The 69,149-nt window shown below is 34.1% G+C and overlaps 2 protein-coding genes and 1 non-coding gene across 3 annotated transcripts; all 3 read right to left on the bottom strand.

The window, feature by feature from the left end:
• Positions 1-9,219: 9,219 nt before the first annotated feature.
• On the bottom strand, positions 9,220-9,327 carry LOC112804577 (small nucleolar RNA R71). Its single transcript, XR_003203187.1, has one exon. It is a non-coding gene; the product is annotated as a small nucleolar RNA R71 (small nucleolar RNA).
• A 13,465-nt stretch (positions 9,328-22,792) lies between these two features.
• On the bottom strand, positions 22,793-26,453 carry LOC112803622 (uncharacterized). Its single transcript, XM_025847107.2, has 3 exons — positions 25,188-26,453; positions 23,300-23,394; positions 22,793-22,934 (listed from the first exon to the last, which is right to left on the bottom strand). Exons 1-3 carry the CDS (start codon positions 26,451-26,453, stop codon positions 22,793-22,795), a joined length of 1,503 nt encoding a protein of 500 aa, XP_025702892.2.
• A 3,282-nt stretch (positions 26,454-29,735) lies between these two features.
• LOC112801685 (rhamnogalacturonan I rhamnosyltransferase 1) lies at positions 29,736-34,457 on the bottom strand. Its single transcript, XM_025844582.3, has 8 exons — positions 33,945-34,457; positions 33,260-33,327; positions 33,069-33,157; positions 32,778-32,943; positions 32,243-32,532; positions 31,444-31,648; positions 31,210-31,367; positions 29,736-30,430 (listed from the first exon to the last, which is right to left on the bottom strand). Exons 1-8 carry the CDS (start codon positions 34,258-34,260, stop codon positions 30,202-30,204), a joined length of 1,521 nt encoding a protein of 506 aa, XP_025700367.1. The 5' UTR covers positions 34,261-34,457; the 3' UTR covers positions 29,736-30,201.
• Between the last annotated feature and the right edge of the window lie 34,692 nt (positions 34,458-69,149).

Raw genomic sequence — 69,149 nt, 5'->3', positions numbered from 1 at the left:
CCAAAAGAAGGGGGTGCTGAAACTCAATTCTATGGATGCCCTGTTGGCACAAAACAAGGCAATTGCAGCACAATTGGCAGCCTTAACTAAGAAAATGAAAAACAATCAAGTAGCAGTTGTCCAAGCTCAAGCACCACCCCAAGAAGAAAATGAACCAAAAGTTGAATGTGAGCAAGCAAACTATGTGCATAACCCCTCTCGACCACCATATGACCCTAACTCTAAGACATATAACCTAGGATGGAAGAACCACCCAAATTTTGGGTGGGGGAACCAACAAAATCACAACCAAGAGCACAACAAACCATACCAAGCTAATCAATACCAGAATCACAACTCCAACCATCAGTCAAATAACAACAGACCTTATCATAATCCACCTCACACATCATATCCTTCCAACCAGCAAACACACCACCATCAAGACATACTAACCCCAACCTCACAACCGTGTAAAATCAAGGGTAACTTTGAGAGAGTAGAGGCCACAATAGCACAGCTATCATCACAGCTCACAAGAGCCATTTCCACCCTCTTGGAAAGGCAAGCACAAGCTGAAAAGAAGATAGATGCCAACCAAGAAGAATACAGATCGAATTTGAAGAACCAAGGTGCAGCCATCTCAAAACTAGAAGCACAAGTGGGGTTTTTATCCAAGCAAATCCCAATGCCTATACACACATTTCCAAGCGACACCATGGCAAACCCAAGAGGGAAATACAAAGCCATCACACTTAGAAGTGGAAAAGTGATAGAAGAAGCCACCCAAAACTAGGAAAACAACAAAGAAGAAGCTGCAGAAAAGCCTGAAAATAGGAAGAAAGAAGAGGCCCCTAGCCCGTCTTCACCAAAGCCAATCTTGAAGCCTTATGTACTAAAGGCACCATACCCATAAAGGCTAAAGAAGGATGGGAAGGACAGCCAGTTCTCCAGATTTTTGGAAATCTTCAAAAAGCTCCAAATTAACATACCATTTGCTGAAGCATTGGAGCAAATGCCCCTCTACGCAAAGTTCTTGAACGAGCTCATGACAAGAAAAAGAAACTGGGGTGAAAAGGAGACTGTACTCCTAACTGAGGAATGTAGTGCCATCATACAAAAGAAACTCCCCCAGAAAATGAAGGACCCAGGGAGTTTTCAAATCCCCTACATCATAGGGTATATCACTAAAAGGCCTTGTGTGACTTGGGAGCTGGCATCAATCTCATGTTCTTGAACATGATGAGAAGGATGAGAATTGAGGAAGCCAAACCAACAAGAATGGTACTCCAACTAGCTGAAAGAACATTCAAGTTTTCACATGGAGTGGTGTAAGATTTATTGGTGAAGGTGGGAGAATTCATCTTCCCAGCTAACTTTGTTGTGCTGGATATGGAAGAAGAGGTAAACACTTCAATTATCCTAGGAAGGCCATTCCTAGCTATTGCTGGAGCAGCCATCATTGATGTGCAAAAAGGAGAACTAGTCTTGAGATTACATGAGGAAAAGATGGTCTTTAATGTCTTCAAGGCAATAAGTTATCCCAAGGAAGCAATAGGAGAATGCATGATGGTAGACACCATAGAACAAATAGTCCAAGGAGTTTTGGAAGAAGAGCAATATGAAGGAAGTATGGAATTGGAGCAACAAGCACCACGTGAAGAACCACCACATTGATAAACAGTTGAGATTGCAATTGAGCGTACCATATTGATGGCGCCATTGATGATCACAATTTCGTGCACCAAGTTTTTGGCGCCGTTGCCGGGGATTGTTCGAGTTTGGACAACTGACGGTTCATCTTGTTGCTTAGATTAGGTAATTTTATTTTATGTTTAAGCTTTTTACTTTTCGAAAATTTTTCAAAAATACAAAAAAAATATTTCTATTTTGTTCTTCAGAGTTTTTAAGAATGGATTCTAGAGTTTCATGATGATTTGTTGAAGTATGGCTAGCTGTGAAGCCATGTCTAATCTTTTAGACCGAGGTTTCAACTTATCATCACAAGAGCTTGTTGATTTCTATCAATTTTGCTGTTGTGAGCAATGATCTGCTAAAGCTTGGCTGGCCATTGGCCATGTCTAGTGTTTTGGACCGGTGCTTTCACTGAAAGCTTGGCTGGCTGTGAAGCCATGTCTAATTACTGGACTGGAGTCTTAGACTAGCATTGCAATGATTCCTGAAATTCTCATTAAGAATTTTGAACCCTTGTTTTTCTTTTCCACTCAATTTTTGAAAAAGCACAAAAAAAATTTATAAAATCTTAAAATCAAAAATATTTTTATGTTTCTTGTTTGAGTCTAGTGTCTAAATTTTAAGTTTGGTGTCAATTGCATGTCTTTATTCTTCTAATTTTCAAAAATTACATGCATTATGTTCTTTATTGATCTTCAAGTTGTTCTTGATGATTTCCTTGCTCTGATCTTTAAATTCTCTTGTCTTGAGTGTTTTGTTATTTCTCATATGCATTCTCAATTTGTTAGTGTCAATAGTATACAAACTTCTAAGTTTGGTGTCTTGCATACATTGTTTATTTGATTTTAGTTGCATTTTGATTATTCCTCATTATTAAAAATTCAAAAAAAATTTTAATTTGTGTCTTTTCAAGTCAATAACACAAAGAATTGAAGATTCAGAACATGCAGCAGAGGAATTACACAGAAAAAGCTGGGCAAAACGCCCAGTGAAGAAGGAAATGTGGCGTTTAAACGGCAGCCCGGGTACTCAGCAAGTCAATATGATTTCTCAAAGTCTGTCTGGAATGCAAGCTGCACCAGGCAGTACTAAGGATGCTTCATCTGAAGAAGAAGCTTATGATCCTGAGAACCCATCAATGGAAGAGGTGAATTACATGGGAGAACCCTATGGAAACAACTATAATCCTTCATGGAGAAATCATCCAAATCTCTCATGGAAGGATCAACAGAGACCTCAACAAGGTTTCAACAACAATAATGGTGGAAGAAACAGGTTTAGCAATGGCAAGCTTTTTCCATCATCTTCTCAGCAACAGATAAAGAATTCTAAGCAGAGCCACTCTGACTTAGCAACCATGGTCTCTGATCTAATCAAAACCACTCAAAGTTTCATGACTGAAACAAGGTCCTCCATTAGAAACTTGGAGGCACAAGTGGGTCAGCTGAGTAAGAAAATTACTGAACTCCCTCCTAGTACTCTTCCAAGCAATACAAAAGAGAATCCAAAAGGAGAGTGTAAGGCCATCAACATGGCCGAATTTGGAGAGGAGAAAGAGGCAGTGATCGCCACTGAGGAAGACCTCAATGGACGTCCACTGGCCTCTAATGAGTTCCCTAATGAGGAACCATGGGAATCTGAGGCTCACACTGAGACCATAGAGATTCCATTGGATTTACTTCTGCCATTCATGAGCTCTGATGAGTATTCTTCCTCTGAAGAGGACGAAGATGTCACTGAAGAGCAAGTTGCTAAGTACCTTGGAGCAATCATGAAGCTAACTGACAAGTTATTTGGTAATGAGACTTGGGAGGACGAACCCCCTTTGCTCACCAAAGAACTGGATGACCTGACTAGGCAGAGATTACCTCAAAAGAGATAGGACCCTGGGAAGTTCTCAATACCTTGTACATTAGGCACCATGACCTTCGAGAAGGCTCTGTGTGACCTAAGGTCAAGCATAAACCTCATGCCTTTCTCTGTAATGGAGAAGCTAGGGATCTTTGAGGTACAAGTTGCAAGAATCTCACTAGAGATGGCAGATAATTCAAGAAAACAAGCTTATGGACTTGTAGAGGATGTTCTGGTAAAGGTTGAAGACCATTACATCCTTGCTGATTTCATAGTCCTAGAGACTGGGAAGTGCATGGATGAATCCATCATCCTTGGTAGACCATTCCTAGCCACAGCAAAGGTTGTGATTGATGTTGACAGAGAAGAATTGATCATTCAAGTGAATGAAGAATCCTTTGTGTTTAAGGCTCAAGGATATCCCTCTGTAACCATGGAGAGGAAGCATGAAGAGCTTCTCTCAAAACAGAGTCAAATAGAGCCCCCACAGTCAAACTCTAAGTTTGGTGTTGGGAGGCCACAACCAAATTCTAAGTTTGGTGTTGAACCCCCACATTCAAACTCTAAGTTTGGTGTTGGGAGGTTCCAACATTACTCTGAACATCTGTGAGGCTCCATGAGGGCCCTCTGTCAAGCTACTGACATTAAAGAAGCGCTTGTTGGGAGGCAACCCAATGTTATATTTATCTATTTTCCATTGTTATTTTATGTTTTCTATAGGTTGATGATCATGTGAAGTCACAAAAACAATTGAAAAAGCAAAAACGGAATGAAAAATAGAAAGAAAAACAGCACACCCTAGAGGAAAAGCTTGCTGGCGTTTAAACGCCAGTAAGGGCAGCAAATGGGCGTTTAACGCCCAATCTGGCACCATTCTGGGCGTTTAACGCCAGAAAGGGGCACCAAACTAGCGTTTAACGCCAGAAAGGGGCACCAGACTGGCGTTTAACGCCAGAAAAGGGCAGCAGCCCGACGTTTAACACCAGGATTGGCAAAAAGGGCATTTTGCACGCCACTTGGTGCAGGGATGAGCTATCCTTGACACCTCAGGATCTGTGGACCCCACAGGATCCCCACATACCCCACCCCTCTCTCTCTTCTTCACCCATTCACCAATCACCTCAACACCTCTTCCCCAAAAACCCCTCACCTATCAAATCCCACTATTCTCTTCACCACTCACATCCATCCTTCATAAAACCCCACATACCTCACCATTCAAATTCAAACCACTTTTCCTCCCAAACCCACCCTAGATGGCCGAAACATACCCCCCCTCTCCACTCCTATATAAACCCATCTTCACTCCTTCATTTTCACACAACCTAAAGCTTCCACCTAAATGTATTGGCGTGGCATGCCAACTTAATTATCTCACTTTGGCGTGCCACTTGAACATCTAGGCGTGGCACGCCAACATCTGGGACCATGGCAAATGAAGGGCGTGACATGCCGGTCTCATGGCGTGGCACGCTGGTAGTATTTTCCAGAGAGAAAGAAGAGGAGCCAATGAACTCAGGCGTGCCACTTGGATGGCGAGGCGTGGCACGCCGGCAAAGGGGTAAATATTTAAGAAGGGTGTGGCACGCCAGACCCTGAGCGTGCCACGCTGGTACAAATCTCCAAAAGCATAGAGATAAGGGAAGTGACCTTGGGCGTGCCATTTTCGTTCGAAGGCGTGGCTGATGAGCGGATAATTTGTATACTTTTTGGCATTGTTTTTAGTATGTTTTTGATATGATATAGTTAGTTTTTAGTATATTTTTATTAGTTTTTAGTTAAAATTCACTTTTCTGGACTTTACTATGAGTTTGTGTGTTTTTCTGTTATTTCAGGTATTTTCTGGCTGAAATTGATGGACCTGAGCAAAAATCTGATTCTGAGACCAAAAAGGACTGCAGATGCTGTTGGATTCTGACCTCCCTGCACTCGAAGTGGATTTTCTGGAGCTACAGAAGCCCAATTGGCGCGCTCTCAACGGCGTTGGAAAGTAGACATCCTGGGCTTTCTAGCAATATATGATAGTCCATACTTTGCCCAAGATTTGATGGCCCAAACCGGCGTTCAAAGTCACCTCAAGAAATCCCAGCGTTAAACGCTGGAACTGGCACCCAAATGGGAGTTAAACGCCCAAACTGGCACTAAAGCTGGCGTTTAACTCCAAGAAGAGTCTCTGCACGAAAAATGCTTCATTGCTCAGCCCAAGCACACACCAAGTGGGCCCGGAAGAGGATTTTTATGTCATTTACTCATTTCTGTACACCTTAGGCTACTAGTTTTCTATAAGTAGGACCTTTGACTATTATATTATCATCTTGGATCTTTGAAACCTTTGGAAACTTTTAGATCTTTTGATCACTTTTAGATCTTTTGATCACTTTGGGAGGCTGGCCTCACGGCCATGCCTAGACCTTATGCTTATGTATTTTCAACGGTGGAGCTTCTACACACCATAGATTAAGGTGTGGAGCTCTGCTGTACCTCGAGTATTAATGCAATTACTATTGTTCTTCCATTCAATTCCGCTTGTTCTTTATCCAAGATATCACTTGTTCTTCAACTTGATGAAGGTGATGATTGACGCCCATCACCATTCTCACCCATGAACAAGGTGACTGACAACCACTCTTGTTCTATAAGCAACTAAGGCCATAGTGAATATCTCTTGGATTCCTGATTGCACGATGCATGGTTGATCACCTGACAACCGAGTGCTCGCCTGAAAAACGAGCCAACCATTCCGTGAGATTAGAGTCTTCGTGGTATAGGCGAGAACTGATGGCGGCATTCAAGAGAATCCGGAAGGTCTAACCTTGTCTGTGGTATTCTGAGTAGGATTCAATGACTGAATGACTGTGACGTGCTTCAAACTCCTGAGGGCGGGGCGTTAGTGACAGACGCAAAAGAATCACTGGATTCTATTCCGGCCTGATTGAGAACCGACAGATGGAATGCCGTGCCGTGACAGGGAATTAGGAATCGTTCCAATGAGAGGATGGGAGGTAGCCACTGACAACGGTAAAACCCTTGCTTAAGCTTGCCATGGAAAGGAGTAAGAAGGATTGGATGAAGACAGTAGGAAAGCAGAGAGACAGAAGGGAAGGCATCTTCATGCGCTTATCTGAAGTTCCTACCAATGAATTACATAAGTATCACTATCTTTACCTTTGTGTTATTTTCGTTCATCACCATTACCATTTGAGTTTGCCTGACTAAGATTTACAAGATGACCATAGCTTGCTTCAATACTAACAATCTCCGTGGGATCGACCCTTACTCACGTAAGGTTTATTACTTGGACGACCCAGTGCACTTGCTGGTTAGTTGTGCGAAGTTGTGTAATGCCATGGTATTGAGCTTCCAAGTCTTTGGGGTTCATGACCGGGGATTATGAGAGTTGTGAAAAAGTATTGTTCACAATTTCGCGCACCAAGTTTTTGGCGCCGTTGCCGGGGATTGTTCAAGTTTTGAGCAAGCTTTTGGTAACATCAGTGCCAAGATCCGGCGACAACATCAAGTTTTTGGTGTTATTGCCCGGGATTGTTCAGGCTGGACAACTGACGGTTCATCTTGTTGCTTAGATTAGGTGTTTATTTTTTTTCGAAATTCTTGAAGATGAATCCTAGAGTTTCATGGTGATTTGTTGAAATCTGGCTGGCTGAGAAGCCATGTCTAATTTCATTGGACCGAGGTTTCAACTCATCATCACAAGAGCTTGTTGATTTCTATCAATCTTGCTTTTGGAGCAGTGATTTGCTAAGGCTTGGCTGACCTTTGGTCATGTCTAGTGTTTTGGACCGAAGCTTTCTTTGAGAGCTTGGCTGGCTGTGAAGCCATGTCTAATTCCTGGACCGGAGTCTTAGACTACCATTGCACTGATTCCTGGAATTCTCATTAAGAATTTTGATATCTTTTTCCACTTAATTTTCGAAAAACACAACAAAAAAAAATTTACAAAATCATAAAATCCAAAAATATTTCTTGTTTGAGTCTAGTGTCTCATCCTATGTTTGGTGTCAATTGCATGCATTCATATGTCTTAGTAATCTTCAAGATGTTCTTGATGATTTGCTTGCTCTGATCTTTGAATTCTATTGACTTGAGTGTTTTGTGTGTCTCATATGCATTTTCATTTTATTAGTGTCAGTAGTATACAAACTGCTAAGTTTGGTGTCTTGCATGCATTGTTATTTGATTCTTGTTGCATTTTGGTTTGTCCTTATTATCAAAAATCCAAAAATATTTTTAATTTGTGTCTTTTCAAGTCAATAATACAGAGAATTGAAGATTCAGAACATACAGCAGAGGAATTGCACAGAAAAAGCTGGGCGTTCAAAACGCCCAGTGAAGAAGGACAGACTGGCGTTTAAACGCCAGCCAGGGTACCTGGTTGGGTGTTTAACGCCCAAAAGGGTAGCATTTTGGGCGTTAAACGCCAGAATGGATACCATTCTGGGCGTTTAACGCCAGGATGGCTAGAAGGGAAGATTTTGTTTTCAAATCAATTTTTTTTCAAGTTTTCAAAATCTCTTCCAAATCAAATCTTTTTCAAATCAATTTTTCAATCAAATCCTTTTCAAAATTAACTTCTTTCCTTTTTTAAAGGTACTTACTATCAATTAATGATTTGATTCAACATTTCAAGTATGTTGCCTTTTCTGTTGAGAAAGGTTTAATGATTGAATCATATCTTTTCTTGTTAGTCAAGTTTTTAATTTTCAAATCAAATCTTTTTAAAATGTTTTTCAAATCATATCTTCTCAATCACATCTTTTTAAAACCAATCATATCTTCTTAACCACATCTTTTTCAAAATAGTTTTCAATCAAATCTTTCTGATTTCTAATTTCAAAATCTTTTTCAAAAATCACTTGATTTCTTTTCCATTTTCATTTTTCGAAAATTAAGTAATGTTTTTCAAAAATGTTTTCAAAATTTTTCACTTAATTTTCGAAAATCACTTCCCTCCTTCTCACATCCTTCTATTTATGGACTAACACTATCCCTTAATGCAAAATTCGAACTTCATCTCCTTTGTTAAGTTCGAATTTTCTACTTCTGTCTTCTACTCTTCTTTTCCTCTGACACCTAAAGGAATCTCTATACTGTGACATAGAGGATTCCACATTTTCTTGCTTTCTTCTCTTTCTTATGAGCAGGAGCAAAGACAAAGGCATTCTTGTTGAGGCTGATCCTGAACCTGAAAGGACCTTGAAGAGAAAGCTAAGAGAAGCCAAAGCACAACTCTCTTTAGAGCACTTGAACGAACTCTTCAAGGAAGAAGAACAAATGGCAGCCGAAAACAACAACAATGCCAACAATGCAAGGAAGGTGCTGGGTGACTTTACTGCACCTACTCCTGATTTCTATGGGAGAAGCATCTCTATCCCTGCCATTGGAGCAAACAACTTTGAGCTTAAGCCTCAATTAGTTTCTCTAATGCAACAGAATTGCAAGTTCCATGGACTTCCATTGGAAGATCCTCATCAGTTTTTAGCTGAGTTCTTGCAAATCTGTGACACAGTCAAGACTAATGGGGTTGACCTTGAGGTCTACAGACTGATGCTATTCCCTTTTGCTGTAAGAGACAGAGCTAGAACATGGTTGGATTCTCAACCTAAAGAAAGCCTGGACTCTTGGGAAAAGCTAGTCAATGCCTTCTTGGCAAAGTTCTTTCCACCTCAAAAATTGAGTAAGCTTAGAGTGGAAGTCCAAACCTTCAGACAGAAGGAAGGAGAATCCCTCTATGAAGCTTGGGAAAGATACAAACAATTGATCAGAAAGTGTCCCACTGATATGCTTTCTGAATGGAGCATCATAGGTATCTTCTATGATGGTCTCTCTGAACTGTCCAAGATGTCCTTGGATAGCTCTTCTGAAGGATCTCTTCATCTGAAGAAGACGCCTACTGAGGCTCAAGAACTGATTGAAATGGTTGCAAATAACCAATTCATGTACACTTCTGAAAGAAATCCTGTGAACAATGGGACTAGTCAGAAGAAAGGAGTTCTTGAGATTGACACTCTGAATGCCATACTGGCTCAGAACAAAATATTGACTCAACAAGTCAATATGATTTCTCAAAGTCTGTCTGGAATGCAAAATGCACCAAGCAGTACTAAGGAAGCGTCATCTGAGGAAGAAGCTTATGATCCTGAGAACCCTTCAATAGAAGAGGTGAATTACATGGGAGAACCCTATGGAAACACCTATAATCCTTCATGGAGGAATCATCCAAATCTTTCATGGAAGGATCAACAGAGACCTCAACAAGGTTTCAATAACAATAATGGTGGAAGAAACAGGTTTAGCAATAGCAAGCCTTTTCCATCATCTTCTCAGCAACAGACAGAGAGTTCTAAGCAGAATAATTCTGACTTGGCTACCATGGTCTCTGATCTAATCAAAACCACTCAAAGTTTTATGACTGAAACTAGATCTTCCATTAGGAATTTGGAAGGACAAGTGGGTCAGCTGAGCAAGAAAATTACTGAACTTCCTCCAAGCACTCTCCCAAGCAATACTGAAGAAAATCCAAAAGGAGAGTGCAAGGCCATCAATATGGCCGAATTCTGGGAGGAAGAAGAGGCAGTGAACGCCACTGAGGAAGACCTCAATGGACGACCACTGACCTCCAATGAGTTCCCCAATGAGGAACCATGGGAATCTGAGGCTCAAACTGAGACCATAGAAATTCCATTGGACTTACTTCTGCCATTCATGAGCTCTGATGAGTATTCTTCTTCTGAAGAGGATGAGTATATCACTGAAGAGCAAGTTGCTAAATACCTTGAAGCAATCATGAAGCTAAATGACAAGTTATTTGGAAATGAGACATGGGAGGATGAACCCCCTTTGCTCACCAAAGAACTGGATAACTTGTCTAGGCAGCAATTGCCTCAAAAGAGGCAGGATCCTGGGAAGTTTTCTATACCTTGTACCATAGGCACCATGACCTTCAAGAAGGCCTTGTGTGACTTAAGGTCAAGTGTAAACCTCATGCCCCTCTCTGTAATGGAGAAGTTAGGGATCTTTGAGGTGCAAGCTGCAAAAATCTCACTAGAGATGGCAGACAACTCAAGAAAACAAGCCTATGGACTTGTAGAGGATGTTCTGGTTAAAGTGGAAGACCATTACATCCCTACTGATTTCATAGTCCTAGAGACTGGGAAATGCATGGATGAATCCATCATCCTTGGCAGACCCTTCCTAGCCACAGCAAAGGCTGTGATTGATGTTGATAGAGGAGAGTTGATCATTCAAGTGAATGAAGAATCCTTGGTGTTTAAGGCCCAAGGATATCCCTCTGTCATCATGGAGAGGAAGCATGAAGAGCTTCTCTCAAAACAGAGCCAAACAGTGTCCCCACACTCAAACTCTAAGTTTGGTGTTGGGAGGCCACAACCAAATTCTAAGTTTGGTGTTGAAACCCCACACTCAAACTCTAAGTTTGGTGTTGGGAAGTTCCAACACGGTTCTGAGCATTTCTGAGGCTCCATGAGAGTCCTCTGTCAAGCTAATGACAATAAAGAAGCGCTTGTTGGGAGGCAACCCAATGTTTTATAATTAATTATTTTCTTTTGTTATTTTATCTTTTTTGTAGGTTGTTGATCATAAGAAGTCACAAAAACAATGAAAAAAGCAAAAACAAAATGAAAAACAGGAAGAAAAACAGCACACCCTGGAGGAAGATGCTGCTGGCGTTCAAACGCCAGTAAGCCTAGCAGTTGGGCGTTTAACGCCCAGTCTGGCACCCTTCTGGGCGTTTAACGCCAGAAAGGGGCATCAGACTGGCGTTAAACGCCAGTAAAGGGCAAGAACCTGGCGTTAAACGCCAGGAATGGGCACCAGCCCGGCGTTTAACGCCAGAAATGGCTCAAAACGTGGATTTTGATGCCATTTGGTGCAAGGATGCCTTTTCCTTGACACCACAGGATCTGTGGACCCCACAGGACCCTACCATCACTCTCTCTCTTCTTCCCCCCATTCACCAATCACCTCAACACCTCTTCCCCAAAAACCCCTCACCTATCAAATCCCATCTTTCTCTTCACCACTCACATCCATCCTTCATAAATCCCCACCAACCTCACCCTTCAAATTCAAACCACTTTCCCTCCCAAACCCACCCATAATGGCCGAACCATTCCCCCCCTCTCTCCTATATATACCCTTCTTCAACCCTTCATTTTCACACAACCTAAACACCACTTCTCCCCCCCTTTGGCCGAATACACCACCATCTCCCTCTTCCTCATTTCTTCTTCTTCTACTCTCCTTTTTCTTCTTTTGCTCGAGGACGAGCAAACATTTTAAGTTTGGTGTGGTAAAAGCGTTGCTTTTTCGTTTTTCCATAACCATTATGGCATCCAAGGCCGGAGAAACCTCTAGAAAGAGGAAAGGGAAGGCAAAGGCTTCCACCTCCGAGTCATGGGAGATGGATAAATTCCTCTCAAGGGTGCATCAAGACCACTTCTATGAAGTTGTGGCCTTGAAGAAGGTGATCCCCGAGGTCCCTTTTTCACTCAAAAAGGGTGAATATCCGGAGATCCGACATGAGATCCGAAGAAGAGGTTGGGAAGTTCTTACCAACCCCATTCAACAAGTCGGAATCTTGATGGTTCAAAAGTTCTATGCCAATGCATGGATCACCAAGAACCATGACCAAAGTGTGAACCCGAATCCAAAGAATTATCTTACTATGGTTCGGGGAAATACTTGGATTTTAGTCCGGAGAGTGTGAGGGTGGCGTTCAACTTGCCTATGATGCAAGGAGATGAGCATCCTTACACTAGAAGGGTCAACTTTGATCAAAGGTTGGACCAAGTCCTCACAGTCATATGTGAAGAGGGCGCACAATGGAAGCAAGATTCAAGGGGAAAGCCGGTCCAATTGAGAAGGCATGACCTCAAGCCCGTGGCTAGAGGATGGTTAGAGTTCATACAACGCTCAATCATTCCCACTAGCAACCGGTCCGAAGTTACCATAGATCGGGCTATCATGATCCATAGCATCATGATTGGAGAAGAAATAGAGGTTCATGAGGTTATAGCCCAAGAACTCTATAAGGTGGCGGACAAGACCTCCACCTTGGCAAGGTTAGCCTTTCCTCATCTCATTTGTCACCTCTGTTATTCAGTTGGAGTTGACATAGAGGGAGACATCCCCATTGACGAGGACAAACCCATCACCAAGAAAAGGATGGAGTACACAAGAAATCCCACTCATCATGAGATCCCTGAGATTCCTCAAGGGATGAATTTTCCTCCACAAAATTATTGGGAGCAACTAAACACCTCCCTAGGAGAGTTGAGTTCCAACATGGGACAACTAAGGGTGGAGCACCAAGAACACTCCATCATCCTTCATGAGATTAGAGAAGATCAAAGAATCATGAGGGAGGAGCAACAAAGACAAGGAAGAGATATTGAGGAGCTCAAGCACTCCATAGGATCTTCAAGAGCAAGAAAGAGCCGCCATCACTAAGGTGGACCCGTTCTTTGATTTCCTTGTTCTTTATTCTTCTGTTTTTCGAATTTTATGCTTATGTTTATCCATGTTTGTGTCTTATGATCATTAGTGTCTATGCCTTAAAGTTATGAATGTCCTATGAATCCATCACCTTTCTTGAATAAAAATGTGCTTAATTGAAAAAGAAAAAGAAGTGCATGAATTTTGAATTTTATAACAGTTTAATTATTTTGATGTGGTGGCAATATTTTTGTTCTCTGAATGTATGCTTAAACAGTGCATATGTATCTTGAATTTGTGGTTCATGAATGTTGGCTCTTGAAAGAATGATGAAAAAGGAGACATGTTACTGAGGATCTGAAAAATCATAAAAGTGATTCTTGAAGCAAGAAAAAGCTATTCAAAAAAAAAAAGAGAAAAATCGAAAAAAAAGAGAGAGAAAGAAAACGAAAAAAAAAAGAGAAAAAAAAATAGAGAAATAAGAGTTGTGATCCAAGGCAAATAAGAGTGTGCTTAAGAACCCTGGACACCTCTAATTGGGGACTTTAGCAAAGCTGAGTCACAATCTGAAAAGGTTCACCCAATTATGTGTCTGTGGCATGTATGTATCCGGTGGTAATACTGGAAGACAGAGTGCTTTGGGCCACGGCCAAGACTCAATAAATAGCTATGTTCAAGAATCATCATACTTCACTAAGAGAATCATTAGCACTATCTGGACTCTGAGTTCCTAAAGAAGCCAATCATTCTGAGTCTCAAAGGATAGAGTGAGATGCCAAAACTGTTTAGAGACAAAAAGTAAAAGCCCCGCTCATCTAATTAATACTGATCTTCATAGATGTTTTTGGAATTCATTGCATATTCTCTTCTTTTTATCTTATTTGATTTTCAGTTGCTTGAGGACAAGCAACAATTTAAGTTTGGTGTTGTGATGAGCGGATAATTTGTATACTTTTTGGCATTGTTTTTAGTATGTTTTTGATATGATATAGTTAGTTTTTAGTATATTTTTATTAGTTTTTAGTTAAAATTCACTTTTCTGGACTTTACTATGAGTTTGTGTGTTTTTCTGTGATTTCAGGTATTTTCTGGCTGAAATTGATGGACCTGAGCAAAAATCTGATTCTGAGACCAAAAAGGACTGCAGATGCTGTTGGATTCTGACCTCCCTGCACTCGAAGTGGATTTTCTAGAGCTACAGAAGCCCAATTGGCGCGCTCTCAACGGCGTTGGAAAGTAGACATCCTGGGCTTTCCAGAAATATATTATAGTCCACACTTTGCCCAAGATTTGATGGCCCAAACCGGCGTTCAAAGTCACCTCAAGAAATCCCAGCGTTAAACGCTGGAACTGGCACCCAAATGGGAGTTAAACGCCCAAACTGGCACCAAAGCTGGCGTTTAACTCCAAGAAGAGTCTCTGCACGAAAAATGCTTCATTGCGCAGCCCAAGCACACACCAAGTGGGCCCGGAAGAGGATTTTTATGTCATTTACTCATTTCTGTACACCTTAGGCTACTAGTTTTCTATAAGTAGGACCTTTGACTATTGTATTATCATCTTGGATCTTTGAAACCTTTGGAAACTTTTAGATCTTTTGATCACTTTTAGATCTTTTGATCACTTTGGGAGGCTGGCCTCACGGCCATGCCTAGACCTTATGCTTATGTATTTTCAACGGTGGAGCTTCTACACACCATAGATTAAGGTGTGGAGCTCTGCTGTACCTCGAGTATTAATGCAATTACTATTGTTCTTCCATTCAATTCCGCTTGTTCTTTATCCAAGATATCACTTGTTCTTCAACTTGATGAAGGTGATGATTGACGCCCATCACCATTCTCACCCATGAACAAGGTGACTGACAACCACTCTTGTTCTATAAGCAACTAAGGCCATAGTGAATATCTCTTGGATTCCTGATTGCACGATGCATGGTTGATCACCTGACAACCGAGTGCTCGCCTGACAAACGAGCCAACCATTCCGTGAGATCAGAGTCTTCGTGGTATAGGCGAGAACTGATGGCGGCATTCAAGAGAATCCGGAAGGTCTAACCTTGTCTGTGGTATTCTGAGTAGGATTCAATGACTGAATGACTGTGACGTGCTTCAAACTCCTGAGGGCGGGGCGTTAGTGACAGACGCAAAAGAATCACTGGATTCTATTCCGGCCTGATTGAGAACCGACAGATGGAATGTCGTGCCGTGACAGGGCATTAGGAATCGTTCCAATGAGAGGATGGGAGGTAGCCACTGACAACGGTGAAACCCTTGCTTAAGCTTGCCATGGAAAGGAGTAAGAAGGATTGGATGAAGACAGTAGGAAAGCAGAGAGACAGAAGGGAAGGCATCTTCATGCGCTTATCTGAAGTTCCTACCAATGAATTACATAAGTATCACTATCTTTACCTTTGTGTTATTTTCGTTCATCACCATTACCATTTGAGTTTGCCTGACTAAGATTTACAAGATGACCATAGCTTGCTTCAATACTAACAATCTCCGTGGGATCGACCCTTACTCACGTAAGGTTTATTACTTGGACGACCCAGTGCACTTGCTGGTTAGTTGTGCGAAGTTGTGTAATGCCATGGTATTGAGCTTCCAAGTCTTTGGGGTTCATGACCGGGGATTATGAGAGTTGTGAAAAAGTATTGTTCACAATTTCGCGCACCAGTGGCACGCCAGGTTGCTTTACCCTTTAAAATGCCTTGGGCGTGCCACTTTGGTTCGAAGGCGTGGCACGCCAGGCTACTTTGCCCTTTAAAATGTCCTGGGCATGCCACTTAGGCTCGAAGGCATGGCATGCCAGGGGTGAAACAGAGGACGGTGTGCCACTTGAATGGAGAGGCATGGCACGCCAAATCAGAAACAAAAGGAGCGTGACACGCTAGAGAAGCGCCAGTCACACGCCAGCTGAAAGATCACATTTGTTGAGTTTCTTTTTTGTCCAAATTGTAATTTTCTTTTCACTTTTGTAATTTCCTTTATTTTCTAGATCTAGGAGTAGTATAAATACCCTGGGAAGTATTGGAAAAGGGGTTAGCAAGTCACAGAGTTTAGTTTTGGTGGATTTTACTTTTAGTTTTCACACTTCATCTCTTCCATCTTTTGTACTTTCTCTCTGAGCTATGAGTAGCTAAATTCCCTCTCATTGAGAGATGGAGCTCTATTGTACTTGATGGATTAATGATAGTGAATTTCTTCTTTTCTTCATCTTCTCTTTGATTTGTTAGAAGGAATTTCGATTTTAATGCTTATTGTTCAATTAACTTGGAAAAGAGATTGAATGCAAAATGGGTTTCATGGGAACCTTGGAAAAGGAAACATGAAACCATGCTAGAAATCCCTTCTCACACTTGAGTAGAATCTGTGTTTTGGTATTTGGATATGGTGACATACAATCCTCCCTCTACCTGGACCTATGATGATGTGTGGTATAATCAGGGACCAAGCATATCTCTCTTCATGAGCAATTTGACCAAGGAATTGGCTATTGATCAAGATCTGAGAGATTGAGTCACCAAGGGATTAGGGCTCAATCAATCATGATTGCCAAGAGGTCAATGAGTTGCATGATTTAAGATGATATGAGCTGGAATTAATCCAAAGAGACAATATCTCCTGATCTCAATGAATTCCCCCCATTCTTATCTCTCCCATTCTTTTATAGCTTTACTTACATTCTGCAAAATCCCATTCCCCTTTACATTCTTGTTATTTCCATTTCTGCATTTTATTATTTTTCTTTATTTCTTTTGCCATTTATGTTTCTGCCATTTATAATTCTGCACACACAACTTATTCTGTTAAGCTTGACTAATTCACCAATTGATTAAAATTTCTCAAATCTACTAATCTCTGTGGATACAATCCCACTCCACTGTGGGTTAATACTTGACAATAATTTTGGTTCACTTGCCAAGAGCGAATTCATCAATATTATTAGGGAAGGGTAGTGAATTCAGCTCATCAGTCCCTGACCCCTTTTTTTCTTATTTTTAGAGACCTAAAAATAGCCTAAAATCTTTCTAACACTACCTATAGCTTAGAAATAGCCACAAATGCAAAAATTACAAACATCTTTTTGGTGTTGACACTTTTCTAACTACTAACAAGCATAAATTGCATGTCAAGCAATCAACAATCACATTATTAAAACAAGCATATATAAAGACAAAATCTACCCACAATGGTAACTCTAATCACTTATTACACAAAGCTACAAGAATGTGGAAAGAGTATACCATGGTGGGGTGTCTCCCACCTAGCACTTTTAGTTAAAGTCCTTAAGTTGGACATTTGGGAAGCTCTTTGTTATGGTGGCTTATGCTTGTACTCATCCTTGAATCTCCAAGGATCTTTATTCCTTAATTGGTTGACAGAAATTCCAACCGTCTTCACCAAGCTTGGGCAAAGTTCTACCCAAGAGATGAGCTCCCATAGTTGGTCTTCATGCTTCGAACCGGGATCCCATATCTTATTTTCACACCCGCCTTTAAGTTGAGCATCATGATTCTTCCATCCGGGTGGTTGACACGTAGAATTCTCTTTGGCACACCAAAGTCTCTTCCTAGACCCATACAAAGTAGCATTCTTCCAATCATGGTTCCTATGTCTTGAAAACTTGACCTTAATGAGCCTAATACCATGATTTAAAACTATATCTACAACGATTTTGAACTTTTTAATCTTAAAAATATCTAAATTAGTTCTTAGTACTCATCACTTTATCGTCAGCTTTTTCGTCAAGTGAAGCTTTAATTTCGTTATCCCAAAAATATTATCGTAAAATTTATAAATCGACCCCAAAATACGACGATACGTGTGGCGCGTAAATAAATTAAATGGGCACATATTTTATCATCGAATTTTCCATCAAAAAAATCCCATGTAAAACAATTTAACGGAACGTGCTAACATATTACCGTCGAATTCTTTTGCTGATAATTTGAATACATAGATGAACTCCGCTAGGGAGACAATGGAGAATCTTTACAATGTGTACAATGGGCTAGTTGTTTAGCCAATAAAAATAAATAGAGAAAACTAGTCCACGGATTACCCTAAACTCAAAAATCCCAATTCAGTTAATTTACAAAACCAACCATCCAACCCTAATTACAAACCCTTTTCACCCCAAATTCTCCTTCCTCCAAAATAGCACCCACCCTCGCCTTGTCCACTGAACATCTAACCCTCTTGGAGTGCATCTTCCACCTCAGTCAGCCCGCCTCTCTTGCATGCAAGTGTGGCCGTCGTCGGTAGCCAACATCTCAGACGGTCATATTCTTCTCGTCACGGGTCTCCCTGTCATCCACCAGCAGCATGCGTGGAGGCAGGACGTCGTCCTTCCCGTCACGCGTCCCTGGTGCACAGCTTGTCTCTTTCTTCTGCGCCGGTACGCACCCTGTTGATCGCATTATGCCACTATCGTCCTAGTGTTGCACACCGTCGAACTTGTGGCCACTGAACTCGTCGCCGCCATTACTGCCACAAGACCCATCCCCAGCTATCGTCGACCTACTACCAGAGGGACACCAACACGCGGCCAGGCTTGGTCTTCCATTGCTGTTCGAACAAAACCCATTAACCCCATAATCCCCATCAGCGGTGCACTCCATCGGCGTTGCTTCATCCAAATGTTATTTGATGACTATGGTTTTACTCGTAACTATATGTGCTTGCAATGAATTTTGCTCAGTTACTTCATTATTCTGCAAATGAACACCATGGTTGAAATTTGAATGTATTGGAATGAATTGCACAAGTTGTTATTGATGGTTGCATTGGTTTCTATTCTAGCGCGTAAAATTTTACAGAATTTTGGTTTAATTAGAACAGTAGTTTTGGCTCGACGTTTGGTCGTTTGAATGCAATGTCACTTAAATTAGTTGACTTTAGTCAATCTTTATTTGACGTAAAATGGATGGTTATTTTACTATGTATCTGGAGGGTTGATTTTCTTTATAGTGATTGCTATTTGTCTTTGCTATCTTGTTGGTATGTTTGAATCAGGTACTGTATGGATTTTGTGTATGTTGAACACTTCAGCACACATTTACCTGAGCAACATGGTGCTATTTTTTTGTTTTTAAATTCCTTAGAACGGTCACTGACACCTTTTAAAGTATTGCTTAAGTCAGCTTATGTCTATATGGTTCTCAACTTTGCTCTTTAAGTTCTCAAGAAGTGTCATCTTGCTGAAATTGTAAGGCAGGATCCAAGACTTCTTGATGCACTAGGTAAGACATTTTTTTAAATAAAATAAAAAGAATACATTACACCATTTAGGAGTATAACTATGACAAGCCTTAAAGTATTTTTGTACTTATTATGTTTAGTTCTATCTATTTGACATTTGGTTAAATTTGTGCAATGTTACAGTGGTTGAGAATAGAGAAAATTGGAGTGTTGGACAAATGAAACTTGTTTGTCTTGCTAGGCTGCTATTGAAAAAGAGAAGGATTTTAGTTCTAGATGAAGCAACAACATCCATTGACACTGCAACACAATTTAATTCAAAAGACTATTAGAAATAAAACTAGTGAATGCACAGTGATTATTGTAGCACATAGAATTCCTACATTTATTGATAAAGGTACATGAACATTCATTATGCACCTCAAAATATGAGATCATAATATTAATGATAATCAAACTTAGGAAATCATATATCTCATAACATTAATGATGTTTACGGGGACAATCATGAAGTATGATAAACCAGATCAGTTGTTGCAAAACAATACTTCATCTTTCTCAAAGTTGGTTTGACAATTTTTGAAGAGATCATCCCACAAATAGTTGCCTAGAGAGGACAGAGAAACCACACTTATACATATTTGAAAGCTTAAACAGCAATTAACAAGGAGCTCAAGAAATGTCGGTTGATTATTTTACCAATTTCATGAAAGTTAATAAAGATTTCATATTCCGCAAGTTTAGACAATACTTTCTACCTAGTGTCCTTTTATGTTCATAATCCTAATCCCATACTTGTTCACTAATTCAATGAGACAAGTATATTTTAGTTTGTTAGTGACTGATTTTGGTTAATGACGAATTAACTACACATTTGTTACTTATTGCAGTGTCTCTTCTATTCATGAATGTTCTTAAAATGGGAATGCTCATGTTGAAAGAAAACGTATGCCACAATTATTCTAAGTCTATGAATGAGAAATTTAATATGCATATTAAAAATTGTGGTCAATTCATAATATGCTAGATGTTCATTATACTAGATATGCAATTATTTTCATTTTTAAGTAGATGTTTAGTTAATTGAATTAAATTTTAAGTAATTATAATTAAAATATTTTGAATGTTCAATTCAGTAGATATGTAGATGGTTATTTTTATTCTTAAGTGAATGTTTATTTGATTGGATTGGATTTAAGTAAATACAATTAAAATACGTCGGATGTTCAATTCACTAGGTGTGCGGCTGGTTATTTTTTACGTTAAAGTGGATGTTTATTTTATTAGACTGGATCTAACTAGAAAAGTGGATGTTTATTTTAGTTATAATAATGGTATTTTATTTGATTTGATAGATTCTGCATCCACTCCTCATATGAAATAATCATTCGCATACATAGTAAAATAAATATCTTTAGAAGATGAAAAATAAGTTTCTAAATTGAAGTTAGTATAAAATACTAGGATTATAAGAAAACTTAGAAAATTAGAGGAAGATTCGACTGGTGCTACTGTATTTGTAGTACTGAAGAAGTAAGGAGAATAGTATCATCATGACCAAATAAATAAATAAATTTACAAAAAAACAAGGAGAATAGTAGCACTTTCTCTAATTCACCGATCATTGGCTCTTAAAAATTTTGCATCATGCAATATCACCTTACTCCCTGTTCCACCAAGTCTCATTTTTTTTGTTTCACTGATTATGCCATAATAATTAGAGTAATTAATTAATTATTGAACTGAATACTATATAATTTAATTATAGGACTACTAAGTACTAACCTCAACTCTTTTTATTTGAACACGTGTGTTTGAATCATACTCAAGGAAGAAAACAAAAATTCACATTGACCCATATATCTATAACCTGCTTATAATGTACTTTACAAGTTACAACAAAGAGGTAATATGTCATGTCCCTTCTAACACTGCACTTCACATAACACTTCAAAATCATATCACCAATGCATGCACTTAAGATAAAATAATTCATAATAATTTTTCAAAAATTTAGATCATATTAAAATATAACTTCTATAATTTATTATAAATTTACTATTATAAACTCATAGGAATAAATTAAATTTTTACACATCACATTCTATACTAGATGCAAATCTTTCTACTCAATCAAGAACTACTCCTAAAACTTTTTGACATTATCAATCTCAGAACTCCTCAGACAGCTTTCTAACAAACATATATACGTAATCTTGTAAACATTTTCAAGCTAGTTGAATGATTTAATACCAAATAACGTTGAGTATTTACAAGGAAGGCACAAAATTCATCTTGCCAAACCTACAACAGTATTTATTTCTACATTTGATTATGCAGCTGGTCTAGGTACTTTCATGTTGATGCTTTATTTTGTCAACTCTTTAAAAAAATTGTGGTGTAAACAATGATATAAGGAGTCAAGTATCAAAACTATTTGAGCAATAAGCAAACAAAACTAAAACTAAGCACTTTTTTTTTAATTAAAAGAAAAGGAAATAAAACTTAATTCTAGTGAAGAATGAAGATAGATAAATCTCTTCTACCACTTTCAAATAGTAATCAAGCTTAAAATCTGATAAATAAAATAGTGAAGACAGAAGACAAAAAGATTTTTTAGTAAAGCAAGCATTGCACAATATCCCATAATAAATCTACAATGATTTGAAAACAAAAATCATGTTCTCATCTTAAATAAAAGATCTTATAGTTAATAAATAATAACTGAAGTATCTTAAAGTACTAAGTAACATTAGATGTGTAAGTGTATCAAATACAAAGAAACAGACAGTTACTACATAATATAAAGACAGAATAAGCAAAAACAAAGCACTTAACCACATAAGAAAAGAAATATGCGAATCATGTGCATGCAGAATCCAGCAAATCAAGTAACAGAGTAATGGTATAAACCAGATAAACATTCACTTCTTGTATGAAATAACCATCCACATACATAGAAAAATAAATATCATCATTGGTTCTTCATTAACAACTAACAAATTGATCAAAATACCATCGTGCACCATGTTTAAATGGCTTAACTCAGATCCAAGTTCAATTCAACCAAAATTAAACAAAATCAAATCCAAACCACATAATAAAAGAAATCTGCGGAACATTTGCATGCAAAATTCAGCAAATCAAGTAATAGAGTAATGACATAAACCAGATAAACATCCACTTTTTACATAAAAATAACTACTGCATATAGTACTTGAACCCTAGATTCATACCCAATTTCAAATAAAGCTACATTATACTGAGTTATAACTATTTTTGGATTTCAAAAAGTTAATAACAATAACAAAATCAGAAATTGAACTTTTATATTTCGTCTATCTAACAATTCATAGCATTTACAGTAATTCAAATATGACATCAATCACATTAAACTGCCAAACCCAAAATTAAAAAACATTTGAACTCTAGGTGTCAAACAAATATACTCTATAGAATAGAATAATAGCTTTTATACTAACCTTCTGTAGTCTAAGAAGAAGACGAAGAAGACGTCAGAAGGTAAAACATTGTCGACTGAGGAAGAATTTTTCCGACTAACAGGTTTAGGATTGTGCGAATGATGCAACCTAAGCGACGATGATATTTGAACGTTCACGGTGCGTATAACGGCGTCTCTCGAAACTATGGGCGACGGGGGTTGCCGTGGGTGGCAGCACGACACCGATGAAAGAGGATGAGATTCGACGAGAAGCAATTTCAATTACATTTCTATAAAATAAACACTTTTAAACTAAAAATTTAAATACAAAACAATTTATTTATAAACTATTTTTAATATAATTATTTATTGTTCAAACTATTTTTTGGACCGAAATTTAATTAAGCTCTTTAGCCAAATTGACTATGGCTCTCCATACTTTCTCTACATAAATTTTGTGAAAGGCCTCCTCGTACTCCTGCTCCCCATTCTTCGAAACCTCTCTCTCTTCCCTCTCTCTTTCTCCTCTCGCCCTCTCCTCTGCCACCGTCTTCAGGAGCACCGTCACTGCCACACCACCAAATCGTTGTCGCGTCGCTACTGCCTTCCTCACTGTCGTGTACGTTGTTGTCTCCCAGAGGTTACGTTCTCTCACTGCCACAGGCCCCTGTTCTCTATGATCGCCATACTCCTCGTCCGCCGAGTCTCCTCGGTGTCACCTCCAGCTAGTGCGCCACCTTCAGGCTTCAGCTATCAGGTAACACTTAACCATAACCTAATCCTCTTTATTATTTTATTTTTATGTTTTATAAAAAACTAATTAATTCTAATCCATATTCTGCCACCGTACCCCATCGCCACTATGCCTCTACTACCACCACGGTCTAAGTTTCGTAATTTTTTTGTTTTTTTATATATTATATATAAATTTTATTAATTTTGTTTATTTAGTCATGCTAAAAAACATTTTTTATTTGTGTTTTTATTTTTCTCTTTTTGTTACATTATATTTTTGTTTAAGTTGTAGTTTTAGGGTTTATTTGAGTTTTAGATATTTACAAACTGATTAGGAATGTGGACATCTTTAATTTCATAAAGTTTTGATTATTTCAGATGAGGTAATTTATCAATATTAGTTCGTTAGGGTTTAATTAATTTTGAGATTGTGTTAATTTATCAATATTAGTTTGTCATTTAGGGTACTTTATAGAGTTGAAGTTAGGGTGTTTTATTTTTGTTAGTTTAGGTTAAGTTGGTTAATTTTGATTCGTTTAGTTTATTCATGTAAGTTAACTTAATTAATTCATGTTTTTTAAGTTGCTTCAATTAGTTTAGAAAATTTACTATTTTTTTATTAGAATTTTGTTTTTTTCTTTGAACATGGCTAGTTTGAATCATGGCTTGTTCGTGTTGTCCCTTTTCGTGGGTTGTTCATGCAGTACCGATATTGATTCTCAATCTCTAAACATATTAAATTGTTTAAGTTGTATGTCAGATTTAATTTTTCTAGGATAAAGTTTTAGAATATAAGTGGAGAAAGTTGTTTAGTGGTGGCTTCACAAAACCCTTAATTGTTGTAAAATTACGGAGTTATAAGGAGATGCGCAATAAAACGACTATAGAATTTGATGTTTGCTTCAATGGTTTCTTATTTTTATTTATAGTTGCAATTCTTTATTTTATGAAAATTGAGAATTCTAAATGGTGGAGGCCTCTGAATTAAGAGAAAACTTTGCCGATTTTTCGTTAAAACTGTTTAAAGATATGAATTGAATTATGCTCCTATTGTTGAATTTGTTTGGTTTGTGAAAGTTGAAATTACGTTTAGTGGAGGTCTCTAATTATAGGCGAAACTTTGCTGAAACTTCTAAAAACTTTAATAAGTTATGTTCATGGTTGAGTTCAAGGTTATTTGTGGCAAAATAATTCCAACCCATCATATGTGAATGTATGATAGGGAATTCAGTGGCGGAACCAGAAATTTCATAAGAGGGGGACCAATTAAATATAAAATATAACAAAAAATTAACAAAATATGATTTGTAGCATATATATCAAAAAAGTAATTATATTATATAAAAGTCAATGTTCAACTACATACTTTAAGATTTTGATATTTTTAAACTTGCTCGACGATGCTTCATGGAACTAAAATCATCAATTATCATCTCTGAAGTGAATTTTGAAGCAATTTCCTTTTCAATATATACAATCATACAATCTGCTAAAAATTCATCTTCCATCTTGTTTCGAAGCCTTGTTTTAATAATCTTCATAGCTGAAAAGGCCCGTTCAGTTGTTGCTGTTGTCACAGGAAGAGTCAAAACAAGACGAATTAATCTATCAATTAAAGGATATATATTTGATTTTCCTGTCTCTGTCAATTTTTGACACAATTCAGCAAGAGTAGACAAATTCTGAAAATCTGGAGCTTTAACCACATCAAGTTCATAATGTTGTAACTCATAATCCAATTGAATCTTTTCTTGCTCAGAAAAATCTAAAGAATAGAAATTCTTTACAAGATTGCATATGTTGCAAACACTGAATAACTTGAAAGCATCTTTAGGATCTAGAGATGTACTCAGTATGAGGAGCTCGGTTGCTTGCTCACTAAATCTACTATTTAGCTCTTTCAATTGAAAATCTATCACGCTAGTAAAAATGTCAACACGATAGTGGTGTTCAACAGTGACAACATCCTTTTTACGACGAGACCGAATTATGTCACTAAAAGAAGCACCCATATCAGGTATCTGAATAGCATGATCATTGCAGAAAGAACTAACTTTCTCCAAAAGTGCTCCCCAACTACTATCTCTTAACTGTTGAATCAATGACTTTGTACTAGAAACCAGATGCATAGCATTCAAAATGTCTTGAGATTTTTGTTGCAATGCTTGACAAAGTTTATCAGTGATTCCCATGATTTCTTTCATCATATGCAAAATGAAAACAAAATCAAATGATAATAAAGATTTAAGAGCATAAGTAGCATCACCACGTTGAGAATATGTAGATCCATTAGTAGCCAAATTTTCCAGAACTGAAGTTGTTGCTCCAAACATACGTAAAAGGCTACAAATTGAGTTGAAGTGAGAGCTCCACCTGGTATCTCCTGATCTTTTTAATGTGCCAATTTGATTTGCTCCTCTTCCTGTTTCAATTTGATTAGTTGCAACTAAATGGGAAATTTCAGTTGCATAAGCAGATCGTAATTCATCATTGCGTTTGCAAGAAGAGCACACAACATTGATAATATTACTCAAACTTTGGAAAAAAGCATGAACATCAACAACTTCTTTAGCCGCAGCAACAAGAGCTAGCTGTAATTGATGAGCAAAGCAATGAACATAATATGCATAAGGACATTCTTGAATAATTAAAGCTTGTAACCCTTTCCACTCTCCACGCATATTACTAACTCCGTCATACCCTTGACCTCGAACATTTTGAATGTTGAGATTGTGATGAGATAATGCAGAACAAATCTCTTGTTTTAGAGTAGCAGAAGTAGTATCTTTGACATGAACAACATCTATTAGCCTTTCTTTGACAAATCCATGCTTATCAACAAATCTAACAACAAGTGCCATTTGTTCTCTTCTAGATTCATCTCTAGCTTCATCAACAATCAAACAAAACTTTGCATTACCAATCTCATTGCGAATTTCATTTTGCACCTTTCTAGCAAAAACATGTAGAATTTCCTTTTGAATAGAAGGTGATGTGTATATTGCATTTTGAGGAGCATTATCCAAAACAACTGCATCCACTTCTTTATTGTAAGAAGTTAATAATTTTAACATTTCAAGAAAATTTCCTCGATTCTGAGACTCATGACTCTCGTCATGTCCCCTAAAAGCACAAGCTTGAAACGTTAACCATTTGACAGTATTAATAGAGGCTTTAAGACGCAATCTATTGCTTAAAACTTGTTGTGAGCTTTGCTTAGCCAATACTTTGTCAATGTGACATAATTGATTAAGCAAATCTTTACAAGACTTAACAGCAATATTATGAGGAGAATTAAGAGATTTACCCACATGAGATAAAAATGCACAATCCTTTCCATTATTCACTTTTTTCCAATTGCGAAATCCTCCTGATGTGAATGGACTTGATTTTCTAGAAAATAAATAGCATGGAAGACAAAATGCAGCATCCACTTCTGGCGAATATTCTAGCCAAGAAAAACTCTTAAACCAATGAGCTTTGAAACGACGAGGATGACTTTCTAGACCAGAAAGAGGGTACTCATCCATAATAAATTGATATGGTCCAAACTTTATGTATGCTCTACGGATTTCATCTTGTTGATTGATAGGATAATTCCAAATTTGCGGACGCTTTCCGGGATCACGCATCAATGTATCAATATTAACTTGATCTATTTCAGTCCTTGCTATTTTGGAAGCAGGGGGTTGAATATCTTGCTCAACAAGTTGTGTCACAGGTTGTTCAATAATATTTTGAACATTACTCAAAGAATCTGAAGCTGAATTTTGTTCATCATATATTCTCTCTTTTCTCTTGAAAAATGAGTGAATTGTTTTCATCTTTGACATTTTTAACTTAACTTGAACTATCTAACAAAAAAAAAACAAAAATAATTGCATATATATTATTTTCTTAAAAAAAATATTAAACCTATTGAGCAATAACAAATAATTTTAGAAACACAAATATATAATAACCAAAAATAAAGTTATTGATTTACCTGATTATTTTTTGTTCCAAGTCTCACAAAAAAATAATTCTATTGAGTTTTGTCCTCACTTCAATCTTTGAACACTGTCCATTATAAAAAAAAATAAATTAATTATTTTAAATAAATAATGTAAATAATACTTGACATTGTCATTAACTTAAAAAAAATTGAAATATACCTCTTTGAATCTTTGTTGTGCATTCAATGGTTAATATTTTGTTGTTCACTTCTCTTCAATGGTTTTTCTTCATATGTCTTGTTTTGGTATGGAAAGAAAATTAGAATGAGAAGAGTAGAAGACCAAAAGTTTGGGAATCACTAAAAGAGAGAGAAAAGTGGCGCTATGCCTATGATAGTTTGAAACAAATATTTGAAAAATGTACTAGGGTTACTTTAATTAATAGTATGGGCTTGGGCTAGTATAATAGAACCATTTTTATTAATTATTAGAATGGGCTATTTGTTAATAAGAGCAACAATAATTCAAATATCTAATACATAATGCAGTTTTTAGTTTTTTTAATTTATAAAATTTTGTAAGTTATATTTTTTTTAATATTATATATATAAAAAATTAATATTATTAATTATTACTATTTACTATTTTTTTAAAAAAAATTTGGGGGGGACCATGGCCACCTTAGGTCCCCCCGTGGATCCGCCAGGGATAATGGTCAATGGGGGGAATAAAACGTAAGTTCTTTAAGGGGGTTGATTAGTTTGTTGAGTATGTGTTTAACATGGAATCGTTTAGGTCTTAAGGGGTATCTAAGTATCCGTGCTATAATTGTCAGCTGACTAAGTGGTTAGGGGCTTTGAATATAACTTTCACTTTTATCGGAATGGGTTCAAGGATAGAATTGAGTGAACTAAACACGAAGAAGTTGATGAGTAGAGAATCAATCGATCTGCACCGATGACCAATAGGTCTGAGGGTCAGTCAAAGAGGGTTGACTTGCTTAGAAAAGTGAACATGAAAGAGGTGAATTGGGAAGGTAACTAGGAGAGATACAATGAGATGTATTTGATGCTGCCGGTGTTAATGTTACCTAAAATGTTGAGGAAGAGCCTAATCGAAGGCGGCTAGATTTTATGATTTGTTAGTGTTTGCCTCACAAGTCACAACTACTGTTTGAGGGTTGCATTCACTTTAAGTTGTCTGCCTTTATTTAAATGATGGGTATTAAATCTGAGTGAAACTACACCCAAGCATCTTTTGATAAGTGGACTCCCTTTGTGTCGAACTAGTACCATCAAGAACTAGTACCCAAAACAACATACCATGAAGGGTTTTCTACTCGAGATGAGGTTGCAGCCATAGCCTTCGGATTGTGGAAAGAAAGTGGTGGTGGTAAATCACGATTCTGAGTTAGGCGGGCAAAGATTATTGTCAAGGATATTGAAATGATTGATCAAATCGAAAATAGCAACTGGAAGCAACATGGCCAAATTTGGCACAAATGCTATTCCAATTGCCACGTCATCCTCTTTAATTTCTACCTCCACGCCTATTCTTCTAGCATTTCCTCTTCCATAATAAGCAGCATTGTTGCCTCGACCATAGTTCATAAATGGTGAGGGATCAAAGGTGCGAGAATCAAGAACTGAAGTTTGTGAGAAATGAACTTGGACCATTGATGAGTCTGGCTTTTTAAAACGTACAATGATATTCTGGGGCCATTTAAACAGCTTCTATGTCTGGAATTATGTATTGAGGCTCTTTAGTTGTAAAATATGTGATGAATGATTGATATTCTTCATTCAAACTATCAAGAATGACATTTGTATACTATACTCTGTATATGTTAGAGGAGCTCTTATTGCTGCCAATGAATCCACCAGTTTCTTGATCTTTAAGTGATAATCTGACGTAGATCCGTCTTTCTTGGCACGTTTTAACTGGAGTTATAATTGTCTGACTCATGCTTTTGTTTGAGAGCCAAAGTATGTGTGAATTCAAAACCAAATTTGATATGCAAAGTGGCAGCCTATAACTTTGCACTTGGAGGCCACATTCATGGAAGTAAACAACCAAGATGTGACATTGCATTCATTTATGCATCACTACTTGTAGAGTTTTAATCCTGCTTCATCTTCAGGGGTGGCATATCTTGCAGGGACGTTTTCCTTATCAAGGTCGTTTTAGATAGAGTTCTTGACCACAAATTGTTAATGTTGTAAGATGTCTCAGGTGAAAATATTATCTTTTGTTAGTTTATCAACAAGTGGAATTGAGAATTGTTTGGGATTGATTGATTGTTACTCAATGACTACAGCATTATTTGTTGAAGTAGCAGTGCTCGAGTGTTCGGCCCATGGATCATAAAACTCTTGATACCATGCATATAGAAGGAATAGAAAGCGAAAGAGAATTGAGGAATTTCTATTGGAAAAAAGTAATTCTGTATTGATGAATTGATCTTAATATTACGCTGTCTTATATAGGCATCAGTGCACCTCTCATGTTCAAGAACTTACACAAGACTCTCTACAAAATTGACTTAACAACCCTTTATCCAATCTAACTAACTGTTGACCAAATCAACTAACTATTTCCTAATATAATAATACCTCTCGTATAAATTATTTACTTTGTGAAATTATTTAAACTCACAGTTAATGTTATTTTATATTATGTAGTATTTGTATAAAAAATAAAGTTATAACCCTCACTTGTCGACGCGTTTAATCTGCAATGCTTCATTTTCCCTTTAGAGCATAGGCGATCTAGAACTTCGTTAGCATCAGTTTACAATGGAATAGGTCAAAGGTTCCAAGTTCAAATAGATCAACGGTTATAAAAAGTGACATGTGAGTGGTCTGAACCTTGAATAATAGAGCATACACTAGGAGGAACCTTGTGGTAGGCATTCTTGTGGATTGGAATAGAAGTAATCTTCCAACTTTGGTCTCAAAGGAACAACTGATCTTGTTATTGGGCCTCCTCTTCTAGCATGAGCTAACTTAACAACTCTTGAAAACTCTTCCCAACTTATTGTCCCATTCCTATATTGATCTATTAGACGAACAAGTACATATCTATTTGGAATTATTGTGGTTTTGTACCCCAGGTACCTGCAAGATTAATGTAACATATATACGCCGAGCCAATTAGCTAGTTAGCACATGAGAAAATAATATAAATATAAATTCGGCATCATAAAAACTGTAATTGAGGTTTGCTCTTCGAATTTTCATTTCTCTGGTTACCTTTTTGTTCTCTCATGCTCCAATTTTTTAAATTGCAGTAATGATATTATGATTGCTTTCATGAAAAGTTATCTGCGGTTAAATTTTTTCTATATTAAATTGTATTGTGTGAATTCACCAAATATGATGGCTTTTGAAAAAAATTTTAAATACAGGATTATGTCAAATTCTAATGAAATCACTAATCATGATTTCAAAATTTTAAAACTTTTAACGTTTTTATGGTGAAAATCTCTGGATTTAAGATTTCTACAAAACACAAATCGCAATAATTGATTTCTCTAAAAAAGAATGGTCTCTAACGATTTCTATTTTAAAAATTATAAAAATTATATTAAAAGAAATTGTTGCAAGCAATTTCTTCTATACCATAATTTTGTATATCGCCTGTGCTGTGGCACTTTGATAGTAATCACCATTACCAGTCAAAAAAATAAAAAGCAATTCTTTGCGCTATATATAACAAATATGTTGCTTATATTTACTCTTGCTTCCAACATTGATCCCCACACAAACTTTTTTATCACTGAATGTGGTTAGATTTTCAACTAAGATTTAGTACAAGGTAGTAAGGTACAAGATAAATACCTAAAATACCTTTAAGTTAGGAATTTAGTATGGTATATTTGATTGTTATAGGTTACCTTCTGTGGCCTTCAACAACCTTATCCATGTTTCCACTATAAGTAGGCACAAAGATATCACTCTCAATGGAGACAATGTAATCCAGTGCTGCCATCTTATTTGAATGGTTATGGAAGGGCTCAAGGTCAGAAGGATCCAACAACGTTTCCTTTTTAATCTGTCTCCCACATGAAAAGCAGAAAATTATTAAGGGCGATTTATATTTTATCAAAGCATATGGTATATATATTTACCAGATTTGGAAAAGCTTCTCTCAAAGGTGCCATTCTTTTCTCCCCTCCATATATATCCCCAGCAGCTATAAAGATTTGCATTCTTGGGTTAATGCCCAATGCTTTCAATGTCAGAGCAGTTTCCTCTGGGGTCAAAGGGCATATGCCTATACTTCTCACCGAATTGGAGTCTATTTCCTTCACTTTCCACCAAGGGTATGCATACCTAAAAAAAAAAAATTATGTACCTTTATTAATGACCTGCTATTTAATAGTTTAAATTTTGAGAGCTGATAATTTCATAATATGATATAAGAGGTAAAAAAACTGTATGAAAAAATTTAAAAGTAAAATTCTTATGTGCTTCTATGTATAATATGAGAAAATGTATTAAATACAAAATCATTTACATATTTAACTATATAGAAATAATAATCTAAAATTATTTTACTTAACTTAATATTTATAATTTTATATACATAATATTCATAATTATATACTTATTATATTTAGTAAAAAAATGTAGGAAATTAATTTTTAGTTATTTAACATTAATCAACTTTAAGATTTAGGATTATAATTTAGGATTTAGTATTAAGGATATATGATTTAGGGTCCAGACATATAAACAAAATAATTTTAAAAAAGTTGGCAAATGTTAGTTGAAAAAAATTGTTCTCTAATATTACTCAATTTAATATTGTCTAATTATTCTAGTAATAATTAAAAAATATAAAAAAAATAATTTTAGACTGTTTTGGACTATTATTTTCTAAATATTTTTGTTTTAAATAATAATTTAAACTTTTAACACTTTGACCTCATTGCTGTCAATTCTTCCATTTCTTTCTCGTTTAAACTTTGATAGCAGCCAGAGAATGCCAACATGTCCATCTCATATCTCAGGTGAAGCACCAAGAATGGACCATTTTGCCTCATAATCTTAACAATCTTCTTGCCAACCATCTCTATATTGGAACTGAATCGCAACGCTTTGTAATTCACGCGACACCGCAGCTTTTGAACCTCCAGTGGAATGCCGTTGTTCGCAAGCCTGGCATCAGTTTTCGTAAAATGTACTACTTGATGTTTTTTTATGCGAGGAAGAATCTGCATTATTAACACATTAGCATATAACATACATGACAAACCAATTCATCAAAAAATATATATATCAAAAATCATTTTTGTTCTTTATACTTATTAAAAATTATTATTTTGATTTTATCAACGCAGGTGGTTCAATTTTATTTAACCAACCCTAAATAAAATACAATTCTACACAAAATTGAAGATTCACTCTAGAAACAATGCTAGAACCTTCAATCAATAGGATCAAACATCATAGAACTTACTGTTTTATAATAATATGACATGTTAGACCAACTAACAGGGGGCATGGAATAGAGGTATCTTGATGCAATCCTTTTCTTCATCCCTTGAGGTAATTCCTTCACTATTTTGACCTCATCTCTCAAATACTCAATGAAATAATCTACATCGAATATGTCTTGGAACTGACTACAAAAATGAAAAGCAATCAAATAATTTCATCATAAATAATTCTTAAAAAAATTGCAAATTTGGTATCGTTAAGAAAAAAAAAAAACAACAAAAATTAACCAACAAATGTTTTGCACGCACACCTGCGGTCATTCCAAAAGGAGGTGTTGTCCAACTCTGGAACTACAAGAGTGACATTTAAGTACCTAGCAATGGCTACCATGTCACTTATCTGCATAGCACAGATATACATCATACATCAGCTATGTGATTTATATATGTATATGGTTAAAATAATCGAAAGATGCTCTGAATTTCAGTTTCTGATACTAACCCCGGCTCGCATTTGGTTCAATCCTCCATTGGATGAGACCATCAAATAACCATTGTTCTCATAAATCCCTGAACACCACCACACATTGAAGAATACAAAAAAAATAAATAATAATTAATCAGCTAGCTGCTATAATTTTGTAAACAGTTATGCTATTTGGACACAATACAATGTTTCGGTGTGTAGACCATAGATCTAGGAGAGTAATGTATAAATCACAAGGTAATTTATACATCTGTATGTTTCTTCCTATCAATTTAAATTGATGGGAGAAGTAGCATCATCATAATATTAAAATTTTTATAACAAAAAAATTTAAAATTAGATTTTTTTATTACCAAAACAAAAAAATTGCATAAACTAAACAAAGAGAGAAACGAAGAAAAATATTAAAAATATAATTATTCTTGTGTTTTTACTTGTTAACTTAAACTTTTGTAACTGCATTTCACCACAATTAATCACCTAATTGTTTAGTCATTTACATGAATCAGATATCCATTCTTTTTTACGTGAAGTTGATAGTCAAATCAATCAAATCATCTAACAGCTCTAAACTATCAACTTCACGTAAAGTCGATTACACCTGAGTTTTCACCTTCAAAAAATTATGTACAAATATGATTTTTCTCCGCATAAATGATAGATTCAAACCAAGAAAAGGAATCTTATATCGTACACTTACTTTCTGGAGCGCCAAAAATGCCGATATGAGAAGAGCGCAGCGATAGAATCTTTGGCTTCATTGTTTCACTAAGTGCAGTGAACTCCAACAAGATGGCACTTGTCAGCAACATCAACATGGAAATGGCCGCAATCGCCAATATTTTGAGCCGAAGTAGAGGGGACTGGGAACTTATTAAGGAATAACCCTTTAGATTCTCAGTTTTGTTCCATTCAACTATCAAGCATTTGATGAACCCTCCATTGTTATTCTTATTCATGATTTCTGCATAGTGAGGCTCTCCATGATCATCAACCTTGGCTTTATTATTATCCATAATATAATAATAATAATCTTTCTTTTTTAAAATAGATGAAAAAGGAAGCCCTCTAAGATCTCATTGTTTTAAAACTATATATTGGTTCTTGATTTTGGAAGTTCTAATGGTAGCACCTTAATTACCAGTTTGTAGATATAGCTATTTATTGTATATCCGCAAAAGCTAGTTTTGGAAGCTAGATGAAAACTTTTGGTAGCTTGGGTTTGTACGTAGTTCTATACTATATATATCTGGATGTTAAGAAGAGCATATATCACAATTTTCAAACATAATTATAGTCTTTATCTATGCATTTACTATTACGTACGTACTTATTAGTGGATAGGTTCCATTCACTAGTTCACACATGAATTTCATTTTTATATGTGCTTTTTATATATAAAATTTAATTTTGATACATTATCATTATAAAATAGTTTTATATATGTATCTAATAATTATGTAACATCATATTATATCAATAAAAATAATTACTTTTTATATTAACTGCATGAATGATCTTCTAAAATAATAAATATGATTATATAACTGTGTAAAACGTTTTACACTATCAGTATATCAAAATTAAACTCTTTATATATATATATATATATATATATATATATATATATATATATATATATTCGTTATATCTAATAATCATAATGTTTACTTTTTATACTTGGATAATTTTTTTAAAAATTAAATTATTGTTATTATTATTCGTATAAAATTATTTTCATCGTATAAAAATGATAGTTAAAAATAATTATATTACAAAATAATTTAATTAAATATATTAAATTATCTAATATTTTTATTATTATTTTTAAATGAAAATAATTTTATAATTGCAATCACTTTTAGTTAAGTTTTTTAAACGTGTAAAACTCTCTTGAACTTTTTTTTTTTTATTCTTAACAGTCGTATTTGAAACTTTTATTTTAATTAAAGTACTTACTAAATTAATTTTACATGGGTATATTTTGGCAGTGAGTAGCTAGTAATGATTAAAATTGACACAGGTCAAGAATACAAGTCATAGAGAGTATTAAATTAGGAAAGATATTTTTAATGATTGAACATTGTTCATCTCAATTGAATTATTTGTCTTTTTGTCCTTCAAATTACATTTTGAAAGAAAAGAAATAAGCTGTAAATAAATGAATGGAATCGTAGCCTTAGGCCTTCGTATTATGGTAATAACATCATGGAATTATGTTGTAATCAATTGTATGATGTATAATTCTATATTTCTTAAAAGAGAAAGGTTGAAATTCAATTACATTATTGCAAGGAGAACAAAAGGTAGACATTAATTAGAATGAATTGACCCAGATGGACTTACAATGTCGTCATCCCATCAGTTCCAAATAGCTTTACTATTTCGGCTCCAATGTATCAGTCAGAAATTATAACCGAATAAATTCAGTTTGAAAATGATGATTTTTGAAATAGCGATATGGATTCAATTAAAGAGATATATAGAATATTACCGATCAGATATTATTATAATTAAGACTAATCTTTGTCACGCACTGTTAATGCGGCAGCGTCGAATTTAAAGCTGCATGCTCATTCATTGTTGCTTAATTAGCACTTAGCAGTTAGTTCATAATTTAATTTTATTTTATTTTGATAGGAGTCATTGTAATATATCAAAAACAGTTATCAAAATAAGATACATAATAGAATATAAAATATATATTAAAATTTAAAAATAAGTTAAATTACATATCTATCTATTCTATTATATAAAAATCGGATGTCTGCACTTAATGATGAAACTCACGTGGCATGCTTTGGAGAGTGTTTCCCAATTTAATTGTTTTAATTTTATAAAGCAAATCAATTATAACTAATTAATGATATCAATTAATTAATTTGATTAGACATTCAAATCTTACAATTTATTATCATTTATATAAATTGATTAATTATAATTAATTGTATAAATTAATTAATTTAGTTAATTATATTAATTATTTGATTTGATTTTATTAGAGTAAATATCATATTATTTCAATAAATAATAAATATGATAACGAAATATATGAATTAATTTAATTAGTTTATTTTTTTCAATATCATCTATTTATACGAGATCATAATGTGTTTTTTACTCATTTGTTTTCTTTTCTCTTTTTCTCTCTCTCTTGTGTTTAGGGTATAATTTTTGTAATTTATTTAATTTTTATTTCTTTTATCTTTACTTATACATTTCATTTTTTATATTTTTTAAATATTTTTGTCTATTTTAGTTGCTCATTATTAGGCACATGTTTTTTTTTCTTCTAGCTTTTGATTAACAAAAGAGATATATCTTTTTTACGGTATTTTTGAATAATCTTACTATAATTTTGTTTTGTAATATTCTCTTTTGTCATGTGTACTTCATGTATTTAAGAAGTTGGCTTAAAATTATAATATGATATATAAACTTATAGTATGATTTACAACATGCTAAAATATTAGGACATTATCATATATGTAAAACCCGGTTAATTAATGGCTAATTAACCCATAAATGAGAATTTATTCTAGAAAGCCTAAAATGTGATTTTTATGGCTAAATATGATAGAGGAGATTGAGACGAGAATTTTGGTACCAATTTTATAGAATTCGGACCAAGATTGGACCGAACGGGCCAAATCGGGCCAATTGGACCCAAAGTGGGCCCTTGGCCCAACATAACTTAACCAAAATCCTAGTTTTCAGCACTCTCTCTCCTCATTTGTTACACACACAAGCTGAAATTTGAGAGAAAAGGAGGAAGAACACTCTCTCAAGTTCTCTCCTTTGCTTAATCTTCAAACCACCATAACTTTTGATCTAGAGCTCCGATTGCCGCCCCGTTTGCGGCCACGCGTTCACCATGGAGAGCTCTACAAAACCCATACAACCAATCTTGAGGTAAGCCACGTTTTGCTGTTCGAAATCTCAGCCCTTATTTTCGAGTTTCATGGGTGAAATGTTGAGATTTTGGGTTCTTTGATGTTATAGGACCCAACTCTCTTGAAGGAGAAGGTTAATCTTGTCTCCTTGGACCTTGGGTGTGGTAAGATTCTCAACCCTAGTGTAATTTGTGATTTTATGATGTTTGGGTTTTGAGATGTTGTGTATGGGTATGATGGTTGTGGCCTAGGTTGTGTGTGTGTGGATATTGGAGCTTGATTGGTAATTTTGAAAGGTTTGGAAAGGGCTTGGTGGTGAAAAATCTGTTCTTGGAGGTATTGAGGCCTTGAGAGCTTGTGGATAAGTGGTTTGGAAGTGCTCCGGGTGAGCTTGGGAAAATCGGCTAAGGTATGGTTTCGGTTTCCCGTATCTAATATGTAATGTGGTAGGAAATACTTAGGCTAGAGGCCCTAAGATAGGCATTGAATGGTTGATGTTGTTGAATGATTGAGATATATGATGTGGTCATATATGTGATGATGATTAATGATGCCTTGATGGTATGATGTATGAGAAATATGCATGTTGTGATATATGCTTGATGATTGGTTATGGTTGAATTGTGGGTTGAACCATGTTGATGGTGAGTATGATGTTGATTGTGTACAATAATGATTTATTGGAATTGGTGTTGTTGAGAATGGTCATGAGGAATAGTATATGATATGCCAATATGTTGAGTTTGAGCCACTTGGGTGAAGTGGGTTAGAATGATGAGATAGTGATTTTGTATATTGTGGAAAAATCTCAATGTGTGAGTTGAGGAAGCTTGATGTGGAATTTGATGTATTTTGATTGATTTCAAAGGAAAGGGATGAAAATGGCATGTTTTGATTGATTTTGAAAAGAGTTGGAAATGGCTTGTTTTAAAAATGGCACTTTGTGGTTTTTATGAAAAATATGGTTTTGGGGCATACTTTGATGGGACATAACTTGGACTACGGATCTTTGTTTTGTGCCAAATCTGTTTAGAAATGAAATTGGATCCGGGATGTCCATGCCGTTCGAAGAACGGGTGAAAAACGATTTAAAATGAGGAAGTTATGTCCGTTGGAAGATTGGGGTTTAAATTGGTGAATTCTGCAGCTTTTAACTTAGAAAATTTTTAGCAGAATGACCCCTTGCACGTGGGCACACTTGGCGCGTGCGCGCCATTCTTCCCGAAAACGCCATCCACGCGTGAGCGTAATGTGCACGGGCGCGCCGATGGTGCTGCACCCAATGCCCAGCCATTTTCCAGAGAGTTATGCCAGAACTGTGCCAGCTTTGTGCCTGGGGCACGAGAGTACCCACGCGTACGCGTGGTGGACGCGTACGCGTCGATTGGCAAGTTTTTAATCCACGCGTTAGCGTGCATGACGCTTGCGCGTCGATGAAGTTTTTGAGGCCATCCACGCGTGCGCGTGGAGTGCGCGTACGCGTGGCCCTGTTTTTCATCCCAAAGTTGATTTTTGAGTTTTAAAAGCCAAATTTCATACTTCTAAGCCTCCGATCTCACCACTTATATCTTAAATCATTATGATATGCCTAGCTATTAGAAAAGGGCTAGTGAATGATGTAACTTGCGAGTGAAGCAAGGGGAAAATGAATAATCAATGAGGATCATTGATGATTATGTGAGATGTGGAGGATGGTGGTGGAAGTTCTTGTTATGCCATTGGCCGAAGGGCCGTAATTGTTTATGAATTGGCTGGTTCTGGATTGAACCGTGAGCCGGAATAGCTGTGTATGCTATGAATATTGGCTGGTTCTGGATTGAACCGTGAGCCGGGATAGCTGTGTATGCTATGAATATTGGCTGGTTATGGATTTAACCGTGAGCCGGAATGGCAGATATGGATGTTGATCCATGGATGAGAATTCATGCATGTTTATGCTGAATTATTGATAATTGTGATTTGCACTTCCACTATCGGAGATACGAGTTTCCTTGGGTAGTAGCAGTGGCTAGCCACCACGTGCTCCAGGTTGAGACTTGATACTCTTTTGACCCTATGTCATAAGTGTGGCCGGGCACTGTGAAAGACCCGGATGAGCTCGCCCCCGTAAATATTCACCAGTGAAGGTGATGGATATAGACCATGATTATGATCAAGTTTATGATGAGTATAACTCGAGTTGGGGATACGTGACAGAGGGACAGTCCAATGGTTAACTGCCAGGACTTGTCGGGTTGGCTCTATAACCGACAGATGATATCATCAGCCACTAGGGACAGGCATTCATCATATGCATACTATATGAATTGTTTGAGATTGCCTATTTGACTGCATATAACTTGCTAATTGTCTAAATGTCTTACTTGCTCCTATTTGTATATTTCTTGTTTGATATAACTGTGTTTGCTACATTATATCCTGCTGGTGGTTGGGAGGTCTGAAGGAATTGGAAAGGGAAGTGTTAGTTAGACTGGAGACTCTTTAGTCAGATGCCCTTTATGGTTTAGCTTGTTTATAAGCTTTGATATTATCTGGAGGAAGTTCTAGGATTGCCTTTGGCTTTCCTCCATTATTATGTATTATATATGTGGAAGCTGTTACCATGCTGGGGACCTCTGGTTCTCACCCATGCGGATTTTGTGGTTTTCAGATGCAGGACGTGAGGTTTCCCGCTGAGGCATGCTGGAGACTTCTATACTTGCGAAGATCCTTTGTTCTCGGGGCTATGTTTTGGTTTATATGTTTTGCTTAGATACTTTTATCTCCATTAAATAATACAAACTGTGATGACTCCTCTTATGGGAGATTTTGGAGAATAGGTTTTATGTATTTGTGTCCCTTTGGGTTTCCTTTGGGGTTTTCCTTATTTTATCATATGTATATATTGTTATGCTCGGACCGGTTATCTTCGCAGCCGGATCTTGAGTCTTGATATTCCTGTTTTTGACACTCCTTTGTATATATATAATATCGCGTTGGTTTATCCTTATTCGTTACGTTGTCGATCGGAGTGTTGCGCTTTAGAGTTGCGATGGTTTTTGTTTACCCCTTTTTCTACAAAGGCTCCTAGTTATAATCAATCATTCATACTACTATATGTACTAAATTTTTATTTTAGAGGTCGTAATACCTTACCATCTCTGGATTATGACTTAAGCATAAGACTCTGTGTGGTAAGGTGTTACAATATAGATATTTTTGGATTTGTCCATTAAATTCAATCATATAGGATCTTAAAAATTATGCAATTATGTAATTATTTATTTTTTCATATAATTATTGTATTGGTCATTTACATTAGTGAAACTATTTTCATTATTAATATTTATAAATATACTATTATCTGTATAATTAATTGAATCATCTTATTCATTTAAGTTTAATTCTATTGAATTAATTATTTGAAGTGTCATCGCTATTTCTATTTTTAAAGATTTTTTTAAATATTATTTAACAATTATAATAATATAATAATAGTTAAAAAAAGACAAATCAAAAAATTTTTTAATGTGAAAATAAGGCAAAAAGAATAAATTTATTTAATAACTTTTTAAGAATATATATATATATATTTTTTATAGATAATTATTGTAAGGGGTCAAAAATTCTAACCATTATTAAGAATAAATGATCATTATAAAAACAATGCCAATTTAAATGATATATAAATAAACCATGCTAAACATGTACAACTTAAAAGGGTTACTTATGAAAGAATATAGTTTATAACTTTTTTTTACTATTTATTTAAAAAACAATCATAATTACTTAACAATCTTTATTTTTTAAATTCACTATATATATATATATATATATATATATGCAATTTTACTCTCTTTTTTTTATAAAAATTTACTTGTGATGCTAATTATTCTAATGAATTCATCTAAAGTTTAATTATTCTGTTGGTCCCTTTAGTTTCACAAAATATTTAATTAGGTTTCTGTACTTTTTTTCTTTTTAGTTGAGTCCTTGCACCAATTTTTTTTAGTTGGGTCTTTACACTTTTTTTTCTTTTTATTTGGATCCCTGCACCAAATGTTTTTTAGTTAGGTCGTTATAAAATTAAGCTAATTACTGCCAAGAGGGACCTAATTGAAAAAAAAATGGTGGAGAGACTCAATTAAAAGAAAAAAAAATATAGGGACCTAATTGAAAATTTCGCAAAACTATAGAGATTAACAGAATAATTAAACCTTCATTTCATTTAATTTATTATCTTATTATTTTATACATATAAAATAAAGGTTTGATTATTTTGTTGGTCCCTATAGTTTCGCGAAATTTTTAATTAGTTTCCTATACTTTTTTCCCTTTTAATTGAGTCCTTGCACCAAATTTTTTTTAATTCGGTCTCTATACTTTTTTTTCTTTTATTTGGGTCCTTGCACCATTTTTTTAATTGGGTCCCTATATAATTAAACCAATTACTACCAAAAAGAACCTAATTGAAAAAAAAATTGGTGTAAAGACCAAATTAAAAGGAAAAAAAGTATAGGGACCTAATTGAAAATTTTGCGAAACTATTGAGACCAATAAAGTAATTAAACCTAAAATAAAATGAGTATTAATTAATTGATACTTAAATAAAACGAGTATTAATTATTAAAAAAATAACGAGTTTATACTACGTATTAATTAGTTGATACTTAAATAAATTATTTAAACTGGTCACATATATTTTTAATTATTCTCTTATTAATACGATCCAATAAATAAAACAGATATTAATCATTGTAGTTAATGAATATTTATCATTTTTAAATAAATTCATTAAATTCATTTAAAAATATCAAAGGATTCCAATTCTATATGCTACGATTTTATTTTGTTATTAATGTATATATATTTCTATATTATATATATTTCTATATTATATATTCTACGATTCCTATATTTTCAGATAATATTTTTAATTTTTTTATTTTAATTTATTATTTTTTGTCATTAAAATTTATTGTTTATAGTCATAAATTTAATTTCTTTAATTTAATAATTCAACAATATATTTTAATTATATATAATTAGAATGTATTTTTTATCTCTTTTCTATTTTATGCTTGAATGTAATGTTTGTAATTTTTTATTTTTGTTTTTTATATCTTAATTTTGCTAATTTTTTTTATAATTTTGTTTTATATCAATTTTTTTTATGTATTTTGATTAACAGAATTATTTTATTTAAAGATATTTTGAAAATATTTTTATAAAAGTTGATTAATAGGTTCTTTTTCAAAAATATTTTCTTGAAATTTTTTTAATAAGATTGTATTTTAATTTTTTTATCTTTTATATTCATTGATTATATTAATCTTTCATTACAATATATTTTTTTATTCCACACATTATTTATTTTACCTTCTTTTACTTCTTTTAATTGTTCTCTTTATTTTATTTTTAATTTTTTATTTTACTTTTACTCCTCGTATATAAATTTATTATAATTCATCACATGTATGTTCTTTTTGAATTTAAGTAATTTATTTAGTATTTAACCACTTATTTTTTATTAATATTATTATATATATAAAAAATGTGATATTAATGTGATCGATATTATAACAATGTGATATTTTTTAATTTAATGTGATATTAGCCATTATTATAAATATGAAAATTGACTCATTTAGTGTTTAATCACTTATTCTCGATTAATATTGTTATAACAATGATACATGTGACTTTATGAGAATGATATAGCTTAAACTTTAGTTATCTAAGAATTTACTAAATGGCTAGAGTAATTTCAGGTCATGAACTAACAAATGTTAGCAACTGGAATGATAAAAAAGACCATCCAAATGGATATCGGATTACTTGCAATATAATTTGGAATTAAATGGGGATTTGTAAAAATTTTACGGTCTCCCTGTTTACGTGAAATAGAGTGGGATGGGGACATAAGTACCCTTTTCAAGGGATCCATTAAATCCATGCAAATATAAAATTACTGATTTATCCTTATTTATTTATATATATATATATATATATATATATATATATATATATTCATTTATTAAATTTAGTAATCTTATTTTCTGTCTCTAATTTAAACTCTTTTTTTCCTTTTAAACTCATCCTTAACCTTGATTTTGTATCTATTATTCCTCTAACTCACTTTCTATGTCTTTTAAGTTTGTTATTATGTCGTTCAATCTCGCCCTAAAATATTATATTATGTTATTATATTGGAAGATGTTTTTATATTATTTTTTGAAATGTTACTTTTTATAATGAATATATTATGAGTTGTGTTGAATTATATATATTGAACGGATTATTTTATTATTATAATATTACAGTGTTTTTGTTAATTTTTAAAAAAATTTCAAAGAATATCTATAGATAATTGTGGGTATTTGCATTCGGTAAGTAGATAATTAAATAGGGGGACTTGAAATGAAAATCGAGAGCGGACGAGGGATATTTTTTTTTAAATGGGAGTGAAGGACGGGAAAAGGAGTCCGCCGTGTCCACACGAGTATCTATTACTATATCTAACTAACAACGGAAATTCAATTTGAGCCGATTTGAGATAGGACACGTGAACTTTATCTGCATTGGTTTTTTTTTTGTGACTCTCTACATTGGGTTTTAAGACAATGAACCTAATTCGGATTTAGAATCCTAACAATAGACCTAGGTTGATCTTACTCACTTGAGTTAATATTTTGAGTCGTTGTTGTAATAAATACTATACTATTAAATATGATTATATTTAGTATATATAAAAGATAGGTATACTTACAATAGATTTTATAATCAAACTAAAAAAATTCTAATTATCTTTTTTTATTATTTTAAATATTATTTACTATCTTAATGAAAAAGAGAATAATAATAATCACTTACATAATTAAAATAGATCATCCTAATATATACATGACACTACATATATCAAAGATTATTATATGTGATAAATTATTTCTTTATTTTTTTAAAAATAATTTATATGTAAATCAACTAATCTTTATAATATACGATCTATTGCATAATTTTTCTCCTCTTAATATAGATAAATTAATAAATTTAATATACAAATATAATTTATAGTATTTAACATAAGAAATAAGTAACTTAAGCCATTATCTAAGACAATAAATATAATAGTACAATACCTACATATTTATTAGTATTAAAAAATATACAAATAATATAAACATGATTTTTTTGGTACCAAAGTAATAATAAAGGTTATTAATTAAATTAATGACATAACAAAAAATTATAAATAATTTCTTAAATAATAATAAAAATAAGATCACTATTTTTACATATTACAAAATTTATAAAAAAATTTAGACAATAAATCAATTCTCAATAAATTATAGATTAGCTCTGTTAAAAAAATTAAATTATATGTTAGATATTATTATTTGTATACTAATATATATGTATTATCGATTATTAAGTTATAATTAATTTCTAACTCAATTTTTGGTAATTAAAATTTAAAATGATTGAAATTATTAAATGTTGAATATTTTGTACCTAACTAATTTTATTTTTGTTATTAAAATTTTAAAAAAGATGAGTTGTTAATTAATTTTGAATTTAAATTTAAGTTTAAATTTGTGTAAGAAAATATTTTGAATTGTTTTCACTAACTGGAATTAATTTTGAAATAAAAAATTATTTTGTACATCATATTATAAGATAATGTAGTTATTCATTTTTTTAATGGCAATTATTGCCAAATAAAATGATATAAAAATGGAAAAAAAATATATTTACCAATCTAGGAATAATAATTTATTTTTCAATAGAATAAATTATATATTGAATAACAAAATTTATTATAGTTTCTTTTTACACAAACTAATATTCAATGACGGTATTTTGGTAATATTACTAAGAAATATTAATCAATCTAATAACTTTTTTAATGACATAAGTTTATAAGTTTAGAAGTTTAAAAATTATGCCATAAAATATAAAATTTTAATGCATATTGTTTGACTTCCTGAATGAATATGATACTAATAAATAAAACTGTCACAGTTAAATTTCAATAAAGGCAAATCTTCATAAGTATTACTATCATCAATACGAATTGTTCTACTTTCAAGATAATTATACTATTTTCTTTCACTATATTTTTCAACTCGGCAGGTCGAGAACTAATCCTCCACGGATTGAAGCTCCATTTATTAATGGTGTGCTGCTAGCCAATGAGTTATTACATACACAAGGCGGGATTCGAAACTCTAATACTTACTTAAGTAAACAAGTGAGATGACCACTCAACCAATTCAAATCAGTTAAGACAAATACTAATTATTTTTAATATTTTTAACATTAAAAAAATTAAACTTTGATTTTAATTATAACTTTATAAAATATTTATAGTAATAATTATTATATATATATATATTTTTAATCTATTTTAATAAAAAATATATTTTTATTAATTATCCCGTACAGTGTACGGGAACATACACTAGTATATTTATAAGGTAAAATATTAAATTAGTTCTTTATATTTGGACATAATTTTATTTTGATTCTTAAAATTTAAAATGTTCTATTTGAATCCAAAAATTTTTCATTTAACTTTGATAGTCTCATCGGAAGGTTAAAAGTAAATAATCAATGAAATGTCCTACATAACAGTAATATAAGAACAAGGTTGATAATCTAAAGAATAAGTACAAGCTTCAGAGACACAAAATCAACCATAGATACATTAGTACATTTAATTATCACTTTTCTTATAATTTAAATAAAATATTTTTTATTGAACTAAGGATAACGATAAATAAATGTATTGATGCATCCACGGTTGATTTTGTACCTCTAGAACTTGTACTTGTTCTCCAAATTATTGACCTTATTCTTGTACTGCTGTCATGTAGGACATTTAATTAATTATTTAACTTTGACCTCACGATGGACTACATTAAAGATGAATGAAAATTTTTTGAATTCAAATAGGACACTTTAAACATTAAGGACTAAAATAGGATTACGCTCAAACGTAAGGGACCAATTTAGTACTTTACCATGTATTTATATAAAAATATCAATAAAGCTTTATATCCAAACAAAATACTTAACCAAGTCTAATCAAATTGTTATAACCACTCTTCAAATCACGTGCCCTCTCATTCTCTATTCTCTTCTCTTTCTCCTTCTCCTTTCCTCCTCCTCCTCCTTCTTCTTTTAAATTCGTGCACACAATTTCTTCTTTTCCCTTTCTTTTTCTTTCAAATCGTACACGCAGGTTCTTCATTATCGTCATCACTAATAACACCAATATTTTGATAACATCTTTATTAGTTCTGATTTTCTTAATGCCATCATTAAATAATTTCGGTTTATTTCTTAGTTTATTTTGGTTTATTTGTGTGTTAATTGAGGTTCATTTGATTCTGCTGATAAGTGTTGATCAAATTTTTTATTCCTTAAGTAATTTCGGTTGATTTTTTAGTTTAGGAAGGTTTATATGGATCCAAAAATGAATTTGATGTGTTTTTATCGATGATTGAGTCCTTTTGATTACTTGTTTAAAATTCGACTAATTTCAGTTCATTTGTGTTAGTTGAGATCCACTTGATACTGCTGATAAGTATTGACCGATTTTTTTAGTAAAGAAGAACGAAATTATTCATTAATACTTTATTCGATTGTATTAAATTCTACTCCATTCTATTCAATTAGTTCAGTTTTGAACAAGCAGTAAAAAAGACTCAATTATCAACAAAAACACATCAAAATCATTTTTGGATCCAAATGAACCTCAAATAAACTAAGAAATGAACCAAAATTACTTAAAAAAATAAAAAACTTGGTAAATACTTAACAACAGCATCAAGTAAACCTCCATTAACACACAAATAAAGCGATATTAGTTTAGTTTTGAACAAGTAGTTAAAAACACTCAATCATCAACAAAAACACATCTAATTCTTTTTTAGATCCAAATGAACCCCAATTAAACTAAGAAATGAACCAAAATTACTTAAGAAATAAAAAATTTAGTTAATACTTATCAGTAGCATCAAGTGAACCTCAATTAACACACAAATGAACCAAAATTAGTTCAGTTTTGAACAAGTAGTCAAAAAGACTCAATCATCAATAAAAATATATTGAATTCATTTCTGGATTCATATGAACCTCAATTAAACTAAGAAATGAACCAAAATTACTTAAAGAATAAAAAAATTGTTAATACTTAACAGTAGCATCAAGTGAACCTCAATTAATTAACAAATGAACCGAAATTAGTTCAATTTTGAATAAGCAGTCAAAAAGACTCAATCATCAACAAAAACATATCGAATTCATTTCTGGATCCAAATGAATCCCAATTAAAAGGAGAAAAATAAAAAACGCAATAACAACAGTAGCAATAAAAGAACGACAATTGAGAGAAAATTAAATATGTGGAGAAGAAGAAGGAACACCACGAAGAAGAAGAAGGAGGAAGAACGAGAAAAAGAGAAGAAGAGGGAACACGAAGATGAAGAAGGATATGTTTGCGTTAGTGAACACGCGTGTGTACACGCTGGTGTAATAAAAGTGATTTTTGTTGAAATTGAGCCAATTTGATTGCGAACAAAACTTGGATGTGTAACTGGATTCTAAAAATATATGGTGACTAATTTTAGTGTGTAAATAATATTTTTGTTAAAAAATAAACATATATATAAATAATACTTGAAAAATTGCTAATTATAGCGTGTAAATATTATTTTTGTTAAAAGATAAATAAATATATAATGATGAATCAAGAAAATTTTGATAGTGAGAGCAAAAATTATATAACATGAAAATAATTTTTATAATAAAAATAATATATGTACATAAAAAATTAAATATTAAATTCTCTATTATTAACCATTATGTATTTGTGTATAAATATATTATTGTTTAACTTATTTTTAATGTGTATTTTATTATATTTTAGTATGTATTTTATATGGATAGTTATATTTTATGTACATGTAGCATGATTATTGTTATGATTATATTTTATTATTGTAAAATACGATTAGCCTTCAAAATGTCTAATATACCAATTAAAATAATAAAATAGTAATTTAAATAACAATATATAATTTAGAATTATATTGTTTTAAGTTTTATATTTTTTTAAAAATTAAGTAATTTTTTCTCAACATTAGCATCAAAATTTTTCTCTTTCTATATATATTACTAAACAATTATTTAAAAATTTAATTCCCAACTTAATTAGAAGCAAACTCTTATTGATATTCATAGTTAAAAAAATTATTTCAATTAATGCAATTGCTATGCAAAAATTAAAGCTAATTTCAAAAGAAGATAAATAATACTCTTTTGAATTGATTTTTAAGAAATAACACTAATTTCATTTAAATTTGAGAAATGATCATTCTAACGAATATTTAATATAAAATTCTTAAATTGACGGTTAAGTACAAAAAATTGAGTAAAAAATTGTTGTGGTGTCAAATTTAATAATCTAATAAGATAAATAAATATTATTATTATATACTATTCACGACAATATGAATTTTTTTTTAAAATCAATCGATTGGGACTATTACACAATTGATTGAATTGTGCTATACAATATGAGTTTTTTCTTATCAAACGATTGAATTTTGCACTGCAATATGAATTTTTTTAAAAATTTAATCGATTTAAAGTGTTACATCATCGATTGAATTTGTGCTATATATTACGCTATTATGAATTTACCATCATCCAGCAAAAGAAAACCATCCTTTTTTATTTATACTGGATGAAAAAGAAAATAATCTTTACACAAACAAAATGAGGAGAAATTCATTGATAAAACATAAAATAATTCATAAGGAAAAAATCAATTGCAATTTTTTTATTAAGTTGCCAAAATCTTTTTCAAAAATCTAATTTGTATATCTCTAAATATTCATCATTTCAAAGTTGCTGAAGACTATACTCAATCAAAATGCCCTTTTTATATAACCAAATTTTTTATCTCTTCTATATAACCAAAATTTTTTTATCATTTTAACTGACATTTATTCACGTGTTATACAGTACTCAGTACCTACCTTAGCATTCAATCCTTTTGCTGCATTAATTTTTACACTCTGTAGCTATAGCTGGTGTCCGGTAGTTAGATTGACAGGGTTCAACAGTCAAAGAAGATAATCTTTCTTTTGGACTAGGCACTTCTTATTCACATCTTTTGCTGCTTTGACCGTGGCTGATGAGATTGGAAACATAGCCACTTTGTGGACTTTTCAAATTAGAAGGGGAAGAGAAAAATCCACTAAATAGTACAAATGAATCTATTAAACTGTAAAATAACAAAATATATGTGAGATTAAATGAAAATGAAAATGAAAATCCATCTATAAAACTAGTTATTACTTATTAGCTTATCAAATGAATGAAAATGAATTCACTTCTATCCATCTATCATCTAATTGATCATTGTAATACCCTAATATACAGATTCTTATTCTCGAGTCATAAGTCAATGATATTAAGGTGTTACGACTCTCAAGGTGGATTATAATACGTAATTATATATATGTGGAAGGGAAATATTAAACAAGAAAGCTGAAAATGAGTAAAATAAAAATTGCAAAGTCGTAACACTCATGTATCGAAGCATAAGAAAATTCAACGCGTTCGACTAACGGATGAAATAACTAAAGCATATAAGAAAGAAATAGAATAGAACATAATAGACATAAATATAAGTATACTAGCCACTAGTCACGACCCGTGAAATTTAGGTCAACTAGGGTTATAGAGTTATAACAGTTGACAACAGAAAATCCTATCTCTCCCCAGATACATCAAAGCCTCTATAGGCAAGTATTAAAAGAATACATACATACATCATAATTTTCTTTACAAAATAAGGGGAGAGATCTAAAAGCACAAAACAGAATCAGATAAATTTCGTCGTCATTCAGACGAATCCTGTTCACTGCTGAGCACCAGAACTAGCATCTGAAAAACAGAAAATATATACAGAATGAGAACCCCCAATTCATGGGTTTCCAGTACGGTAAAAGTGTCAAATAAATATAATTCACTATAATATAATTTCACTAAGCATCTTAAACTTCTTATCTCGTCATATCCAACCTAAGTTCTCACTAATCCATAACTTGGCCACTATCATAAGGGATTCTACTCTAACCCAATTTCCTTCATATTTTCACTACCTTCCAACCGAATAAAACAAGAGCCGAATCCTCAACTATTTCTCTTCCTCCACAATCTCTCAAAACACCAATAGAGTCACACAAACAATAACACAGACAAGTCAAACACATACAGAAAGTATAGATAATAAGTAGGCAATTAGCAATTAACATGAATAAACAATTAAGCAAGCCAAGATAATGCACACTCAAACAAAGCATATAAATGCACATGATACATGCCTTTTCTACTGGCCGTGAGCTCACGTGTCGGTTAACTGCCAGAACCCGACACACCCGGTAGCTAACCCGGATATCGTCTCTCTGTTGCGCATTAGTATCATTAGAGGAAATACGTACCTGTCACCATTAGAGGATATATGTGCCCTGTCACCATTAGAGGGTATCTGTGCCCTGTCACCATTAGAGGGTAACAGTGCCCTGTCACCTTTATAACCAGAGAGAAAATACCAGCATACTCACATCCATGATTTCCATCATGACTCATTTACCACAATCATTCATTAACTCATATATGCATCTCTAGCATACTTGCAACATTTTCACACTTCCTCAATTAATCATAATCTTTTAATTGTCAATCATATTTCAGTAATAATTCTTCATTCATTTTCACTTACATTCATTCGGTTTCATTAAGGCTAAAATGCCTCATACATACCCTATTCCTACACTTTCCTTTCATAATTCAACATGTCTCAAACTTTTCCTCACCTCCAAGTACTCTCTTATTATAACTTAATCTCTTCACTATACTTAAATTAATATTTAGGGTTTAAAAGAGTGAAATTAGAGGTTTAGAGGTTCAAAAACATGTTAAGATCATAAAAATATAACTTTGTTAAAAACAAGGTCTCGCGTACGCGTGAGAATGCCTTTGGCCCAACATGCATACGCATACACATGCCCGCATATGCATACATGCCAGACAGAGACAACCCTTCGCGTGTGGAGGGGTTTGCATATGCATACAGTGCAGATCAGTAAAAAATGGCTAAGTCTGCAGAATTTCAGCTTTACTTACCGAACTTCCAATGTATATAACTTTCTCGTTTTAAAACATTTTTCTTCCGTTCTTTGAACGGCGTAAACTTCACAAACCCAATTATTATATAAGACAAGTTTGAAATAATTTGGGAGTCTGAAAGCTGAGTTATGGCTTGCCGAAATTTGGCAAAAAAATCAGTTTTTCACAAAAGTTCTTAAACCTCTATTTTCATCAAATCACAACTTAAAATTCAACTCTCTACACTTTTAAACAGCACCAAAACATACCATATCACATCAACATAGGACCGCATCCTACCACAACCAATCATACCTCATTTTAAATAGTCTCAAATCCACAAATTCTCAAATCATAACAACACAAATATCAACAACACATGCCCACATACAATGTTCTTGTCCATTATCATCAATATCATTATTCATCAACCTTTCTTACCAAACCAACAATCCACCCCTAAGATGACCTTATACATCAATGAAACATCAGCAATAATTCATATTCATGATTTTCACTACATCATCAAATAACAATCATAAGCAACAATCATCAACCATCACTTACCTTTTTCCGGCTTCCCGTCCAAATTCACGGCATCCGTCCCAATATTTCATCAAATAACTCATAACCACATAAGTCACTATCCAATACCTATTTCAATCCACATATCAACTATGTAAAATTTCACAATCCTTATCCAATATCAATATCATTCATTACGCATATAATACCAATCAATCATACCATTCAAGCTTAATCCTAGGGGCATCTAACCTAGGGATTCACATCATATCATATGGTACTTAAATGAAACTTAAACCGTACCTTAGCCGATTCCTCGTAAAACCCAAAGATAACCCAACTAAGCAAGTTCATAAGCTCCACTGCCAAAATTCAGCATCCAAGGCCCAGTCAAGCTTCCATCTTCACAATCTTACTCCACATCACATATATACACTATCTATTTCACATCATATATCCATACACACACACTCAATATCCAAACACAATTAATTAAGGGATTCACTCAGGTATGAGGTTTCTTACCTTAAATATGCCTCAATAAAGAAAAAGTCTGCTAATACTTCAAGTTAATTTGACCTTAAAACATCAAATTAATCAAAAATCTCAACACCTAAAACACATAATTTTTGAATTGGGAAAGAGGGAATTAAAACTGAAAATGTGGCTTTCTTACCCAATTAAGTATTGAGCTTTGTAGAGAATTCTGAGACAAACACGTGGCAACTGACGGCTCATCAATCGGAACTCCGGATTGAAAGTTATAGCGGAATGAAATTGGAGCCAAGGGTTTGGTCTTCTCCTTCTTCCCCTCTCCTATGTTTCAGCGTGCTTCCCCTTTTGTTTGGGGAAGAAGGGCTGATGTCCTTCATTTACAGAGGGTTGGGCTGTGCCACGAGACCAATACGGGCCCGGTTCGACCCAATCTTGGGCAAAATTCTTTAAAATTAGTATCAAAATTCTTATTTTAATTAGTTCTATCATATTAAACTATAAAATTATATTTTATAATTTTTTAAATAATAATTAATTTATTCATTAATTATTTACTAATTTTGCAGATTTTACAATCATGACAATCCACCTATGAGTTTTCTATAATAATGTTCCACTCATCCTTAAATTCAGAGTTTTTATTAGAAAAACAATTACAATGGTGTGTTTGAATAGTAATTTCATAGTTCATTAAGTTAAAGAATTGAAAAACACTTAATCCAAAGTATCAAAAGACTCATTTATGAAATTTTTTAATAAAAAAATTAAAAAATAAAATAAAAAACAACAACAGGTACTACTTGAAGTATTTTCATATTGTATAGCGCAATTTAATTGATTGTGTAACACTTTCAGTCAATTAAATTTTGAAAAAATTTATATTATCGTGCGAAATTAAATCGATTGTGTTACACGTCCAATCGATTTAATTTTAGAAAAACCCATATTGTGGTGTGAAATTCACTCGATTGGTTGTGCTTCCAATTGATTGAATTATCAACGAATACTATTGTCCTAGTTTTTATGGATGTAACAGATCAAGGGATAAAAATCTCATTAATTTGTATTGCCAAAATATTTATGGAGGTCACGATCAATAGAATATTTATTTTGTTGTTATTTTTATTTCTAATTGTTAATAAACATGATAGATGAATAATGAAACAATAATTTATAAAATAGAGGATAGATTTTATAACTAAATAATATATAAAGGATTAACTTGTAATTAAAATCAAATAAGGACCATTTGACAATTATTAAAAAATTAAAAAAATATGTTTTGTTACTAAGACTATTTAATAGTCCAAACGTTATGGGACCATCGAATCTTTTATTTGTTAACTTCTCTTATCAACTTAAACTTTTGGAATGAGGGTTTCGTAACAAAAGTAATCAAATAAAATCGATTATCCAAAATTGTCTTTATTAAGTACTCTTTAAGTCCAAAATAGTTGTTCACTTAAAAACTCTAAACAACATTAATTATTTTTTTCACCCATGTATCCTATTAAATTAAAAAGAGAACAAATTTAAGAACATGTGATAATTGAGTTTGTAATTCATCACTTAAATTTATCTAAAATAAAGATATTTTTAATAATTTTATCAATCCACTATAATGCTCATTTTTTCTTTTTTTTCTTTTTTTCCTTTTAATTGTTTTTATCTGTTCAAGAAACATTTTTTGTTTTGCTATATCATAATTAATTTTTTTCTTTTTTTTATTATTTTTGTTGAATTTTCTCAAAAATTTCATTATGAAAAAGGGTTAACAATCTCTACCATTAAATATAATTATAATGGTAAGTTTCTCAAATTTTGAAAACTTTTATAAAAGAAATAGTATTTATCATAATTTTTCAGTTTCTAACTATAACTCCTTAATAAAATCGGGTTGTTGAAAGAAAAAAAATAAAAGCTTATAAGAAATGGAAAGAACAATACTTATACAGTTATACAAAGTAATTTATAAAAGAATTTCGGGTTATAATAGTAAATACATCATGTAAAATTTAAAATAGAGGCCTTATTGGACCTATTTTCACACTAACTCCTTATTAACGCAAAAGCAAGCAATTCAAATATATGCATATGATATATGTTTATCCTATGTCTGGTTCATCTCATCTGTCGGTTATCAAGTTAACCCGACAAGTTTGGCTGCTAAACCTTGGACTCTCCCTCAACGCGCATCCCCAAGAGTCTATGTATACATGTCCGGTCACCCTTACGTCGTAGGGTCAACAGAGTATCGAGTTTCAACCTGGAGCACATGGTGGCAAGTCACTACTCTTTACCAAGAGAAACTCGTATCTCAGATAAAATAAATGCAAAAGCCTCATTGTCATTCATATTCATTCATAATCATTTTATAATCATTCATTATAGCCATAATGTCACATATACATCGTATATTTTCACTTTTTATACATAATTCATCATAACCCGGAGCAAGTGGGGTGAACCACACCCATGCATCTACCCGGGGAGCCTCTATATTAACTAACATGGAGCAAGTGGGGCGAAACCACAACCCTTGCGTCAACCCAGGAGGTACGTTCTCATATACCCAGGAAGAACAAATGAGGGGATTCTAACCTCCCACCATCTCGTTGGAGGTGATTTTACAATATCAGGAGGAACAAAAAGGGGATCCTTACCTTCCACTATCTCCTGGGGTTGCACTTGCAAAAAAGAGTGCTCAGATGAAATATTTCTTCCTCTCTTTATTCAGTTTCATAATATATATATATATATATATATATATATATATATATATATATATATATATATATATATGCAACCTATCTCCTCTAAGTTACTTCACCTTCTTAGTTCAACACTTTCACTACAACTATAACTCATTTCTAGGGTCCTAGAGGGTAAAAATAGAGGCTTAAAAGTTCAAAATCATGTCTAAACTATAAAATATAAGTTGCTGAAAAATAGGGTGTGTGCGTACACACACTTGTGTGCGTGCGCACACTTGTGCAAACTTTCAACGGTGTGCGTGCGCTCCAGGATATGCGGATGCGCTCAGCAGTAAGCATGCTCCTGTGTGTGCATGTGCACCATAGTGTGCGTATGCACGTTTGCTGAAAACCACAGGGTGTACACAGTGTGCACACGAACAAGCGAAAATATACCCCCTGCTCGGCGCATGCGCACATTAGTGTGCGTATGCACACAAACCAGAAGTTATAGTTTTTGCTGTAACTTGGAAAAATCAGTTTTTTGCACAAGATTTCTGACGTCCATAACTTCTTCTACAAAATTCCATTTTTCACAAAACGTATACCATTTTAACGTTTGTAAAATTATCTTTGATTTGAAATAAATTTCATTTCCATCCAAATTTTGAGACTCCAATTATGGACTGCCGAAGTTCATTAAAAATCAAGTTTTCATCTAAAACATCAAACCTCTATTTTTACCACATTTTCAACTTAAATAAATATTTCAAGTTTCCAAACTAACCTCAAACAAACTGAATTCAATCCCAACTCTTTTCAATCATTCCATTACTCATTAACATATATATGCCTTAATTTCAACTCCAAGAACTCAAAAAAATCAACCTAGTCTCAAGCTTACTTATTAGCATAGCATCATTATTCATTCAACACATTACTTCATCAACCATTCTCCACATTCATATCATCCAACAACACACCCATTTATCCACATATAATCTCAACACACATAGCATTACTAAAAGCACCAAACATACTTCAAACATACAATTCAACTTATCCTAAATCGTCTAGTCTAAGTTTTCACAAAATATTATATATTATATACGAAACCAAAACTATACCGAGGCCGATTTTCTCGTATAACTCAAGAACAACTTCACTAGGCAAGCTCACAAGTTTCACCCGAAATTCAGCCTCCAAAGCTCCCAATTAAGTTTCTATCTCCTCAATTAGGCTCCATATATATACACACCTAACACATATGTCACATATGTATACCAAAATTTAATACCTAACACATATAATCTAGGGATTGACTATGGTTAATGATCCTTACCTTGTATGTGCCTCAATTAAGCAAAAGTCCACTAATTTTTCAAGTCAATTTGATCCTAAAACATCAAATTAACCAAAAATTTTAACACCCAAAACCATGAAATTTTCAAATTAGAGAAGAAAAAATAGAAATTGGGAATGTGATTTCCTTACCTAATTTCTTACTAGGCTTTGTAGATCTCGTTACCGCTAATGGAGCGAGAAATATTATGTGGAATCAAAGGAGTGAGAGTTTGCAAGCTTGAAAGTGTTCTCCCCCCTCCAATTAATGTAAACATATTAATCACATTCTATACAGTACAATTTAAATTTAAATATCAATTATCTAGTTTAAATCATATAAATTTTTATCATTTTTTTCATCACCAAAATTTTAATTTTAAATTATATAAAATAATCAATTATAATAAAATTACACAAAAATATTAATTAATGTAAACTCAGTATTTATAAAATCAATTTAATAATTCTTACTAGATTATTTTCGAAAAGTAAAAAATTCAAATTAAATAATAAATTATTCATAATAGAAATTATTTAAATTAAATTATACAATTTTTTTTAATTACCAAATTATAATTTCAATTATGCCGAATATCCAATAATAATAAAAATTATATAAAAATTTTAATTAATTTAAACTCTAACGGTTATGAAAATTACATATAACACTTAATTATTTTTAAGTTCAAAGTATCATAAAATTTTATTTAATTACTTTTAATAAAATAGTTTTCTTAAAATAAAATTTTTAACAAATATAATAAATTTAATTTTCCAAAAACTCGGGTTGTTATAGTATGCATATCAAATCCAGCTAAAATTTCATAATTTTTTGAGGACGTTACTTGTTGATTTTTTGGTTGAGAGTAAGTAAACTGGGTGAATTCAATTTCTGAAACTTGTTCAACATCACCACCATGTATAAGTGCATCTCATACATTAGTCGCATTTACAACATCATCAGAACCTGAGTTAGCAGTAATAGTATTAGCATTGGCATCTTTAGATTTTGTAATAACAGCTACTGTAGTAGCAACAAGTGCACTGGCAACATTATCTGTCTTCTTATGAGAGCAACTCTTTTTTGTGCGCCCTTTAGTACCACAATAAGTAGAAGTGAATTCTTTGTACTGTCTTTTCAGCTTGGTTGCAATTTTTTTATTTTTTACCTTATAACTCTCATTCTTTATAAATTTAATCTTTCTTCCCTCTTAAATCGTGAATTCCCTCATAAAATCCATAAATTCCTGCTTAGAATTAAATTTCGTACCTACTTGAAGCTTTAATTCTCCAAATCGGCCACCATAAGAGAATATTGGGAACACATCATCAGTTTCATCTTCACTCAACTCCTCATTACAATTTGGGAGAGTTTTTAACACTTTATATTTCCACCAGTCATTTCCATCAGAGTTATCATGTACTAGATCATATGCATCATAAGCTCTTTGGTTGTCTTCTTTGTTATCCAATACTTGTAGTCAATCTATTTCTTCATCTGAATTTTCTACAACAAGTCTATCACCTTCCAACAATATTTTCTCTTTCGTCCAAGCAAAATCTGAAGCATTCTTAAACTTCATTTTCCTTAATCTTGCTCTAGATAGGCCACCATCAATATTTAAATCAGTGGAACTGTCATGTGGTTCAGGCCTATAAAGACTATCTTTTGCAGATTCATAGGAGTCACGGAAGTTTCTGCTACTGCTATCCTCAAGGACATTATCCTAGATTTTTACCACTTCTTCTACTAATCTAGTAGATGACTTGGTGACAGTATGAGTAGATTTGCTTGAAGTGAGTTTAAATGATTTGGATGGTAGTTTGGGAGCTAATTTGGTTGTAAACTTGGGTGGTGGTTTGGGTGCTACCTTAGAAGTGGGTTTGGATAGAAGTTTGGGTGTAAGCTTTGTTGTGGGCTTGGGTTGTGGTTTTATTTGGGTTGAAATTTTGGTTTGGGTTTGGATGGTGGTTTGGGTTGGGATATAAGGAATGGTTTAGGTTACGGTTGGGGTATGAAGGGTGGTTTAGGTTAAGGTTTAGGTTGGAATTTGGGTGGGGGTGGGGGTGGGAGCAGATTGAGGTGAGAGATTATATGCTTATTTAAGTAGGGCTTGAGGTGTGGACTTGGTTTGGGATTTGGTATAGGTTATAGTAAATTCAGGTGGTTCAATAATGATTTTTTAGAGGGCTTGGTAGTTGTACCATTGTTTGGACCAGGAATTAGGCTAGGTGTGATTCCTTTTGTAGCTTTGTCTTCTTTAGTAGCTGTTGGTGTCAACTCTATTATCTCAGATGCTTTCTCTACTAAAGGTTCAGAAACTCCTTGCTCATAGTAAATGTATTGATAAGAAAATAAAGATGAAGAATAAAAGAAAATAAAAGCCACAACAAAAACACAAAAGGATAGATAAGGATTTTTTTACTAGACTTCTAATACGTTCTTAGCAACCTAAGTCATTGAAAAGATTTTTTCTACTAGACTTTCAAAGAACTTGTCCTTAATAACTTAGATCAGAAGACTAAAAATTGAAAAAACTAACACTAAAAAATTATCCTAGGTTGGATCCTTCAAATTTCTTCATGCAAAAAATAAAGCAAATCACTCACCTCACTTGAATAAGCATTAAAAATGTGCATACAGCAATTAAATTTTTATTGATCAAAAGTTATCTAAATTGTCTCACAAAAAGTATTTAAATAGACCCCAAACAGATTAGCCTAAATGATAAGATAAGATAACTTAATTTAAATCATATTTGATTTTATTAGATTAGATCAAATTGATTTAAATTTAAAATTTCTAAAAATACTACTAAGCAAATCAAAACTAAATTAAATCTTCTAACAAACCCTAATAACAAAACAAACTAATCATAGACATAATAAATTCAAAAACAAATGTTAAATTTGTATCTTCTACTGGACTTGAAAAATATTGTTGGGTTTCTTGCTGTCCTGACTTAGTCTAATGGATCTTATGAGTTGCTGTCATTTTAATAGTACTGTTTTTGAGACGAACTCTTGGTCTCTTTGATGTCCAAGACTAGTATGGTATAATTCCTCTAGTATTCAGATATTTGAATATGACAAGATTAGTCCTTTAGCTCTAAAATGCCAAAAATACCATCTTGAGCACGTATCATGTGCACTCTTTCATGGTTATTCTTTGCACAGGAGCATATCTCTAACAACTCTTTGTCATGGTGATGAGCGGATACTTTATACGCTTTTTGGGGGTAATTTCATGTAGATTTTAGCATGTTTTAATTAGTTTTTAGTAGAATATTATTAGTTTTTAGGCAAAAATCATATTTCTGGACTTTACTATGAGTTTGTGTGTTTTTTTTGTGATTTCAGGTATTTTCTGGCTGAAATTGAGGGAGCTGAGCAAAAATCTGAGTTAGGCTGAAAAAGGACTGCTGATGCTGTTGGATCCTGACCTCCCTGCACTCGGAATGAAATTTTTGGAGTTACAGAAGTTCAATTGACACGCTTTCAATTGGGTTGAAAAGTAGACATCCAGGGCTTTCCAGCAATATATAATAGTTCATACTTTGCGCGAAGATAGACGATGTAAACTGGCGTTCAACGCCAGTTCCATGTTGCAGTCTGGCGTCCAGTGCCAGAAACAAGTTACAAGTTGGAGTTCAACGCCAGAAACAGGTTACAACCTGGCGTTGAACGCCCAAAACAGCCCAGGCACGTGAGAAGCTTAAGTCTCAGCCTCAGCACACACCAAGTGGGCCTCAAAAATGGATTTCTGCACTATCTATCATAGTTTACTCATTTTTTGTAAACCTAGGTTATTAGTTTACTATTTAAATAACTTTTAGAGACTTAATTTGTATCTCATGACATTTTCAGATCTGAATTTTATACACTTTGACGGCATGAGTCTCTAAACTCCATTGTTGGGGGTGAGGAACTTTGCAGCGTCTCAATGAATTAATGCAATTGTTTCTATTTCTCCATTCAAACGTGTGTGTGTTTCTATCTAAGATGTTCATTCGCGCTTAATTGTGAAGGAGGTGATGATCCGTGACACTCATCACCTTCCTCAATCCATGAACGTGTGCCTGACAAACACCTCCGTTCTACATCAGATTGAATGAGCATCTCTTAGCTTCCTTAATCAGAATCTTCGTGGTATAAGCTAGAACTGATGGCGGCCACTCTTGAGGATCCGGAAAGTCTAAACCTTGTATGTGGTATTCCGAGTAGGATTCAAGGATTGAATGGCTGTGACGCGCTTCAAACTCGCGATTGCTGGGCGTGATGACAAACGCAAAAGGATCAATAGATCCTATTCCAACATGATCGAGAACCAACAGCTGATTAGCCGTGCTGTGACAGAGCATCTAGACCGTTTTCACTGAGAGGATGGGAAGTAGCCACTGACGATGGTGACACCCTACATACAGCTTACCATGGATGGAACTTTACAAACAATTGAGTTGAATATTACATTGCAGAAATTCAGAGGACAAAGCATCTCCAAAACTCCAACATATCCTCCATTAATAAAGTAACAATTACTTATTCCAAACACTTTTACTTCTTACAATTAAATCCAAATAATCTTATTGGCATCCTGACTAAGATTAATAAAATAAACATAGCTTGCTTCAAACCAATAATCTCCGTGGGATCGACCCTTACTCACGTAAGGTATTACTTGGACGACCCAGTGCACTTGCTGGTTAGTTGTACGGATTGCAAATCCGTGCACCAAGTTTTTGGCGCTGTTGCCGGGGATTATTCGAGTTTGAACAACTAAAGGTTTATTTTGTTGCTTAGATTAGGAATAATTTATTTTTGTTGTTATAGAGTCATTAAATTCTGAGTCCTTTATTCGCTTTTCAAAAATTTTTCAAAAATATATTATTTTTCTTTATCAATTTCTAATTTTCGTGAGTTTAGTGTCTTGTTCTAAGTTTGGTGTCAATTGCATGTTTTTCCTTGTCTTTTAATTTTTCGAATTGCATGTTCTTGTTCTTCCTTGATCTTCAAATTGTTCTTGTCAATTTTTCTTGTTTGATCTTTGGTTTGTCTTGTTCTGTGTCTTTTCTTGTTTTTCTTGTGCTTTTTCAAAACATTAGTTTTCAAAAAAATTTATTCTTATCTATAAAAATAATACATCTTTAAAATACGTTACATTTTTAGCTCAGTTGGTTAGAGCGTTGGCTTATGTTCTTGGCAATTGGGTATCTTCTTTTTAAAATCTTTTCTTCAAAAATAATTTTTCTTGATTTAATCTTGTGCCAAACTTTAAGTTTGGTGTTTTCTTGTTGATCTTTCTTTAATTTTCGAAAATTTATCTTGGTTTTCTAAAAATATTAAGTTTGGTGTTCTTTCTTTTGTTCTTGGTGTTCCTGTGAAACTTCAAGGTGTTCTTAAGTCTTTCTTTTGTTTTGATCTTAAAATTTTTAAGTTTGGTGTTCCTTGGTGTTTTTCCTCCAAAATTTTCGAAAATAAGGACATTAGATCTAAAAATTTTAAGTCTTGTGTCTTTTGTGTATTTTTCTCTTTCATCATAAAATTCAAAATTCAAAATATATATATATATATATATATATATAAATATCTTTTTCAAAAATATCCTAACCACTTTCTCTCTCCTCAAATTTTCGAAAATCTTTATAAAAGTTTTCAAATTTTTAATTTTTAATTTTCTTTCTTTATTTATTTTATTTTTATTTCGATTTTTTATTTTATTTTATTTTATTATTTCAAAAATCAATTTTCTTTATATAATAAATTAAATAAAATAGACAATATCAACATCTACACCATTTCCCTTGCTCCATCATGGAACTATGTGGAAATGAACGGTCCAGGAGGACTCTGGGGTCATATGCTAACCCCACTACTGCTTCATATGGGAGTAGTATCTGTATACCCTCCATTGGAGTTAGTAGCTTTGAGTTGAATCCTCAGCTCATTATCATGGTGCAGCAAAGCTGCCAGTATTCCGGTCTTCCACATGAAGAACCTACAGAGTTTCTGGCACAATTTTTACAAATTGCTGACACAGTGCATGATAAGGAAGTAGATCAGGATGTCTACAGATTACTACTGTTTTCATTTGTTGTAAAAGATCAAGCTAAGAGGTGGTTAAATAACCAACCTAAGAACAGCATAAAGACATGGAAACAGCTATCAGAAAAATTCTTGAATCACTATTTTCCTCCAAAACGGATGACACAGCTTAGGCTAAGCATCTAACGCTTCAAACAAGGAGATAATGAATCCCTTTATGATGCCTGGGAGAGATACAGAGAGATGCTAAGAAAATGCCCCTCTGAGATGTTTTCAGAGTGGGCGCAATTAGACATCTGCTACTATGGGCTTACAGAAAAAGCTCATATTTCTCTAGATCACTCAGCTGGTGGATCTATACATATGAGAAAAACAATTGAAGAAGCTCAAGGGCTTATTGATACAGTTGCCAGAAATCAGCATCTGTACCTAAGCAGTGAATCTTCCATGAAAGAAGAAGCTAAAACAGTAACTGCTGAACTCAGTGCTGTAGATCAGGCTAATGAATTCAATCAGCAATTAGACTTTCTAACTTCGCAGCTAGCCGAATTCAAGGAAATACTACAGGAAACAAGAACGGCTAACAGGAATATGGAAGTACAGTTAAAGCAAACAGAAAAGCAACTGTCAAAACAAATAACAGAAGAATGCCAAGCAGTTCAATTAAGAAGTGGGAAAACATTAAATACCTCACTTCAAAGCAGCAGGAAGCCAAGAAATGAACAAATGGCTACTCAAAATCCCTCTGAGGACAATCAGAGCCCAGAGAGGAATAAGGCTGGCGCTGAACGCTCAGACCATGCTCATTCTTGGCGTTCAACGCCAGAAACAAGCATGAATCCGGCGTTGAACGCCCAAGGGGAGCACAATTCTGGCGTTCAGACGCCAGTAACAGATAAGGAGTTGGCGTCTAACGCCACTCCAGCTTCTACCCCTGGCATTCAAACGCCAGTGGGGGATCAGTCACATACAAGTGCTGATAACAACCCTTCTAAAAAGGCTTCCCAACCAACTTCTACAGGTAATAAACCTGTAGCAACTAAGGTTGAGGAATACAAGGCCAAAATGCCTTATCCTCAAAAACTCCGCCAAGCGGAACAGGATAAGCAATTTGCCCGCTTTGCAGACTATCTCAGGACTCTTGAAATAAAGATTCCGTTTGCAGAAGCACTTGAGCAAATACCCTCTTATGCCAAGTTCATGAAAGAGATCTTAAGTCATAAGAAGGATTGGAGGGAAACTAAAAAAGTTTACCTCACTGAAGAATGCAGTGCAGTTATCCTAAAAAGCTTACCTGAGAAGCTTAAGGATCCCGGAAGCTTTATGATACCATGCACATTAGAGGGTACTTGTACCAAGCAGGCTCTATGTGATATTGGGGCAAGTATCAACTTAATACCTGCATCTATTATCACAAAGCTTGGTTTGACTGAAGAAGTCAAACCAACCCGGATATGTCTTCAACTTGCTGATGGCTCCATTAAATACCCATCAGGCGTGATTGAAGACATGATTGTCAAGGTTGGGCCATTTGTCTTTCCTACTGACTTTGTGGTGCTGGAAATGGAGGAACACAAGAGTGCAACTCTCATTCTAGGAAGACCTTTCCTAGCAACTGGCCGAACCCTCATTGACGTCCAAAAAGGGGAAGTAACCCTGAGAGTCAATGAGGAGGAGTTCAAGTTGACTGTTGTCAAAGCCATGCAACATCCAGACACCCCAAATGACTGCATGAGTGTTGATATCATTGACTCTCTGGTAAGAGAGGTCAATATGGCTGAGAGTCTGGAATCAGAGCTAGAGGACATCTTTAAAGATGTTCAGCCTGATTTGGAAGAATCAGAGAGAATAATAGAACCTCTGAAAATCCCTCAGGAAGAGGAGAAACCTCCCAAACCCGAGCTCAAACCATTACCACCATCCCTAAAATATACATTTTTGGGAGAAGATGATACCTTTCCTGTAATCATAAGCTCTACCTTAGAGCCACAGGAAGAGGAAGCACTAATTCAAGTGCTAAGGACACACAAGACAGCTCTTGGGTGGTCCATCAGTGATCTTAAAGGCATTAGCCCAGCCAGATGCATGCACAAGATCCTATTGGAGGGTGACGCCAAGCCAGTGGTCCAACCACAAAGGCGGCTGAATCCAGCCATGAAGGAAGTAGTGCAGAAGGAGGTCACTAAATTACTAGAGGCTGGGATTATTTATCTTATTTCTGACAGCCCCTGGGTAAGCCCTGTCCAAGTCGTCCCTAAGAAAGGAGGCATGACAGTGGTTCATAATGAAAAAAATGAACTGGTTCCTACAAGAACAGTTACAGGGTGGCGTATGTGTATTGATTATAGAAGGCTCAATACAGCCACCAGAAAGGATCATTTTCCTTTACCATTCATAGACCAGATGCTAGAAAGACTGGCAGGTCATGAATACTACTGCTTCCTGGATGGATATTCAGGTTATAATCAAATTGCAGTAGATCCCCAGGATCAAGAGAAAACAGCATTCACATATCCATCTGGAGTATTTGCATACAGAAGGATGCCATTTGGCCTGTGCAATGCACCTGCAACCTTTCAGAGGTGCATGCTCTCAATTTTCTCTGATATGGTGGAAAAATTTCTGAAAGTTTTCATGGATGACTTTTCAGTATTTGGAGACTCATTCAGCTCCTGTCTTGACCATCTAGCACTTGTTCTAAAGAGATGCCAAGAGACTAACTTGGTTTTAAACTGGGAGAAGTGTCACTTTATGGTAACTGAAGGAATTGTCCTTGGGTACAAAATTTTGAACAAGGGAATAGAGGTGGATCAAGCTAAGGTAGAGGTAATTGAAAAATTACCCCCACCTGCCAATGTTAAGGCAATCAGAAGCTTTCTGGGGCATGCAGGATTCTATAGGAGGTTTATAAAGGATTTTTCAAAAATCGCCAAACCTCTGAGCAACCTGCTAGCTGCTGACACGCCATTTATCTTTGATAAAGAGTGTATGCAGGCATTTGAGACTCTGAAAGCTAAATTGGTCACAGCACCAATCATCTCTGCACCAAACTGGACATTGCCATTTGAACTAATGTGTGATGCCAGTGACCATGCCATTGGTGCAGTGTTGGGATAGAGGCATGACAAGCTTCTGCACGTCATTTACTATGCTAGTCGTATTTTAAATGATGCACAGAAGAATTACACAACTACAGAAAAAGAGCTGCTTGCAGTGGTTTACGCCATTGACAAATTCAGATCCTATTTAGTAGGATCAAAAGTGATTGTGTACACTGATCATGCTGCTCTTAAATATCTACTCACAAAGCAGGATTCAAAACCCAGACTTATAAGATGGGTGTTGCTTCTGCAAGAGTTTGATATAGAAATAAGAGACAAAAAAGGGACAGAGAATCAGGTAGCAGACAACTTGTCCCGAATAGAACCAATAGAAGGGGCGTCCATCCCTCTTACTGAGATCTCTGAAAACTTTCCGGATGAGCAACTCTTTGCCATCCAGGAAGTGCCATGGTTTGCAGACATTGCAAACTACAAGGCAGTGAGATTCATACCCAAAGAATACAGTAGGCAGTAATCAAAGAAGCTGATCACGGATGCAAAGTATTATCTTTGGGATGAGCCGTATCTCTTTAAGAGATGTGCAGACGGAGTAATCCGTAGATGTGTGCCTAAAGAAGAAGTGCAGAAGATTCTATGGCATTGCCATGGATCCCAGTATGGAGGACATTTTGGAAGTGAACGAACAGCCACAAGAGTCTTCCAATGTGACTTCTACTGGCCTACTCTCTATAAAGATTCCCGAGTGTTTGTACTTAATTGTGATAGTTGCCAAAGATCTGGTAATCTGCCTCACAGTGATGCCATGCCTCAACAAGGGATCTTGGAGATTGAGTTGTTTGATGTATGGGGTATTGACTTCATGGGACCTTTCCCACCATCATACTCAAACACTTATATTCTGGTGGCAGTGGATTATGTATCCAAATGGGTGGAAGCTATTGCAACACCTACTAATGACACTATAACAGTGTTAAAATTCCTCCAGAAACACATCTTCAGCAGATTTGGTACCCCTAGAGCATTAATCAGTGATGGGGGCACTTATTTTTGCAATAAACAGCTTTACTCTGCTTTGGTTCGTTATGGAATTAGCCACAGGGTAGCTGATGAGCGGATATTTTATACGCTTTTTGGGGGTAATTTCATGTAGATTTTAGTATGTTTTAATTATTTTTTAGTAGAATATTATTAGTTTTTAGGCAAAAATCATATTTCTGGACTTTACTATGAGTTTGTGTGTTTTTCTGTGATTTCAGGTAAATTCTGGCTGAAATTGAGGAAGCTGAGCAAAAATCTGAGTTAGGCTGAAAAAGGACTGCTGATGCTGTTGGATCCTGACCTCCCTGCACTCGAAATGGATTTTTTAGAGATACAAAAGTCCAATTGGCGCGCTCTCAACGGCGTTGGAACTTAGACATCCAGGCTTTCCAGCAATATATAATAGTCCATACCTTGCGCGAAGATAGACGACGTAACTTGGCGTTGAACGCCAAGTACATGCTGCTGTCTGGAGTTAAACGCCAGAAACACGTCATGATCCAGAGTTGAACGCCCAAAACACGTTATAACTTGGAGTGTAACTCCAAGTAAAGCCTCAGCACGTGGATAGCTTTAGTCTCAGCCCTAGCACATACCAAGTGGGCCCCAGAAGTGGATTTCTGCACCAATTATCTTAGTTTGCTCATATTCTGTAAACCTAGGTTACTAGTTTACTATTTAAACAACTTTTAGAGACTTATCTTGTACCTCATGACATTTTCAGATCTGAATTACATACTTTTTGACGGCATGAGTCTCTAAACTCCATTGTTGGGGGTTAGGAGCTCTGCAGCGTCTCGATGAATTAATGCAATTGTTTCTATTTCACTCAAACGTGTGTATGGTCCGATCTAAGATGTTTATTCGTGCTTAATTATGAAAGAGGTGATGATCCGTGACATTCATCACCTCCTTCAATCCATGAACGTGTGCCTGACAAACACCTCCGTTCTACATCAGACTGAATGAACTTCTCTTAGATTCCTTAATCAGAATCTCCGCGGTATAAGCTAGAATTGATGGCGGCCACTCTTGAGGATCCGGAAGGTCTAAACCTTGTCTGTGGTATTTCGAGTAGGATTCAAGGATTGAATGGCTGCGACGCGCTTCAAACTCGCGATTGCTGGGCATGATGATAAACGCAAAAGGATCAATGGATCCTATTCCAACATGATCGAGAACCGACAGCTGATTAGCCGTGCTGTGACAGAGCATCTGGAACGTTTTCACTGAGAGGATGGGAAGTAGCCACTGACAATGGTGACACCCTACATACAGCTTGCCGTAGACGTGCTTTACAAACAATTGAGTTGAATATTGCATTGCAGAAATTCAGAGGACAAAGCATCTCCAAAACTCCAACATATTTCCCATTACTGCACAACAAGTAACGATTTTATTCTCTTTTATTTTTCCAATCTAATAATTCCAACTGATAATTTTGATTGACATCCTGACTAAGAATAATAAAATAAATATAGCTTGCTTCAAACCAACAATCTCCGTGGGATTCGACCCTTACTCACGTAAGGTATTACTTGGACGACCCAGTGCACTTGCTGGTTAGTTGTGCGGATTGCAAAAGGTGTTATTGCAATTTCGTGCACCAAGTTTTTGGCGCCGTTGCCAGGGATTGTTCGAGTTTGAACAACTAAAGGTTTATTTTATTTCTTAGATTAGGAAGATTTTGGTAATTGGGTCAGAGTCTTTTATTTTCTTTTCAAAAATATTATTTTTCTTTATTAATTTTTAATTTCTCTTTGAGTCTAGTGCCTTATTCTAAGTTTGGTGTTAATTGCATATTTTGTATTTTTCTTTAAAATTTTCGTATTAGTGTCTTTGTTCTTCATTGATCTTCAAGTTGTTCTTGTTTATTTTGCTTGTTTGATCTTGAGTTTTTTTTTTCTTGTCTTGTGTCTTTTCTGGTTTTTCTTGTGCTTTTTCAAAACATTAACTTTCAAAAATTTTTACTTTTATCCATAAATATAATACACTTTTTTTTAGTCAACATTGAAGTTGCTGCCCAATTGGCTGGAGCTTTAGTAGTTGTTCTTCATAATTGGGTATCTTCTTTGGAATCTTTTTCAAAAATAATTTTTCTTTTATTGAATCTTGTGCCAAACTCTAAGTTTGGTGTTTTCTTGTTAAGTTTTCTTTAATTTTCGAAAATTTGTCTTGGTTTTCTAAAAATTTTAAGTTTGGTGTTCTTTCTTTTGTTCTTGGTGTTCTTGTGAATCTTCAAGGTGTTCTTGAGTCTTTCTTGTGCTTTGATCTTAAAATTTTTAAGTTTGGTGTTCCTTGGTGTTTTCCCTCCAAAACTTTCGAAAATAAGGAGCATTGGATCTAAAAATTTTAAGTCTTGTGTCTTTTGTGTGTTTTTCTCTTTCATCAAAAAAAATTTTCAAAATTCAAAAAAAAATATCCTTCCTAACTAATTTTAAACTATTTTTTTCGAAAATTTTATATAAAAATTCAGATTTCAATTTCAAAATATTTTCAATTTCTTTTATTTGTTTCGTTTCTATTTTATTTTATGAATTAAAATTATTATAAAATAAATAATATCAACATACATATCATCTCTTTTATTCCATCATGGAATTAAGTGGGAATGAACAGTCCAGGAGGACTCTAGGGTCATATGCTAATC

Source organism: Arachis hypogaea, chromosome 5, assembly GCF_003086295.3.
Source record: "Arachis hypogaea cultivar Tifrunner chromosome 5, arahy.Tifrunner.gnm2.J5K5, whole genome shotgun sequence".
Lineage (NCBI taxonomy): Eukaryota > Viridiplantae > Streptophyta > Magnoliopsida > Fabales > Fabaceae > Arachis > Arachis hypogaea.
Note: the sequence above shows the minus strand (reverse complement) of the source record. Positions and strands in the feature narration are given on the sequence as shown.

Bases quoted from the DNA above. Each gene is read 5' to 3' on its own strand.
- LOC112803622 (XM_025847107.2), bottom strand. From the start codon at position 26,453: ATGTTAAAATTATTAACTTCTTACAATAAAGAAGTGGATGCAGTTGTT. The intron at 23,395-25,187 runs GTTTGCAACATA...GTTACCTGATAG, and splicing joins ATGCTTTCAAGTTATTCAGT to CTGAAGCCTGAAGGTGGCGC. The intron at 22,935-23,299 runs GTGAGAGAACGT...TTTATTTTATAG, and splicing joins GAGAACAGGGGCCTGTGGCA to AAATGTAATTGAAATTGCTT.
- LOC112801685 (XM_025844582.3), bottom strand. From the start codon at position 34,260: ATGGATAATAATAAAGCCAAGGTTGATGATCATGGAGAGCCTCACTAT. The intron at 32,944-33,068 runs GTGTGCGTGCAA...TCATTTTTGTAG, and splicing joins TCCTTTTGGAATGACCGCAG to TCAGTTCCAAGACATATTCG. The intron at 31,368-31,443 runs GTAAATATATAT...TGTGGGAGACAG, and splicing joins GAGAAGCTTTTCCAAATCTG to ATTAAAAAGGAAACGTTGTT.